Below are 72,089 nucleotides of genomic sequence, written 5' to 3'. Positions count from 1 at the left end.
CCATATTTTTGTTTATTAAATTAAAAGAGCTTTGTTTAATATAAACAAAATCATATCAATACAAAGGCCCTTATTTTTGTCTTATTGTATGTGTATCTAAAGTCATGTCAATGCTTGGATGGTGATTGAATTAAAAGAGCTTTGTTTAATATAAACAAAATCATATCAATACAAAGGCCCTTATTTTTGTCTTATTGTATGTGTATCTAAAGTCATGTCAATGCTTGGATGGTGATTGAAGATTTTAACTGTGTGCAAATTCTTGAATGAATTTTCAAACAAACATTGAAAATTATGGTACATTTTTGAGTAAAGATATTATGGTACTTTATACTGCTATGAAGGGTATTTTGGTGGGACTTTATACAGCAGTTGATTCCAAACGGTGGGATTAAACATTTGACAACGACGATAAAACCCCCACCCCGGAAATCGACGGCTGTTTTTCCAAGAGGTTTTCGATGCCAGAAAACATTCCAGCTTCACGCTATTCACTTGTACTGCATGCTATTAATTTCAAGTTGTCTTTTTCCTGATCAAATAGTACAACACAGTTATTCCGTCCACAATCGCCGTGATTGAAATAAAAAAACTTTGGCTAGAGCGCTCGTGTATTATCTCAATAAGTTCATGGTGACATAGATATTACGCGTTGTACAATTTTTGTGCTGCAAATAACAATATTTTGTATGCGATAAGAATTATCTTCGACTGTTCGGTTATGTTCCTATGTTCCAAACAAAACGAATTGAAGGGGGGGGGGGGTGCAAAACATTTGTCAAGTCAAGGACTGGCTTTTATTAATTGATATTTCCACAATTATTTTGAAGTATTTAAGGGATTAGTCACCAGATCGTCCCTAAATATACAAATACAGTATTTCCTCAAAACAAGCATAGACTTGTCAATGCGAGCTAGTAGGAGGCCGATGATACATACTTTTACATGATTAAAAGAATAAACGCAACAATTCAGTCGCTGCACCGTTTAAAGATAGCGCAAAATGGTGTCACATTTTGATAAAAGCGCGGAATGGTTTTACCGAACACCCTGCAAGTCAAATGATCTTTTCACACACTAAATTATCAATAAGCGTTTAGCAACTCGCTGTCAATTTCAGCAGGGTCAGCTTCTGCTAAAATCAATTTCATCACCGATATTGATCTGTCGGGCTCTGTTGTACATTGCTGTGCAGTAGTATTCCGCGTCCTTGCAATGTCCGTTCTTTCGGGTGCCCATGAAGTGTTTATATTTAGCAAATAAAAGTCACGTGATGACTACAGATAACAAACTTTTTAATTTACCTGGTAGACTACCCCAGTAAATTTCCAATTGAAACAATGCGCACAATCTGCGAAGGGTGCATGTGTTCAGAGCGTTGTGAAAAATCCGTAAGATCCAATGCGTTGTGCACAATGATATCAATTGTATATAAGTTCTTGACGATTTTCTTTTCTTTTTTTTCTTGTAATTATTTCAACTCGTCAAGTCATTTTAACGATTTGGGTGATTATTATGCTAATAATACGTATAAGTAACGTAATTTGCTATGTTTTCTATGTCATATTCTATGAATAAATATGCATCCATCACGAGACAATCAATGTCATTGCTGAAACTAGTAAGCCGGGCTTAGATTGGAATCCAGGTTAAGCGTGTGTATTACGCATTTAACACACATTCATTCATGAATGCGTTAAAGCAAATATATACTTTTAATAACAAGGTTTGCGGTAGACGAAACTGTTATGTAGCATGTTGTTTTTATAGTCTGCGGTATAACTGAAAATAAGTTTATACTTTAAAATCCCCCCATTATCATTTCAAAACAGTTAAATCCTGACGTCAAGTTAGTATGAAGTCTGTGGCTCCCAACCGTCTTAACTGCCATGCTGAAATAAAAAAAACAACAGTTGTTCTACAACCTTGCACATTAACCGGGGACTGCTTCACTGCTGTTGTATGTTTTGGTTGACAAGTATATATATATGTCCTTTAATTAAAGTGTTATATCTGATGTTATTGTACATTCTCAATTCACCCATTCACTTCCTACATATTTTCGGTTGTCACGCACTAATCGTCCAGCCCTTGTTGAATATCCAGAGTTGCCTGGCGGGTCATTATTGTTATCTGGAACATTTGAGTGTTCTGGGGGAGACACAGGGGTAACAGGTATTTGATCATGTTGTAAAACTTGCGCTTGGAACGGTTCAATGTCATTCGTATTTTCGCGCGTTTTGTGTAATACTGACCGATTTCTTCGATAACTGCTGCCATCAGGCATTTGAACCTGATACGATCGGTCACTGTGAACTTTAACAACCTTCCCTAATTTCCAGATTTTTCCGAATTTTACACGGATAGATTGACCTACACATAATGGTGGTAACGATCGTGCTGAATTATCAAAATTTGACTTTTGTCTTTGTTTCGATTCGATCATTCTTTTTCGTACTTCATGGTCATTCACCAAAGTTGGTTTTAATGCTTTGTTTGTTATCGGCACGATTTATTTAGTTCGGCGCCCTAACAATAATTGACTTGGTGTGTCTCCGCATTTCAATCGGGTATTGCGATATTCCAGTAACGCTAAATAAGGACTATATCCAGTGTCATTCGCTTTTTGCATTAACCTTTTCGCGATACCTACACCTTTTTCGGCAAGGCCGTTACTTTACGGGTGACCTAGAGATGAGGTTCGGTGTTCGAAACCCCACTCTTTTGCGAAGTTTTTTAATTCAGCAATGGTGTACTGGGTAGCATTATCTGATACCAATACATCGGGAATTGACATTCGCGACATGTGTTTTTGTAATTTTAGAATTACTGTCTGTGACCTTGTGTTTGGCAGGTAATCTACTTCAAAGAATTTACTGTAGTAGTCTATTGTCAATAGGTATTCTTTTCCATGAAAATGGAAAAGATCCGTTGCGAATTTTTGAAAAGGCCTGTCCGGGAATTCAGTTGTGATCAAGGGTAGCGAAGCATTTGCATCCCTGTGGGTAAGGCAGATTGGGCAGTTTGTTACATAATCAGTAACTTGTTTTGACATGCCTCGCCAGAATAATGAGTCTTTCGCTCGTTCAAGCGTTTTTGTAATTCCCAGGTGGGATGAGTGAACCTTTTCTACAAGCTCATTTCGCATTGATTTCGGGATAACAAGCTTATGACCTCGAAATATCAGACTATCTTCTGTGCTTATCTCATCGCGATGATTGAAAAATCCCACGATACTTGGATCACAGTTTGACCTACTCTCTGACCAGCCTTGACTTATAGCCCGTTTCAATTTATCATTTATGGGTCTTATGCAGTTTCGGCGCGTATGATCTCGAGTCGTTTGTCTGTGACATGTAATTGTTTTTGCATTGTATGAACATGATAGTCCAAACCTTCGATCATTCCGGGAAATGTGTCGAGTACGTGGCAAACATTTACCACGTATTTTGACAGTGCGAGTAACATTCTAGAAAGGCGCGGCGGGGCGGCCGACAATTGCTTTTTGCATTATCGGTGAGATTGGTTTATAATCGCAGTGCACAATAATCTCTTTGCCATAAGTTAATTGATGGAACCTTTTTAATGCAAATAAGATCCCGAATAGTTCCTTTTCTATGACAGCGTAACCTATTTCAGTCTGCGTTAATGACTTACTTGCGTACGCGATGGGTTTTCCGTCTTGCATGAGACAACAACCTAGTCCATATTTGCTTGCATCCGTTTCGACGACAAGCGGCTTTTTAGGGTCATAATAACCTTGCACTGGGGCCTGTGTTATTATTTCCTTGACCTTCAAGAATGCTTGCTCTTGTGGGGCGTCCCACAGGAACTCTACGTCCTTTTTCAAGAGGCTTCTGATAGGCGCGGTAACCTCTGCTAGGTTCGGGGCGAATTTCGATAGGTAATGAACTTATCCTAATAGTGTTTCAACCTTTTCGCGGCAATCCGGCCTTTGCAATTGCGTAATTGCCTCGACTTTGGATCGGCCATGAGTCCAGTGTCGGTGATCACGTGACCAAAGAATCGAACGGATTTCACACTGATTGAACATTTCTGTGCGTTGAATTTTATCCCGCGTTCGCGTGCGCGTAGCAAGACTTGATGGAATGTTTGTCATGTTCCTAAGGGGTTCGTCCCCAAATCAAAATGTCGTCTACCAGCGGGTGATTGCCTGATAATCGCTCAAATATTTCGTTGACCTTCTGACAAAAAATATAAGACGATGATTTACATCCCTACAGCAAACGTAAGAATCGATATCTTTGAAACGGCGTTGCGAATGTAGTTAGGTTAGAAGATTTTTCGTCTAGTTGTACACTCCAGTATGCATGTGTCAAGTCTAACAGGCTAAAGTGTGTCGCTCCGGCGAGTTTAACGGTCACATCATCTAGCGTTGACATTGCGTAGTGCGGTCTGCGTATCGCGTCATTGAGAGGTTTTGGATCCAGGCAGATCCGTAGCTTTCCGTTCGGTTTTTCAACCACTAAGATTGGATGAACCCAGTCGGTAGGTTCCGTAACTGGCGATATGATTTCGTCTTTGTCCATTTGATCAAGTTCGGCTTTTAAGCGCGATTTTAAAACTTCCGTTACGCGTATGGGTGGCGTTATTACCGGTATAGCGTCTTCACGTAAATAAAGTTTGCTTTTTCCGGGAAGTATATCTACGCTCTTGAATAGGTCACTATATTCGGACATGACGTGTTCTTTGTTAACTGGCTGGCCATGCTCTCGGTCAATTGCGGAAGTCAGTTGTATTAATCCTAGATCTACAGATGTCTGTAGTCCAATTAACGGCGGTGCATCACTGCTTACAATATAGAACGTTGTGTTAACGGTATCCGAACGATATTTGCACGCAAGTGTGATTTTAGCGTCGACTTGTATTTTGTTACCAGAGTAAGACGTTAGGTTTGATTCGGAGGCCTCTTATGGCGATTTGACATTGAGCTTTTCAAAGTGGCGTTTTGGCAAAGTATTTACGCTGCTTCCTGTGTCAATTTTGAAATTAACGTTTTGAAAATGTGGACCAATGCGTCAATTTACAAATGCACGATCTGGGGCGGACGATTGTGTATGACTTACCGTATCTAAAAAGTAATTATCCATCCACGAATCCTCCTCCTCTGAATTGTCATGCACACTCATCTGCGACACGCTATTTGTCACTTGGTGTACATCTTTCTTTGACCGGCATACACTTTTCCAGTGATTGTATTTTTTGCACAGTAAGCATTGTTTCCCATATGCTGGACACTTCCTTCTGTCTAATTGTATTGTCCCACATTTTTCACAAGTCGGTTCTTTCCTCCTATTCTGCGGCGGATTATGCGGTCTTGGCAACTGAGGACTGCGTCCATGTCCACGTCCACGACCTCGGCTGTTGACGAAGTTGACATCTTGGGGTGATCTTTCATTAAAAATATTCATCTGTTGTTTACAATATTCAAAATTTTGAGAAAGTTGAATGGCCCTTTCTAGGGTGAGTCCTTCGCCCTCATCGATTAGTTTCTCTCTTAGTTTTTGATTACTAATACCAAATACAATTCTATCTCTGATCATTTCGTCCACAGTATTTTCTTGATATTTGCATTCCGTTATTTTTAATTTTAGTCTGGTGACGAATTGTTCAATGCTGTCCTCTCATTGCCTTTCGTTGTTAAATTGGAATCTGGCGAATACTGGGTTTAGTTTTGGCTCTGCATGTTTCCTGAATTTGGTGAAGTATGTTTCAAGTTTTTCTGTTCTTCGTTGGTTAATGTCCATGATTGTGAAACATCTTGTCCTTTTTCTCCGACCCAAATAAGTAAGAAAGCTACCTTTTCTTCTTCTTTCTTGTCCTTTAAAGGTCCTGCGAATATCAGTTTAATGCGCCTTTCAAATTTTTCCTACATGGTCGGCAAGTTTGAACTGTCCCAATTCATCACAGGTGGAGATATTCCAGATAGAGCCATTTTGCTAATTAGTGTTCATTTATAAGAACTGTTATTTTAAAATATTCATATTTGTTGACGTGAATTCAATAATTCTGACACCATGTTGTATGTTTTGACAAGTATTCAATTTATAGTAGTGAAAGACAAACACAAGACGTGAGTCTGCTACTAAGTTTATTCTACAAGTGAAGTCCAGTGGTTAAGCAAGAGTACAAGTATTAATAGATCTATAGTCTGTTTCATAATAGAACAACTGCAACTATAAATATTCCACTCATTATGATTTGTGGAACGAAAATTTCTGCTACCATCACATTAACGTCTATTTCAGGCCTAAATAACGAGTGCTTTCGAAAGAAAGCAGTCCTATTTATACACAATTTAAGCTTGAATAGGATTAGATTATATGGCATTAGGGCTAGGACCACAGTTATTGTACTATATGTTTCATACAGACACTAGCCTGGCTTTTCACTTTAAAACAGTCCCAATTGAAAAACAAGTAACTGGCTGTTGTAAATCAATCCAAGGCACAAAATTTGATCACAAAAATATAGTGTTGACCAATGTGGTGTCTCACAAAATTGAGTAGAAATACATGACCCTGAGGTCAAGACGAAATAAAGCTACAAACAACCAATTTACAATTATTTTTCCAATTTTTACACTGAAAACTACCATTTTTCGGTGTCAACTTATGTTAAGCTTTATGCAAAAAGATCACCCGTTTTTTCTCTTTTATTTAACTTTAATAAAATATTGATACTTGAACACAAGCACTCATTTTTTCTTTGTAAACATCCGGATCAACGCGGGGCATATAATTGTGGTCTTGAGCCATAAAGAAACGGCAATCTTAATTGAAGTAACGGGAAACGTCGAACCCTTTAGACGTAAAGAGAAATGGTAGAGAAAAAGTATAAATGGCTCGAACGGAGGATATGTATTACAAATATATTGCTGTGTTTTTCTCTAGGTACTGAGTTAATTTGTACGTGCATAATATGCACTTATTTGTATGCACTATGATTATAAAACTGGTAAAAGAATACCTTGCAGTGCAAAATGGTTCCATTAAATACGTATAAAGTGGCACCTACGGATCTGTATTCCCCTATAATCATTTAAAAACTATAAAAGCTATATAAATTGTATGCGTTAAATTATGTGTAATTGTACATGATTACGATGATGATGATGATGATGATGATGATGATTTTACCGATTCAACTGAAGGCCTGCTGTATTCTCTTTTACACTGCTGGGGCCTTTGAAGAGGATTAAATGCGGAACAAGGTAGGCAACTTTTAGCTCAATATCAAAATAAGTTAACTTGGGTTTTTCCACTTGAGATGTGTTGAAGTCTGAGTTAAGGATTTAACGGTATTCAATGGACACGAACGAGAAAGTGAATTGTTAAAAATTACATTTGAAACATCACTTTGTTGCTCTTTTCTTTAAAACATCTCCGAAACACGGTCCTTAGCTTGTTTGGGAATTGCGAACGATGGATTCGATATGCAATGAATTGATATGGAGAATGAGCTGCACAATAACAAATTAACTGGAAGAAGGGCCATTACATTTCTAGAACTAAAACAAGAAAACGGACAACTCAATCTCGAACGATGAAAACCTCAAGATCTTTCTTGAGCATTTTCACCCTCGGGGTCAAATTTCGTTCATCCCAGTAAAAAGCGGGACTGAACTGAACCTTCTTCGCTGGCAAACTGGTTGAATTAACTTCTTCGAGCAACGTTTGGGAAACAATCTGCACCAAATCCCGATGCGGTAAGTCACATAGGGATTGTCTCAAAAGTGTTATCAATAGAAGAATGACAGACACTTTGTCTGCATATAGAAGTAGCGGAAATGTATTGACGTAAGAGAACATGACAATTATAATACTTTATGTCCGACCGTGAAATCAAAGTCATGTACATAATGCCAGGTACTCAAATTTGAGAAGAGGAGAATATGATGTAGTTATACAACCTGTTCCAATTGCTGGAGTTTGAAAAGGGAATCGTTCAGTATCAGAAAGGTTCTGAAATATATGTCGCAATCGACTGTCTAGATAATGAAGATACAGAAGGAAAGGTTGATATAAAAAACACTCGTCGACCGCATTGCAGATATCAAAAAATATATAGTTTTGGATTTAACTATTTGTACAAATGTAACAAGTTGAAGTAAGGATGATCGTTGCAGGTGCCAGCATAAAATGTTGCAGAGAATGAGGAATATCTTACAAGACTTGCGATCGTTGCGGCTCTTTTACGATTGAAAAAAGAGGCTTTGCAGAAAGGTAAACGCAAACTAATCGCATCGTATCATTCGACGGTTGCATATTTTCAGGAATTTGATGACAGGAAATGATTAAAAAGCATCTGTTGCTGAATTACTTGATGTTTTCACTGTTTTGAAAGAGGATTGGACCTTTTCTTTGTAAGAGTTACGCCATTTAGTTTGATCAACTAATCTGAATTGTTTGATGAATTACATTTACAAAGCAAACACAGATATGAGGTCAAAGAAAAAAGCGGCATATTAAAATATCGAAAAATGAATCATTTATAATTGGTAAAATGCTCATTTTATATGAATCACATTTCGAACTTTGAGGTCTTTGAAAGTTTAAGGTATGTCAATGCAATCGTTGTGAAGTCGGAAACAACATTGCGCAAATTCCTGATTGTTTGGAGGAAAACAAAAATCTACCAGGATAAACCTTATAGGTGTCATGTTGCACCTGTAAATACCAGCATGGACACTTTGTCATCCATGTCCATATTGAAAGCGGACACACATGATTGATATTTTTCTAGCGTACCTTAAATTTGTACATTTTATCAAAAAGCGCGTGCGAGGATGTTTAATGACGTCACGACGCCCTGTTATATTTGTTCACTGCAAACGTCAACAAGAAGTTCCTCCATTGTAACATATTTTTGTCAAGATAATGTTAATGTATTGAAATATTATAATCAAGCTTACATAAAGTGTATAATAAAAGGAATAAAACAAGTATTGTGTCACAGCGCGTGACTCATCTAGCCGCCAGATAGAGTTTTCCAGCACGGCTGAAATAACCGGAAATGTCTATCCCGTGTGCTAGAAAACTTTAGTTCCAAGGGGTTGTTTTATACATGTTGCATTAACAAGAATATATATAATTATATATTGCTTAGAAATACGTAGTTTAGATTTAATCTCAACATTTGTACATGTACATTTCGAGCTGTACGAAATTTTAACTATCTATTTAAACCCACATGATAGGTATATGTTACTGACCGTTCCAAGGCGGTATCTAACAATCCTTGATAAACATCCTAGTTTTATATATAATATATGTAGTGTGTTATTTGTGGAGATTTGTGTTGTTGTTCCATGTTTCTAGTTTGTGGTTGTTCGTTTATGTGTTCTATGTCATTGGCGTTGACCCTGTGCCATTGGCGTTGACCCTGTGCCATTAAACGGGGTTTGTGTTAAAACTTTCGACTATAGGACTTGTTTCTGAAGTTTTTTTCATAGAAATATTGAATTTACTTTGTATGAACTATCACTGTTTAAGAGGCCAATAGGGATAGGCCTGACCCCATGGTCCCTATAACGGGGCAAAAGAGAGCACCAATTATAGGTATAATAACTCTTTATTATGTAAACTAGAAAGTGCGACTTTAAATCAATGTGAATGAAGTCGAATTTTGTTCGGAAGTTGATTAATGTTTTCGTGTTCAAAACGAAAGCTTGGAGTATGTTTTAAGGGAAATTGATTGAACACACTGGTTGGTAGTTGCAACGCAGGCATTCGATCTTTTTTTTCTTTGTTTGCACTAAAACAGATAACAACCTCGAGTTTTAATGGCATACATATTTATGCTATGCACACCCAAATACGAAATATTGATAGGGTGGCCAATGACTCAAAATATTATTAAATTCAGTATAATCCGTGTTGTTGTTTATTATGGTCTTTGACACGAACGGTATTAATAACAAACAAGATTAAACTTCAATATGAAAGTCAGCTGTGGCTGTTTTGATTTGACTTTAAAATTGATTTGCCAGAAGAAACGACCTTAGATTAAGATCAATCTAAGATTTATATTTAATACTGTCTAGGCAGGTTGAAATATAATAATAAAAAAAGGTATGTTAATTGGACAGACGTAAGGAATAAAAGTAGTAAAATGTAGTATATTAATGCATTTTTAAAACCATTACAATGCATTGCAATTAATAATGCATTCAAACATTTATAGTTAGAGATCAGCTTATTGTCTGACAAACATAAAATCCCTTGAAATTTAGAATAGACCATCTGTTTAATATCGACAGTTTTTTTATGTTTTGCGCAGAAAGATATTATATAATATTTTAATCATTTTATATCCGGATAAGGCCAAACTTAACATATTATTGTGTTCCTCTTCAACGAATATTGATCGTTCCAAATTCAGCCTGTCTCACATATAGTTATCCAAATGTTTTCAACGATTCCCTGCCTTTCTCATGTTCTCACAAATAAATAAATTCGTCACTTTATAGTGATGTCACTTCCGCCAACCCAGTAACGTCACTGGAATAGAGCGGAAGGCAGAGGTTTTCATTGGCATTAGTATATATTTGTATTCAGCTAGCGCTCCCCGAATGGCTCACAGTAGACTATGGTAATTCTTAGCAACATTTGAGTACTAACAAACATTCTTTAGACATCATAAAATGCTAAAATGATACGGATATTATTTGTTGCTAAAAGTTCAGACGTGTTAATATCCAGAACTGTTGCATCTTAATCGAGCTTAATATTTCCTTCATTTGCCAATGTAGATGTGCTATTTGTCATTGATATGCCTCACATTTTCAGTATTTATTTGATTGTCATTATAGTACTCACAAAGTACATCTGCCGCATCTATACTGCATAAACCCACTGGAACATCGAACGTTTTAACAGCGCCATGATATGATTAAGAAAGTCGAGTCATGCTTTTGTGAAATAGAACTCTTGCAATCGTACAGAAGACACTCGCAAACGTTAAATAATGACTTGCAGTTCTACGGTTACACAAGTAAATTTACAAGTTCGGCAAGAGAAACATGAGGAAGAGTATTGACGTGGCTAAGGCATAGCAGTCCACAACATATAAATACAACTTAATGCAGATTGGAAACATGGTCAGCTGCAAATTAAAAAACAATCATCATACAAATGTACTTTGTATAACAACAATCTGATATATGTCCACAAAGCAGTATAAAAACTGGCATACGTCGTTCATAGAATGATGCGTGCTGACTATACATAACTCGATTAAATTCTGGATCTGTTATTTAATCAATGCATCCAAATATAGCATCGATCGGCACAAAGAAAAATCAAATGTAAAGTGTAAAACGTATTCTTTCATTCGATGAAATGGTGGTTTTAAATTGTAACCTATTAAATCATTAATGTTATTTATAATACGATAAAACCTACAAGGACAAACCCAGCAGTAGAATTCAAAGTTTTATCGATGACCTGAAATACACACATTTGTCTAGACTTTTTGGCAACAAATAGCCTCTAGATGACTTTACAGTTCAACTTTCGCGATGACATTTGAACTGTCATGGATAAATCATCGCAAAGAGGCAAAATCGGGACCATGGGATGGTACTATTTATCACTTACTATCGGTGTCGTAATAGCTGTATTATCCCTTATACAACCACTTTTCAATGAATAATTATTGTCTGCATCTTACAGTTTCAGTTTAGACGCACAAAAACGGAAGTTACTTTGAGAATATTAATAAGCAAGAAAAGAAAATCGAACATGCTCTATAATACAGCCCTGTCATCCTTACAGCCATTCGATCAAAACCGTGTCTTTTTTCCCTGTTTTCCTGTAGTTTACCTGGTATTATTTGCACAATTGCAGAGGGCTGAATATGAACGAATGATATAGCTACAAAGTGCATGCAAATATCAACATGCAATGTTATTAAATAAATAAGCTGTTCGGTGAGCATACGTTTTTTTCTTTATCTGTTCTGCACTGAAGCGATCTATAACGCATGTCAAAATCAAGCACAGATCTGTAAACTATTCATGTAATACTACACTTAAATCGGCGACTTGAACCCGGAAAGGTTGTAAAATGGCGAGTGAAGAGGGTAAGTACTAATATGTTGAGTACACTTATTGTTATTAAATATGTTAAATGCATATGGAAGGTGGTTAATCAGTATGTTGTTTCATTACGGATATTTTGTAGATAAAAAGTCGTTATAATGTGTTTAAATTTATGTAAACAATGAATGACTAGAGCTTAATACATTAAGCCGGTGTATGTATACAAACAGCCCGCAACCGCCATATTTTAACCTCTTTAACATATATAATTGTGTTGTGTTTTTTTCCTTTGGTTACTATAAAGTTCGTTAATGTTTACCTCCACTCGAGTTGTATTCCTTTACCTACTAGCTTGATGGTGATGTGTAAGCAAGTTGATAATAGTTGTTGAGGGTAAGCCAAGTCGAAAAAGAACAATCAACCTTGTGTTGCCAATTCATTTTCCCATCGATTTCATTCTGTCTTTGTTTTGTTTAAACAAAAATCGGGTGGTTAAACTAACAAGACCGGGCCGCAAAACCGATTCATACAAATAATAGCTGAAACCCGGTACAAATGTCTTAATATACATGTGTATGCATGTGTGATAAAAACATCAATGAATTACGGAATGCTTTTATGAACACTGCGAAAAGTTTACATGGAATGAGTTAATTGTTAGTGAATACTCTGCTATTCCTATAAATGTTTTACTGCTTTATCACGACATGTAATGACACATCAATGGTTTCCTAGTTACTTGGCGGTTAAAGGGGGCTCTTTCATGTTTGATATGGTCTGACATCGAAACGTTTTTCATGAAATAAACTGATTGTAACAAATTCAGCTGTCATTAGAAGTCCATTTTGCCGAACATTGAAATTGTAAGATTTAATTTTAAGCTTGAATTTACAAATGCCTGTTCAGAGATGTATTTCTTTCATTGTTCAGTGTGTTGTGGGTTTTTTTAAATATTGTATCAATTGATCAAATTTGAAATGTGAATAATGTAAGAATGTTGTGTTAAATCGCATCGGGTGCAGTCTCTGCTGTCGTTTAAAGGGCATATTGTTGGAAGTTGTTGTTTTCTGTGCAATTGAATATAAGCTACTGTGAGTGCACAAGGTTGAATTGCATTTCGAAAACCTAAACTTATTGTAGATATATTCAATTAAATCCTTTTTTGGTTTATGTTTGCGTGTATATTTTCTGCAGAAGACAGTAAGTACGTGAATCATTTGGAGGAATCGAGTAGAAGGATCTGCCATGATGAATTGCATGAACGAAATGATGCAGATACGCTGATTGCTGTACAAACCTTGCGGAAGTGGGTACTAGAGCATGAGAGGCTTAGAACACCGACAGGTTAGCATTTTTGATTCATTTATGCCCCCCTCCTCTCAGTACATGTTGGCGCCACAATACAGCATTACTGATCAGAATGATCCTCCTCTCAGTACATATTTGGCACCATAATACAGCATTATTGATCAGAATGCTCTTCCTCTCAGTACATGTTGGCACCATAATACATCATTATTGATCAGAATCTCTTCACAGTACATGTTGGCACCACAATACAGCATAATTGACCAGAATGATCCTCCTCTCTGTACATGTTGGCACCACAATACAGCATAATTGACCAGAATGATCCTTCTCTCAGTACATGTTTGCACCACAATACAGTATTGATCGTCGGGTAACCACAGCTGTCAACGACTCACACATAAAATGACCGGGCTTCCCTAGCCAAGGCTCGATATCGCTATTGATTGGTTTTGCTTTACACCTCAACAATCAACGAGGACAAAAACAACATTAGGGTTTAAAGTATCCCAATTAAACGAAAGTTGTACTTGCCTATCAGACAATTAAAAACTAATTCTAATGTTAATACCAAATTTACCATATGTTTACATGTACGTATGTTTATGTTAATTTTATGAATATTGTTAGTTACAAGAAAATAGTGAATGATAAATATCCGAGTTCATGTCAATCGATGATATATTTTATTTTTCTCTTCGGAAGTACTATTTCCGGATACTGAATCGATCGTTGTTGAACACTTTTCAATCACAAAGCTATGTATTCAATATTCAGAGAAAGGATATCAAGCAATCGTAAACAAATCAAATCTAATCTGATGGCAGTATTAGACAAGGTCAGTACCCTATAAAATGACCCGCCCTTATCCGCTTTACATATGTTGGTATGGGCACGTAACCTAGTTTACCCATCCTCCCAACCGACCAAGCCGACCACCTTACCTCCCCATGACCTACCTAACCCTAAGTGAACTCATGTCTCACTGACCGTTCCCTTTCTGTAACCGCAACTTTTATTAATAACTATGCTGTATGTATTTATTTATTTATATTTTTTATTAACTTTTGCATATTTTATTACATCAGTAAATATTATACACATAATACTGTTGACCTAGTTACATGTTATTAATACCCATGTATATATATATTACAAAAAACATATACAGGTTATGTTAGCAATATTTAATGCTATTGAGGAGAGTGTTAGAGAGGGATTAAAGGTAGGTTAATAGATAGAAAGAAGGGAAAAAAGAGAAAGATAGTTTGGTTCCGGGTGAAAACTGAACAAAATTATTGATGCTTTAATGGATTTATGCTATATGTCTGTGTTGTGTTCTGACATTTTCAGTCCCTCGTGCTTTGTATATTAGATTTTAATATTGTGCTTCTGAACAGGACCATCATTTTGTGATGGTTCCATTTCATGTCCAAGGCCCACATATCACGAACATACTTAAGTCCAATCTCAAACTCAATTTCAACTCATTTTACCAAAAAACAATTAATTAAAAAATATCAATGATTTTACACATTTTAAAACCGCATTATTTCATTGAATATGTTGATTATACTCTTTGGTCAAGATTCCAAGGAAAAAATATTCTACAGCCAAAAATTTTACTTGAGTAAAATTCATTGTCTTTTTACAATTACTCAAGTATATATTTTGCTCTAGAATAAGTTTTCTTTGCAATATTGTCGAAAAAATTCAATAACAAATTCTATGAGGAATTACATTTTCAAAAAGTATAAAAGCATTCAAGATTTTGAATAATACTATGCTTGTATGCGGTTAATTTATTTAAGATTGAGATTGAACTTGAGTAATTTGGTGATACTGGGGCCAGTTGTTTCCGTTGTGTTACTATTATATTGGTGGAATACACAGTCACACAGGCTCGCTGTCTCGGGTGATACAGTATGCGGGTAGGTCAAAGATAAGCATATATGGTGTTGTCATTTTTTGTTGACAGACTATCGATTTCTACTCCGTTTTCTTCGCTTCCGCAAGTTTAGTCAGCTTGATGCCCGGAAAGCTTTGGAACACTTCTGGACTGTTCGATGTTCCCACCCAGAGTGGTTTGTGGGGGAGGATCCAACAGATGAACTTATGCAGAAGGTCATACGAATGCAGTAAGTGGATTGTTTATATAATATTATTTAAAGGCATTTGGAATCTGGAATTTAGAATGGTTTAAGTATTTCATTTTATTTTGAAGTGAATATGCACTCAAAACAATAAAGACCGCATTTGTTATTGATATCAGCTTTTATATGTTTAAACTAAAAGAAGTCGTTTGCAGTACGTAAGTCTCTCTGATATAGTTGGAAGTAATCATCATGATTCATATGTTTTAACCGACAGAAGATAATTTACCATGTTTCTTCTTTGCTCAAGGTTTGAATAAGATATTCAATTTGATCATTCATTTGCTTTATCAGTTTATCATTTGGTTTTGCATAGTTTTTTTTATCGCGTCAAGGTAATACGAGCTTTTCAGGTGATAGCAAGGCAACCGGAAAATATAGAAACGTAAAGAATAAAATTAAAAATTGTGTAAATATCAATGACTTTTCTCGATGGTACCGATACCGCGGTTTTAATACTTTGATGTACTTTGAGTTTTCAAAGTATATATCTCTCATGATGTATTGACTTTAGATGTTAATGTTTTAGAATGATGTGTTGTCCAAAACAACGAGACAAACACGGTCGACGCGTCATGATCATGAAGTTTGGTAATGTTCTAATTTCTATTAAACTGTCCATAACAAAACTTTCTGATGTACAAATGATTTCTCGTATATATATCTCGCCATTTTATATTAAACAAAAGTATATCATATGATTCGTTTTAGACAAAGTCGATGTCGATTTTATAAAGACAACCGGGCTTCACAAGTTGTATAGAGCAAGTTCGCTCGTGCTTGACTGGATGATGTACGATGAGCATTTGCAAGTTGAAGGTCATGTGATGATCGCCGACTTCCGGGGTTTAACGTTCGAGTTGTTTAAAGCGATGTTCAACAGAGAATTTGAGGAAAAGTACACAGAGTATTTCCATGTAAGAATGTCCATCTTAAAAGAGACATATATTAAACTAAATATAATATTGATAATCATAATTATCATTATTATTATATATAAAGGAAAAGGTCTAAAACATTAAACTTACATAGTGTTAAAATTACGACTACCATTATTATCAATGTAAAGGTGAGAGTGGTCAGGTCACATCAGGAATCTTTTTCTGTTTGTTTCTTTTTAATAAATCATTTTGTTAGCACTTGAAACAATCGCCAACATAAAATCAGTAAGTGATACTACCTGACAAACGAATTATATGAAACCTGTCCATCAATGTTCCACCGGATTGGCTAAGCTCCAGCATCCCCTTGCCTATTTATCGTTTGGTTATTATAGCACGCCATGCCAAACCGAATGAAGTCGATGGATGTTGTGAATGAACCACATTTCTTTGACTTGATTTGGGCAATGATAGCTCCCATAATGCCACAGAAAATGAAAGATCGGGTAAGTATAATGGCATTAGGTAAACATACAATAACACTATATACATAGATAAAGGCCCAAAACAGTCAGTTTAGGAAGTTTGTGTGTTCCAGATGTTAATCATTGCTGGAAACAACCTTATTTCATCCCGATTATTCTACATAATATACCATGGAAAAACAGACAAGCAAAAGATATTATGCATGAATATTTATAACTTCTCGGCTATTTACGTTACCCCAGAGGTGTGTCTCATGCGTTCAATCAAACGTCCATATTTCACCCCATAATTATTCATGGTCAATTTTCACAGGGTATTTAATGAAGTTGTCTGTTTTGACTGATGAAAATGGATAATACTGCCAATGTATATAGCAGCCTCTGCAATTCCATTGCGTTATAAGCATACATGACTATATACCTGATAAAACAAAACAATATGTATACCTTGTTGATGTAATCCATAATGTATGCTTTCCTGCACTAACCATGTAGATATAAATCTCACATTTTATTCCTCAATGTCTTAAGAGTACAATACATTATTAAACCATATACTAGTACATAATTCAATCTGATAAAGTGAACAAATGTTATGAAAGAAAGGGTAGACCTAGATAAAATGAGCTATTAAGCATATGTGAATTAAGTACAGTACAAAATATTGAATATTCATAATATTTTTTATGAATTATTCATAAACCTTTGCCGTCCTTGAATACATTATTAAAAAGCAGTTATGGACACTCAGAACAATATTACATAAAAAGCCGGTTCTGTTCTGTTCTTAAAATAAAATTTTCTATTAAATGTCAGAATTATATGGTTCATTCCATTTCCTTTTTTGTTCTTTTCTCTGTTTTACAGTAGTCATTCAAACCGATCTTCTGAACTATATTAGAGATGAAGACTGTTTTAAGCAAAATGAAATTATTCAGATTTAATCTGTTTTAATATATAAACAGTTGTGGCATTACTTATGTATACGGTTTTGTTCATTTATTTCACGCTCATTCAATGAAGGTCAAAACACCTGAACATTATATTTTGAAGTCTTATGTTTCTTTCACTTCTAGTTCCACTTGCACGGTCATAGCCTTGTGAAAATATACGAAGAGGTTGGGTACGAATGTTTACCGGAAGAGTACTTACCGGATGAGTATGATGGTCCAAAGTCCGGAACTTGCGATGAAATCGTTGGTGAGTAACTCAAGGGATGGGAGTGAAAATGTTCTAAGATACAAAACATATAGTAACACTAAGATTATGTTCGCTCTTTGCTTTCGAACACATACTGGTTTTCTAATAGTTTAAGGTCTTGGACAGAGATCATAATTTATTAATTATTTGCTACATTGTGTTTAATGATGTATTAGTTTGAGCTCGATTATAAAAGCAAGAAGTAATTTTACAATTGTTTATTTCAATATGGTACCTTTTCATGTGTATAAGGAAGTTTTTTTACAAAAGAATTCTACAACAAAACAAGGTGTAATAAATGGCTTGAAGTGCATGTAAACAAGTGTATCTTTGGGAGATTGCTCCTTTCATATTTATCACACAAATGGCTTACATTTTTCAAAACAACTTCTTTAAACACAAGTTAAAAATAAATCAACAAATCTTAATTCTGCAAAATAAGTATCTTTGTATAGATAAGTCGTTGAAATTTTCCAATGCACATATTGTTAAATACTATTGAGTATCATTTGTGTGACCATTTTAATCGTAATGGGTTTACAGCACTGCTCTAAAAACAGTTCCTTATTTCGAAATAACCCACTTCACAAAACATCGTTAATTCTTCCATTTGCATACCTTCTCATTTTCCATTTTGAAAGATGCAATGCTAGAAGACATGACGCATCCCGATTTTCTGGAGTATATCCGTGACCTCTCCAGCGGCAAATACGGGGTTCACAAGGTCAAAGGTGATCACATGGAGACAGAGGGATCGTTCAGGAAAATTGTGGAATAGCAACTATCTTTACAACAGAAGCAAAACATGTCATTAATATGCAATTGTTGCAGCTCTGTTGCTGTTTAGAAATGATGAGATAACTCTTACCCCAAGGAATGATTAGTATAATTGGGTGCTTGCATATAATTCTTTCTCTAGCAATGTAGAATAGTTGCCGTCAAAGTGCTTCAAATTTGATTCGAAAATAAGCGGATCACTAAATTGGTGATGATCCCTTCAGCTAATAAACGTCTACAATGTCGATGGAATGAATCACTGTCTTAAACACAGACATTTTATAGAAGTACGTTTGATTCTAAAATATGTCTCGCATATAAAGTAGTATAACATGACGTAAATTTGTGGTGAATGGACCTCCTTGTTGTATGTTACTAACAATTCGTACAAAGATGTTAACAACACCTGCATTATTCAAACGTTTTGGGAATAAAGGTGTATCTAGATGGCCATTTTATTATAAGTACGCATCAAGCTACGATCTGTTTAATGAAAAATGCTGGTACTCCAAGGGCCCGCATAAGAAAGCTTCTAATAATAATAATAAAGCATCCGAAGTTGACTTTATTTTCTGCAACGCAAGTAGTATATATCAATGATGTGACGTTATTATGCATGTATGTTTGACTATTTGTGTTGTTGCTTTTAGAACCTCACTTTCTATTTTGAATAGTGTGCTTATTACGAATAAACGAAACAAATCAATGCTTGGATTATGCCTCTCGAACTCTTCTTGTTAAATTTATCAAAATGTCTTAAGGCCCTTACTAAGCTCGCCATTTATATTTTGGCATATTTTGTGTAATGTTCTCTATTAAAAAACTGTAATTGTTAAAGAAAGAAACCTGTTTTAAAGATCATAATGATAAACTTTCCTTAAGTTTAAAAAATAATGCGTCAGCCGGTTCTTTGGATTGGTTAAACCTAATACTCAAATTCATTAAGCTTAAGGTATTTCGAGAAACTTCGGCATGTCTGATAGAGCTGATAACTTTCTTCAACTTTCGCTGCAATCTTTATCAATTCATCCACAATTAAAGACTAGTGTTATATGTTACGTAAACCGTAGGAAAGTATGTATCAACCTCGTAGCCGTGGATATGGTCCCCGAGTCCTGGGTCGAATTGTTACATTAACCCTAAGAAAGTATGTATCAACCTCGTTGCCGTGGATATGGTCCGCGAGACCTGGATCGAATTGTTACATTAACCCTAAGAAAGTATGTATCAACCTCGTTGCCGTGGATATGATCCCCGAGTCCTGGGTCGAATTGTGATATAAACCCTAAGAAAGTATTATCAACCTCGGTGTCGTGGATATGGTCCGCGAGACCTGGATCGAATTGTTACATTAACCCTAGGAAAGTATGTATCAACCTCGGTGCCGTGGATATGGTCCGCGAGACCTGGATCGAATTGTTACATTAACCCTAAGAAAGTATGTATCAACCTCGTTGCCGTGGATATGATCCCCGAGTCCTGGGTCGAATTGTGATATAAACCCTAAGAAAGTATTATCAACCTCGGTGTCGTGGATATGGTCCGCGAGACCTGGATCGAATTGTTACATAAACCCTAGGAAAGTATGTATCAACCTCGTTACCGTGGATATGGTCCCCGAGACCTGGGTCGAATTGTTACATTAACCCTAGGAAAGTATGTATCAACCTCGGTGCCGTGGATATGGTCCGCGAGACCTGGATCGAATTGTTACATTAACCCTAGGAAAGTATTATCAACCTCGGTGCCGTGGATATGGTCCGCGAGACCTGGATCGAATTGTTACATTAACCCTAGGAAAGTATGTATCAACCTCGGTGCCGTGGATATGGTCCCCGAGTCCTGGGTAGAATTGTTACATTAAACCCTAGGAAAGTATGTATCAACCTCGGTGCCGTGGATATGGTCCCCGATTCCTGGGTAGAATTGTTACATTAAACCCTAGGAAAGTATGTATCAACCTCGGTGCCGTGGATATGGTCCCCCAGACCTGGATCGAATTGTTACATTAACCCTAGGAAAGTATGTATCAACCTCGGTGCCGTGGATATGGTCCCCGATTCCTGGGTAGAATTGTTACATTAAACCCTAGGAAAGTATGTATCAACCTCGGTGTCGTGGATATGGTCCCCGAGTCTTGGGTCAAGTTGTTACATTAAACCCTAGGAAAGTATGTATCAACCTCGGTGTCGTGGATATGGTCCCCGAGTACAGGGTCGAATTGTTACATTAACCGAAGGAAAGTATGAATCAACCTTTGTGCCGTGTATATGGTCCCCGAGCACAGGATAGAGTTGTTTCATATCCCCTGGGAAAGTATATATCAACCTCGGTGCAGTGGATATGGTCCCCGAGTATAGGTTGGAGTTGTTTCATATCCCCTTGGGAAGTATGTATCAACCTTGGTGCCGTGGATATGGTCCCCGAGTACAGGGTAGAGTTGTTTCATATCCCCTGCGAAAGTATTATCAACCTTGGTGCCGTGGATATGGTCCCTGAGTACAGGGTAGAGTTGTTTCATATCCCCTGGGAAAGTAGTATCAACCTCGGTGCCGTGGATATGGTGCCCGAGTCCTGGATCTAATTTATATATAACCCTAGGAAAGTATTATCAACCTCAGTGTCGTGGTTATGGTCCCCGAGTTCTGGGTCAAGTTGTTACATTAACCCTAGGAAAGTATTATCAACCTCGGTGCCGTGGTAATGGTCCCCGAGTTCTGGGTCAAGTTGTTACATTAACCCTAGGAAAGTATGTATCAACGCGGTGCCGTGGATATGGTCTCCGAGTCCTGGGTCAAGTTGTTACATTAACCCTTGGAAAGTATGTATCAACCTCGGTGTCGTGGATATGGTCCCCGAGTCCTGGGTCAAGTTGTTACATAAAACCTAGGAAAGTTTGTATCAACCTCGGTGCCGTGGATATGGCCCCCAAGACCTGGGTCGAATTGATACATTAACCCTAGGAAAGTATGTATCAACCTCGGTGCCGTGGATATGGTCCCCGAGTCCTGGGTTGAATTATTACATTAACCCCTAGGAAAGTATATATCAACCTCGGTGCCGTGGATATGGTCCCTGAGACCTGGGTCGAATTGCTACATAACCCCTAGGAAAATATGTATCAACCTCGGTGACGTGGATATGGTCCCCGAGACCTGGGTCGAATTGTTACATTAACCCTAAGAAAGTATGTATCAACCTCGGTGCCGTGGATATGGTCCCCGAGTCCTGGGTCGAATTGTTACATTAACCCTAGGAAAGAATGTATCAACCTCGGTGCAGTGTATATGGTCCCCGAGTCCTGGGTCGAATTGTGATATAAACCCTAGGAAAGTATGTATCAACCTCGGTGCCGTGGATATGGTCGCCGAGTCCTGGCTTGAATTGTTACATTTACCCTAGGAAAGTATGTATCAACCTCGTAGCCGTAGATATGGTCCCCGAGTCCTTGGTAGAGTTGTTACATAACCACTAGGAAAGTATGTATCAACCTCGGTGCCGTGGATATGGTCCTCGAGTCCTTGGTAGAGTTGTTACATAACCACTAGGAAAGTACGTATCAACCTCGGTGTCGTGGTTATGGTCCCCGAGACCTGGATCGAATTGTTACATTAACCCTAGGAAAGTATGTATCAACCTCGGTGTCATGGATATGGTCCCCGAGCACAGTGTCGAATTGTTAAATTAACCCTAGGAAAGCATGTATCAACCTCGGTGCACTGGATATGGTCCCCGAGTCCTGGGTCGAATTGTTACATTAACCCTAGGAAAGTATGTATCAACCTCGATGCCATGGATATGGTCCCCGAGTCTTGGGTCAAGTTGTTACATTAACCCTAGGAAAGTATGTATCAACCTCGGTGCCGTGGATATGGTCCCCGAGTCTTGGGTCAAGTTGTTACATTAACCCTAGGAAAGTATGTATCAACCTCGGTTCCGTGGATATGGCCCCCGAGACCTGGGTCAAGTTGTTACATTAACCCTTGGAAAGTATGTATCAACCTCGGTGCCGTGGATATGGCCCCCGAGACCTGGGTCAAGTTGTTACATTAACCCTAGGAAAGTATTATCAACCTAGGTGCCGTGGATATGGTCCCCGAGACCTGGGTCAAGTTGTTACATTAACCCTAGGAAAGTATGTATCAACCTCGGTGCCGTGGATATGGTCTCCGAGTCCTGGGTCGAATTGTTACATTAACCCTAGGAAAGTATGTATCAACCTCGGTGCCGTGGATATGGTCCCCGAGTCCTGGGTCGAATTGTTACATTAACCCTAGGAAAGTATGTATCAACCTCGGTGCCGTGGATATGGTCCCCGAGTCCTGGGTCAAGTTGTTACATTAACCCTAGGAAAGTATGTATCAACCTCGGTGCCGTGGATATGGCCCCCGAGACCTGGGTCGAATTGATACATTAACCCTAGAAAAATATGTATCAACCTCGGTGCCGTGGATATGGTCCCCGAGTCCTGGGTCGAATTGCTACATAACCACTAGGAAAGTATGTATCAACCTCGGTGACGTGGATATGGTCCCCGAGACCTGGGTCGAATTGTTACATTAACCCTAGGAAAGTATGTATCAACCTCGGTGCCGTGGATATTGTCCCCGAGTCCTGGGTCGAATTGCTACATAATCCCTAGGAAAGTATATATCAACCTCGGTGTCGTGGTTATGATCCCCGAGTCCTGGGTCGAATTGTTACATTAACCCTAGGAAAGTATTATCAACCTCGGTGTCGTGGTTATGATCCCCGAGTCCTGGGTCGAATTGTTACATTAACCCTTGGAAAGTATATATCAACGTCGGTGTCGTGGATATGGTCCCCGATTCCTGGGTAGAATTGTTACATTAACCCTAGGAAAGTATGTATCAACCTCGGTGTCGTGGTTATGGTCCCCGAGTCCTGGGTCGAATTGTTACATTAACCATAGGAAAGTATGTATCAACCTCGGTGACGTGGATATGGTCCCCGAGACCTGGGTCGAATTGTTACATTAACCCTAGGAAAGTATATATCAACCTCGGTGTCGTGGATATGGTCCGCGAGACCTGGGTCGAATTGTTACATTAACCCTAGGAAAGTATGTATCAACCTCGGTGTCATGGATATGGTCCCCGAGTCCTGGGTCGAATTGTTACATTAACCCTAGGAAAGTATGTATCAACCTCGTAGCCGTAGATATGGTCCCCGAGTCCTTGGTAGAGTTGTTACATAACCACTAGGAAAGTATGTATCAACCTAGGTGCCGTGGATATGGTCCTCGAGTCCTTGGTAGAGTTGTTACATAACCACTAGGAAAGTACGTATCAACCTCGGTGTCGTGGTTATGGTCCCCGAGACCTGGATCGAATTTTTACATTAACCCTAGGAAAGTATGTATCAACCTCGGTGTCGTGGATATGGCCCCCGAGACCTGGGTCAAGTTGTTACATTAACCCTAGGAAAGTATGTATCAACCTCGGTGCCGTGGATATGGCCCCCGAGACCTGGGTCAAGTTGTTACATTAACCCTAGGAAAGTATGTATCAACCTCGGTGCCGTGGATATGGTCCCCGAGTCTTGGGTCAAGTTGTTACATTAACCCTAGGAAAGTATGTATCAACCTCGGTGTCGTGGATATGGTCCCCGAGTCTTGGGTCAAGTTGTTACATTAACCCTAGGAAAGTATGTATCAACCTCGGTGCCGTGGATATGGTCCCCGAGTCCTGGGTCAAGTTGTTACATTAACCCTAGGAAAGTATGTATCAACCTCGGTGCCGTGGATATGGCCCCCGAGACCTGGGTCGAATTGATACATTAACCCTAGAAAAATATGTATCAACCTCGGTGCCGTGGATATGGTCCCCGAGTCCTGGGTCGAATTGCTACATAACCACTAGGAAAGTATGTATCAACCTCGGTGACGTGGATATGGTCCCCGAGACCTGGGTCGAATTGTTACATTAACCCTAGGAAAGTATATATCAACCTCGGTGTCGTGTATATGGTCCCCGAGTCCTGGGTCGAATTGTTACATTAACCCTAGGAAAGTATGTATCAACCTCGGTGCCGTGGATATGGTCCCCGAGTCCTGGGTCGAATTGCTACATAATCCCTAGGAAAGTATGTATCAACCTCGGTGTCGTGGTTATGATCCCCGAGTCCTGGGTCGAATTGTTACATTAACCCTAGGAAAGTATTATCAACCTCGGTGCCGTGGATATGGTCTCCGAGTCCTGGGTCAAGTTGTTACATTAACCCTAGGAAAGTATGTATCAACCTCGGTGCCGTGGATATGGTCCCCGAGTCCTGGGTCAAGTTGTTACATTAACCCTAGGAAAGTATTATCAACCTCGGTGCCGTGGATATGGCCCCCGAGACCTGGGTCGAATTGATACATTAACCCTAGAAAAATATGTATCAACCTCGGTGCCGTGGATATGGTCCCCGAGTCCTGGGTCGAATTGCTACATAACCACTAGGAAAGTATGTATCAACCTCGGTGACGTGGATATGGTCCCCGATTCCTGGGTAGAATTGTTACATTAACCCTAGGAAAGTATGTATCAACCTCGGTGTCGTGGTTATGATCCCCGAGTCCTGGGTCGAATTGTTACATTAACCCTAGGAAAGTATTATCAACCTCGGTGTCGTGGTTATGATCCCCGAGTCCTGGGTCGAATTGTTACATTAACCCTTGGAAAGTATATATCAACCTCGGTGTCGTGGATATGGTCCCCGATTCCTGGGTAGAATTGTTACATTAACCCTAGGAAAGTATGTATCAACCTCGGTGTCGTGGTTATGGTCCCCGAGTCCTGGGTCGAATTGTTACATTAACCCTAGGAAAGTATGTATCAACCTCGGTGCCGTGGATATGGTCCGCGAGACCTGGATCGAATTGTTACATTAACCCTAGGAAAGTATGTATCAACCTCGGTGCCGTGGATATGGTCCCCGAGTCCTGGGTCGAATTGTTACATTAACCCTAGGAAAGTATATATCAACCTCGGTGCCGTGGATATGGTCCCCGAGTTCTGGGTCGAATTGTTACATTAACCCTAGGAAACTATGTATCAACCTCGGTGCAGTGTATATGGTCCCCGAGTCCTGGGTCGAATTGTTACATTAACCTCGTTATTTCGACTTTTTCGGGACCTAGTGGAAAAAGTCGAGATAACGAAAAGTCGACTCATCCGAATTACAAAAAAATCACCAATCCCAACACGTTTGAGTTGAATTGTACGATGTTTACATCCACAATTGAACGGTCTTGTTAAATATTTTCGTCATGAAAACAGCAAACTAATTATTGAAAAATAAAGTGAAGCAAAAGAAGAATTATTTGTGTCAAATTTATTTCTTTTACGTTTATGGATCACACAAAACACATATAAAACCACAATTGCATACATCTGTACATTGTAAGATTTTATACCGGGTCCTTCTCTGAATTGGTCGACCAGAGCAGTGGAACTAACATTTGGCATTTTGAACTTATTCTTTCTGTTCCCATTCGGGATTGATATCTAATCAATAAAATGTTCATGTTTTATACAATATCAAAGAGCTTGAGCAATAAATGTCTCTTTAAATAAATACATAAACAAACAACTTTAATTATTCGCACTTACCAATTACATTTTTGTATCCCCCCAATTATGACAGTTTGTTATATTGAAACGCACGGTATTTTGCGACATGCCGCCAACCGTCAAGAATATTTTCACATCTACGTCTCGATCTACAGTTCGACATAAAGAACATAGGAAATTTGTGAAATTTGACCACTGGGACTGAAAAACGAGGTCGACATAGCGAAAAAGTCGAGATAAAAAAATCAAAAATCACAAACAGATATATTTTATATAGAATAAGAAGGAATAAAATCGGGACCGGAAAAAAGTCGACATAACCGGAAAGTCGACTTATCCAACGTCGACATAGCGAGGTTCGACTGTATCAACCTCGGTGCAGTGTATATGGTCTCATAGACATGCGCAATAATTTTGCGGTGTATTTATTTTATCTCTTTTTTATAATCATCGTTTTAAATTTCATCATGTTTGAACTTATCAACTCGATAATGTTTTTCAATTTGTTCTGAAAATGTAATTTGATATCACTAATACTGCAGTAAATGAACATAACGATATCACATGGAAGATTTACGGCTAGATTATTTGAACGTGTAGATAATAAATTAAACCACGTTTGTACCAGGCAGTCATACAATCCTTGACATTGGCTTTTTGAAAGCAAAAAATAAAACTAGCTAAGATAAAGCGCAACAACGGACTGTATAAGCGTACGAAAGAAGGTTTAAGTGTGCAGTTTGAACTAAGAACAGGAAGAAATGGCTAGCGAAGAAGGTATGTCATTATTTTTTGGAAAGTCTACTAATATTTAGCTATACATATTGTAATTCCTTCTCTAGGCTGTCATGTACAAACAGTAGGTAAAACTTTTTGAATAGTACATCCTAATAGGTTGGTACTTTCGAAATGAAAATATATATACTAAATGTAAGAACTACATTAGTTTCGTAAGACCTCATTTTGGTCCATAAGACTAAGCATACAGTCATTCACTGAAAATGTAGGGGATATTTACTCAGATTGTTGGAAAAGAGAGTTTATATCGCACACTTATGCGTTAAATAACAAAAATATTTCATTTAGTATGAAAATGAATGATATTGATATTTTCGACATATACTTAAACAATCAAAAGGCGGAAGTAAAACTCGGCCGGTGCATACAGTAGTGAAGTGCAATAATTCAGCGGTTCAAGTCAATCGGAACTCCTCGGCTAGTATCAAGATATGGCCTCGGATATAATACGGGTCGTAAGAAAATAGTCCATCATGGCCGACCAAGAAGATGTTCAAACAACCAAGAGATATGTTAGTCCAAAGACAGAATGAGGAGCGAACTTTTACCACTTATTTGTGTGTAAGTGTTATTTTAATAAAATATAAAAATAGTTTTAAAAGAGCCCTAATGAGAAACTAATTGGAAATGTCATTAATTCATAGTGGGTGGGGTAAAGTCTTCTTTCATTTGACAGATTCTAATATAGTAAATAACAATTTTGATGCTCCAGTGATCAGTGGCAAAAAATAAAAAAACAAATACTCTATTTGATTTTTTTTAATAACAAATAAGTCTGAATCTGACTTGACTTACATCGATAATAGGTTAGACTTTCTTTCTCAGTGTATTTATCTCATACATTTCATATCATTAACTTTCATTTTTTATAATTAAAATTTACATTCTTTTAGCCAAGGATGTATGGTTTATATGTCCGTGAGTGTTGGTATGGAACAACTTAATGTAATGGCACAATTGAATGCCTCAGCCTGCTCACTTATATAGTTCTCTAAATAAATTAGATCTTCATTCTATTGGTTTAACAAAATGAGTTTGAACGCATAAACCAGCATACATTTCTTTCAAGACTAAATTCTATGATATCCACCAGTGGCGGTGATGCAGAAACATTGAAAAATGCTGACATTTTTACTGTGCCAATGAAATGCAGACATTTAAATTTTAATCTTATTGTCATTTTCAGAGAAGAGTATGGTACCAGGGGTACAGCTGACTCTGATTCCTGGCTTCTTCTAATGAAAAAAGGCAGATGAGGTAATGATTGTGCTATTTTCGAAATTCGGACAATAATTTAACAGTCAAGTATCCTATTGGTTTAAGCCCAAAAGTACCTGCATGTTTGTACAATTAACCAACAAGGATTGACAATATTAAAATATCAACATTGTAGATGAATTTAAACATGATAACAATTTCATTTCATATTTTTTAATTTACCAGTAGTCCAGAGCTAAAAGCTGCTCTCTCACAGATTGACAGTTCTTCTTGGTCATTCTTCAAAAGCCCAAAGGAGTAATTAAATTAAATTTACACATATAATTAATTATATGGCTTAAAGCAATAGCAAAAATTTTTTTTTCCAAACAATTGAAATCTGTTCTATTATGTGTGACCTTATATGACTAGTTGGAGGAATTTTTACCAAATTTTCAAACTTGTATATGAAAGACTGTGATCTGATATTATGTCAGCAGTCTAATATCACTGGTTTCCATACATTTGCACAATAATTGCCAATTGGCTCGTTTAAAGATAAAAATAAAAAAGGTGTCAGAACAGTAAAACTGTGAGGATGCAGCTTTAAATTGGTGTTGCACTTCATGTTTTGTGAATACTTTTCTGTTGTTGTACAGGCTTTTAAAATAATTGATCTGAAAATATAATTCCTATTATTGTTGTATTTTCTGTTTTCTATTTCAGGCACTGGACTCCGAATGTAATCAAAAATGCCATTGTATGAGGATTGACCTGCAATGCATGGAAATCATCTAACACAACTGCAACGCATACCTTGGAAAAATGAGTGCAAGATGGAAACAAAGCGTTCAGTGGAACATCTTGTCATTTCAAATATTTGATGACTTACATACTGATGTGAAGTTGAAGATAAAAGTCATCTGTTGGTCCGTGATAATTAAATAAATCCGAACATATATTTTAAAAGGGTAAAATGGTAAAGGATTTATATATGCTTTAAGTGGTTTTCCTATATAATGGAGGAAAGATAACTACAAAAACAGAAACAGATGGCATCGGCAGACCAAATAAAGGAGAACTATTTTGTTCAGTTCAATTTTTAAGACTTCAGAAAATCTGTTAATAGGGCACATCCTTGCAAATGCCATATTGTAAACTGGGCTCTTTAAAATGTGAAAAGGTGAAAGTGGTCTAGAGGATAAGCCCCAAATTCAAGGTTGTGAGTTCAAGACCTCCAAGATACTTTCTCTTGACCTCAGGAAAAGGATGTCCATACTTGTTTCTTCTTAGGCAACAGACTTAAGAGTGATTTTGTAAGCTTCCAGCTTGCATAGCAATCTGATAAGGCATAAAATAAGATACTAGCTGACTTGCAAACAGTTTTTCCATTTGTGTTGATTTATTTATCAGTCTGTTGGAATGTTTATTAGAAGTGATGCGCATTGCTTACTGCAACCAATATTTATTTTCTTTATTAAGTTGAATTTAAAGAACACATAACATGACCTTTGATTTTACAGATGCATGTTTATTTCGTTGATTGTATGAGTTTATTTTCTCAACTGATGTAATAAAAGTTATTCTGAATGACTGTCCTTTTTTGTTTAAAGAAAATGTGTTGAGGTTTTGGCATAGCATAGTGTCATCATCATCATCATCATCATCATTGTTGTGTACAAATAAAACATTCAAAACAATGTATTAAAAACCAAACTGTCAAGCCAAGTACTCAAAGAGGCACAAGGATATTGCTAAAGAGACCGGTAATACAATTAGACAAATAAAATGTAAAGAAAGATCTATAATTCTGACACATGGTAATGCTTTAAATAGTCCTCTCATTGTGTGTTTATGGTTAAAGTGGAGACATACAGTATATTTTGTAATGAAGACTTAAATTTGTATGGCAACTTAAAGCCATATGTGGGGATTAAGCGCCAGAAATATTGTGAAGTCTCCCAAAAGACTCAATGCACTTAAAAGGGCTTGGCACAGAAATGAAAGTAAAAATGGGAGCAAAACCTTATTTATCATTAGTTTTACATTGGATTGCATACACATGGCTCTGTTATTACTTGACTAATATTAAAAATAAAATTAAGAGACATGTTGATCCAAACTGTAATTATTCTTGTTTGCATTTTATTGAGTTGGACATAAAAGAGTTATTTGGTGAAGAGTGATCTAAAGGCTAATTATTCAAAATAGATTAAGCATTATTGAAAAAAGTCTGGTATACATTGCTGAAAAGCTTAGTAACCTGGCTAAATATTTGTTTAAGGGTTTTATTTACAAAAATATAAATCAGGTGAGTATCTTATCAGTTACTCTTTTGGTGTTGTTGTTTTTAATAAAAAATGACAATTTACTCAAAGATATTGAGACTAATAATTATAGATTTAGACAAGTATAATGTGTCAGGAAACTTCTAATGAGTGGGTTTTATCCACAGCCTAGGAGGTAAAGTGAAGCATGATCTGCCTTGAACAAATACAATTTTAAGACAAGATCTGTCAACTTAGTGCACCAGTCAATTGTAACCCACCACCCCACCCCAGGTCCGGGGGAATACTGGGGTTAACCAGGGGAAATGGGCTGTGTTTTTACCTATCAGGTGGCCCTGCAGTGCTGGTTGAATGTGGTGGTTTTATCTTCGCTTAAAATATAGAGGCCCTTACCTAGAGTCCCTGGGATGTGGGGGCATTTGGCAGGGATTTTGCCATTGGATCGTCGGCGCAGGGTGGGGATTTTAGCCGGGGTTGGCTGTACTGAAAGTCAAAGTCCCCACTATTCCCTAGACCTTGGGAGGCCGTGGTTACAATTGTCTGGTGCATATCCACATGAACGTTGTATTGGTACTCTAACAATTGAGCTTACTGCGTGGATAGTCACCGCCCCACCTCAACCCCACAGAACTGTTTACACAAAAAAAATCTGCAGCCCAAACCCAATAATGCTGAAGTAAAGGCATGCATAGATTTCAGCTGGTAAAGCTGACTGGGTGCCAAGCTCACACCCATCCTACCACAATCCACAAAAGTCTGCACAATGCAATCAATGATTTTACAGAATAGTAATGTTGTTTTAATGGCAAGGCATGGTGTGAAAAATAACACGGCAAAGTATGACTTAAAACTTACATTTCATAGGGTATTCCTATAACTGTTGAGAAATTGTTGACATTTAGTCCATGCATGCATTTAATCCGATGTAATGATTCATGCATGCCATGAACCGTATGATATCATTTCAATGACTGTCAAGTACATTTTCTGTGTGCTCACGAGTTTTCTAGAGGAAATAGAGTGCTTCAACTATAAGAAAACATATAAATATTCATTAAACGAACATTTTTTGAGGTTACAATAAATATTTTCTCTTAAACAAGCACATTTAATTTAACACAATCCATTTCCTTGTTGTTACAATGGGCCTTCTTTACGCGGATTGAAAACGGTGTTAATCGCCGGCAGCCGCATCGCACTTTCGTATATCCTTACTACTATTTACGAGGTCTATCTCGAAGCTTGCCGGAGATGGCCGAGTTGTTACGATTGCGGTTCAAGTGTGTATACAATAAACCTGCAAACCGTAATTTGAAACCGCACATGGATCGATTGTACGCATGTAAGTTGTAAAAATCACTGCCTGTGGCAAAGCGCTGCAAAATTCAATGACCTTGAAAAAGAAACTATACATACATAAGGAATATAAAAACGAATAGTATTTTATAAATGATTAGTAATCAATAACAGAAACTAAAAATATCAAAGTATGGGTTTACAATTTCTCAGCATTGTCTTTCAAAAGCTAATGTAATATTTGTGATCGAAATCATGACCGAATTGCTTTCAAATAGATTAATTGTAGATAAACTATGAGCCTTATTTAAGAATAACTCATTCACGTTTTATACTGCCAGACAATTTGAATAACTATATCATCTCAAATGTCAACATAATGCTTGTTTCGAGGATGGAATGTCATGAAAATTTTAAAATCGAGCTCTGTTTTTTGTTGTTTTTAATGTTCCAAAAGTGCCGGAAAGCGTAAGTAACACTATTGGAAATTGACTCCTTTTGGGTTTGAGTTAACAAAAGAGTACATTTGTCAGTTAATGTTTGGTTTTCGTTCATCAATATACAGTTTACAAATATATAATATTCCAGTAACCATTTCACCGGAAAGCCTCACAATTGGTTTAGCGGCTACGCATATATATACATGTATCAGGTTGGTTCCATGTCATGACTCAAAGGAACTCATCAATTTATGCCGACAATGATTTGGTCAAAATGTATTTCAATGAAAGAAAACTGAACATGAAGGGTAAGGAGTCGTTTTCCAATTGAAGTGCATTCAACTACACACAAAGGTTTGGGAAGGCTAACAAAGTTTTGAAACTTGAGGTTCAATCTTTTTCAAGAGTAAAATATACATTATTTGCAAATTATTTGCTGTAATTAAGAGTTGAGCCAATACTACGTCAGAGTTTATTTTATTTGTTTTCTTGTCAAAATGTTCCAGCCTATCAATAAATAATGTGTTGTAGTGTTTGTGTTGTGTTTTTTCGCCGGTTTACTCAAAACCTCAATTGGACACTATTGGTCAAGGTTCTACCTACTAAACATAAAAATACGTAGAAAATGACGGAGTAATGAAATAATTTTTAGGAGAATAACTCATGAACATGGCGATATTTAAAGCTCACCAATTAGGTTTAAAGAATTGCCACCACAATGGACACAATGTAAAGGAGATGGTTAAATATTGTCGATAAATGGTTTTAGGTATTAAGAGTTTAGGATTTAATAAAGGAGTAAATTAATTTTCGGACCAAGAATTGGACCCTAGAAAGGACAATTTCCTTTAATACGGTATTTCTAAAGTGTGATAAAACGTCAATTATTGCCACTACATTAGGATAGTTATTCCTATATATTAATGTTAAAACGTGCTTTTTGTCGGGTGATATAATACGAGAAATGACCTTGGAAGATAAAAGTGCCAATGCCTTTAACTTATACCAAGGGCAGACTATCCTGTCGGTTTTAGACAATGGCCGTATACTGAGAACATGTATTGTGGGGCTACAAGACAGCGATTCAATAGTGTACATTATACATTATATATAACATGGCCTTTGGAAGGTACAGTCAGTAATTAGACAATGAATTAAATATTTGATAAATCAAATCTTCAATGCAGCTTTTCTTATAATTTGGCTCTTATGCATTTGGACAATTACAATGTCGTACAAACGTTCGAAATCAAAACGTTTACACCATAAGTAACACTACCAACTGTTTAGCGACTTAGTGGACGAGCAAAGCAATACTCAACACTTAAACAGCTTTATTGTTCAAACACGAAATACATGTGAAACAATAACTCAAGAATATGTCGTGAAAATATATTGCAAGCCTTTATCTATTCAGGTGACTCAAAGTACGTGAGCCCTTTGGACGATGCCAGTAAAAAGATATGTCACGACGAGCTGCATGAACGCAACGAGGCTGACACGTTGATAGCTGTTCAGACATTCAGACAGTGGATTCACGAACAAAAATGGTTAAAAACACCAACGGGTATGATGGCTGGTCGTAGTTTTGTTTTCAAATGATTGTAATGTGTGGGTTTCTACCACGACAGACTATTATGTGACTATTTAATGACAAACATATTGTGGCCGTAAGGGTCCGCTTTATAGCATTTATTGCACAATATTGAAAGCCTAGGCATGTTTATACCTTTATAGCACGCCGTGGTGATATACATATAAAACAACAAGGAAGAAAATATATTATTATCAAACTCGTAAATTTATTAACATGTAGTCATTATATATCAAACGTTAAATAGATTCAAGCTCATGGATTTTAACGTCTGAATGCACCGATAATATTTCAATGGCCAATAAATTTCATACAAATGAATGAATACGCGATTTTCTTAGATTTCAGTGCATGTAGCAAAATCATATACTAGTATAGCAGGCCAAGGGTTATTTATGGACCAATATTCAGTCTGCCAAAAATAACATAATAAATGATAAACAGGTCAGAACAGTGCAGGATAACATTAAGTGCATACTTACATTTAATCATTACAGTCTGCCCACGATAATGTGGTGTCCGCAAACATTCAAATACGAGGACTTCCTGGTGATAACAGTTTAACATGTATGACACAATACTGAGCACTGAGTTATGTTGTGAGCATACCAATTGTTCGTTCCATATTGTCTTGGGTGAATTGTACTGAGCACGTGTATGTATTTAGCATAGTAAAAGTTGCCTTTCAACGATATTTGTTTAGATTACAAGTTCCTGTTGCGGTTCCTTCGGTTCCGTAAGTTCAGTGAGTTGGAGGCGCGGAAGGCCCTTGAACATTTTTGGACCGTGAGGACAAGGCGACCGACATGGTTTACGGGAGAGGATCCTACAAATGAAATTGTTAAAAAGGTCCTCAAATTGGGGTACGTTCTTAAATATAGAGTCTTTAAAATGGAGGGTGTCTACGTTATCAAACTATTTCATACAGATTTGGACAGTTCCAAATATGACAGTGAAAACTACACAGTCAGAACTAGCAGCTATATAGTTTGCAATGGGTTTTAGTGCTTAAAGGATCGAAATATAACAGAATCAACTCAAGACACGAGAAAACACAGCTTCATCTCATGAAGTTGATCTTTACATTGCCTTAGCATTTTGTATAGAGAAAGATGACTTCTACTGTGCATGAACCACTCGGTGCTACGATTGCAATGTTCACAAGAGGCCAAAACTCGTTCTTACTGCATGCAATCTCGGTCAAAACGTTCTACTAATTGTATACTTGAATCTTTCAGGATCGTCTGCAGCCCTAGACAGAGAGATAAACATGGAAGGAGGGTTATATTCGGAAAAATAGGTCAGAATATTACGCAATTCCAGTTCTAGTGTCAATGCATATAGACAGGTTTCAATCATAGATATGGGCTGTGAAAAAAACTGTATAATGAACTCACGAACAAAAACAAACGTACGAAGCCATCATACACAGACAACATGTGTAAACTATAATGTATGATACCATCAAACATAGACAAAACTATGTATACAAAAATGTTTGATGCAACTATACAAAGACAAAATATTGATTTATGCATACACATACAAGAATGTTTAATTCAATCATACATACATCTTAAATTGCCTGTATTGTATTCTAAATATGTTTGTCGACGTTTTGTCCTTTGTCTACACAGTGTTGTGCACTACATTCCTTTCCAGAAAATCTCGACGTTGCACTTCTGAAGCAAGTAGGAATGGACAAACTATATCGGACATTTTCACTATTTTACGATTGGATGATGTGGGACGAACGCTGTCAGGTGGAAGGTGTTGTCATGGTAACGGACTATCACCACATGACTTTGCAAATGTTCCACACTTTTGCGGACAAGGAATTCAAGAAGGAGTACGTTGAATACTTCCATGTAAGCACCAGCTTCATTTATATATACTGCCATAAATTAATTCTTTATTGTATAGGCATCCTAAACCTACAAGCAATACACATTGAAAGAAAGGCCTGCCCACATTCCAAGCAAAACTGCGGTATGTTAAAAGGACGTCAGGAAGCAATTTGGTGCATTGCCAAATGTATTGTATTCGGTTACAGTATGTCTTCAAGTCGATTAAAACCAGTAATGCAAGATAAACGAGGAGTTAATAGTACTGCATTTCGATCCGGAAGGTCATAGTCGATTCTCAGTTTTGCGGATACGACATTCGAGTAGAACACAATCTTCTTGGTCAAAAAGCAATACCAATATCAGGAACTTAGTATGTGCCTTCTATGGGGTTGAAGATACTTATTATTGAAACATGTATCATTTGATAGTGTTCACTGTTTTGAAATTGCAATCCCCTCTCTTTTCCAAAGAAAACATCAGCGGACAAAGGGCTAAGAAACAGTTCGGAGATTATATTTTTTTTTAAAAACACAACAATTGACTGTCATTAAATATCCTTAATATGAACATAATAAGACAGAAGACATTTTGGTTTTAGTGTAAGATATCATAAACTATACCTTCTAAACCGTTTAAGGATATTTTTTACTCATAGCTACGCAACTCGTGAAATAGTGCGAATAAGCTGAAATGTATACAGATGTGTTGATTTTATTGTTTGATCGTATTTTAGCTCACGATTGGAATTATATAACATATGTTCACGACTGACGAGGTCATGAGTGAATATGTTTTTTTTTCTATAATTACGACATATTTGAACTGGTCCAAAAGTGAGATACACGGTTTTGATCGGAGGGAAGTAACTACAATTGAATTTAAAGGTAGTCCTTAAGTTTAAAACTTGATAGTTGCTGTCCACTACTTATAACCAAGTACTATCAGTACTGCTTTACTTCTTCAATGAACGTCTGCCTACATCATATAGCTATCTTATATTATTACTTATTTACTGTTAAAACAAAAGTGTATCTGAAAACGCTTATAATCAAGTTGTATAACTTTTAATTTACTGCTGAAATAAAAGTGTATCCACTTGACTTCAATCTAATCAAATAGACTAGCCTCGGGTTGTGTTGTATTTACTAGTACTAGCGCCGGCGTAATAATTGCTTGTTTTTTATTTCATGTTACCGATACTTCTATATATTTCGAGAATATGTTCATTGATGGGGAATAAAGGATGTTGATTTGATTTTAGTACCGTAGGACACCAGACATCTGAACATAGGTGTCAGTATAGGCATTCGTCCGTGTTGCGAGAGGTCAGCTTTATTTGAACACATTATGCAATTCCTTTATTCCTTTACATTTTGCAGCACGGTCTACCGATACGATTGAAGTCTATGAACGGTTACCGCGAACCCCACTTCTTCGACCTTGTGTATGCCTTTGTGGAACCTTTCCTACCACAGAAAATGAAAGACAGGGTGTGTGTGATAATATGTATACTGTTACAATTGTGTTTTAGGATCTTTGCATAAAGCTTTAATGGTAACGTAGATGAGACATGTTGTTTCATTCATAGATCAGCTTCATTCATGTTGATTACAGGCAATTTTAGTATGGGTTACATGAAATGTAAAACTCCTAGAATTATTTAGTTAAATTTCTGATTGATGTCTTAAAAAACTTCACGACGTTTACTTTTTATTGTCAATTGAATCTTTATCATATACACAATAAATTATTAGTTAGAAAGGATTTGTATTTTTAAACTACTAGTATTAGCATAACTAATCTGAGTAATGGTCGATGGAAGTCTGTTTTTTATGTAACAACAAAAATCAAATCATGTAATCAATGCTTCAGTTTCATCTGCATGGCCAAAGTATGGTGAAGCTTTATAAAGACCTTGGGTACGAATGTTTCCCCAACGAGTATTTGCCGGACGATTACGAGGGACCAAGAGCGGGGACGTATTCCGAAATTGTCGGTAGGCAAGGCTGAGACGATTGTAAAACATGTCTTTCTTAGTGTTTCGATTAATAGCTGAGTTTGAGTTGTTGCTGTGTGACATCGAATACATGGCAGTAAAAGTCAATTATCTTATTAATATGTTCCAAGAAACGTGTAAGGATTAAAGTGGTTTGTGGTGAAGATGTTTGCCTCTCATGCAAACGGTATATAAAATGTGTTCAAGCCCCACCCGGGGGAAGTTTTCTTAGCATCATAAAAAACTGGTTTCTTCCCAGGAAACGATTCACACTTTTTCAAGAGTGTCTCCACAATATAACTAAACAAACAATATATGTATCACCGATGTCTGATAATACTTTACGCTGCAACGAACAGGTTTTAATGTGTCTCCTCTTCCAAACACTGTCACTTTGACCGTGTTATTTAGGAAGCATGTAAGATTCTATGTTCGACGTATGATATAACCAGATCGTATATAAAACCTGTATATAAAATGAACGATGAGATACTGTTACTGATGTAAACGCATTGATTTTTGGCGCAGCTCTGATATCATGTATTGCAAAGCATAATCGGACATCAGTGTTACTTGCTGATAGAGAATAAGTGCATCACACTGATAGAACATTAGTGTTACACACTGATAGAACATAAGTGTTACACACTAACAGAACATAAGTGTGTAACACTGGTAGAACATAAGTGTTACACACTGATAAAACATAAGTGTTACACACTGGTAGAACATTAGTGTTACACACTGATAGAGCATAAGTGTTACACACTGGTAGAGCATAAGTGTTACACACTGATAGAGCATTAGTGTTACACACTGATAGAACATAAGAGTTACACACTGATAGAACATTAGTGTTACACACTGATAGAACATAAGTGTTACACACTGATAGAACGTAAGTGTTACACACTGATAGAACATAAGTGTTACACACTGATAGAACATAAGTGTTACACACTGATAGAACATAAGTGTTACACACTGATAGAACATAAGTGTTACGCACTGATAGAACATAGGTGTTACGCACTGATAGAACATTAGTGTTACACACTGATAGAACATAAGTGTTACACACTGATAGAACATAAGTGTTACACACTGGTAGAACATAAGTGTTACACACTGATAGAACATAAGTGTGTAACACTGGTAGAACATAAGTGTTACACAATGATAAAACATAAGTGTTACACACTGGTAGAACATTAGTGTTACACACTGATAGAGCTTAAGTGTTACACACTGGTAGAGCATAAATGTTACACACTGATAGAGCATAAGTGTTACACACTGGTAGAGCATAAGTGTTACACACTGATAGAGCATTAGTGTTACACACTGATAGAACATACTAGTAAGTGTCTTACACTGATAGAACATTAGTGTTACACACTGATAGAGCATTAGTGTTACACACTGATAGAACATACTAGTAAGTGTGTAACACTGATAGAACATTAGTGTTACACACTGATAGAGCATAAGTGTTACACACTGATAGAACATAAGTGTTACACAATGATATAACATAAGTGTTACACACTGATAGAACATAAGTGTTACACACTGATAGAACATAAGTGTTATACACTGATAGAACATAAGTGTTACGCACTGATAGAACATTAGTGTTACACATTGATAGAACTTAAGTTTTACACACTGATAGAGCATAAGTCTTACACACTGATATAACATAAGTGTCTAACACTGATAGAACATAAGTGTTACACACTAATAGAACATAAGTGTTACACACTGATAGAACATAAGTGTTACACACTGATATAACATAAGTGTTACACACTGATAGAACAAAAGTGTTACACACTGATAGAACATAAGTGTTACGCACTGATAGAACATTAGTGTTACACACTGATAGAACATAAGTGTTACACACTGATAGAACATAAGTGTAACACACTGGTAGAACATAAGTGTTACACACTGATAGAACATAAGTGTGTAACACTGGTAGAACATAAGTGTTACACAATGATAAAACATAAGTGTTACACACTGGTAGAACATTAGTGTTACACACTGATAGAGCTTAAGTGTTACACACTGGTAGAGCATAAATGTTACACACTGATAGAGCATAAGTGTTACACACTGGTAGAGCATAAGTGTTACACACTGATAGAGCATTAGTGTTACACACTGATAGAACATACTAGTAAGTGTCTAACACTGATAGAACATTAGTGTTACACACTGATAGAGCATAAGTGTTACACACTGATAGAACATAAGTGTTACACAATGATATAACATAAGTGTTACACACTGATAGAACATAAGTGTTACACACTGATAGAACATAAGTGTTACACACTGATAGAACATAAGTGTTACGCACTGATAGAACATTAGTGTTACACATTGATAGAGCATAAGTCTTACACACTGATATAACATAAGTGTCTAACACTGATAGAACATAAGTGTTACACACTGATAGAACATAAGTGTTACACACTGATAGAACATAAGTGTTACACACTGATAGAACATAAGTGTTACACACTGATAGAACATAAGTGTTACACACTGATAGAACATAAGTGTTACACACTGATAGAGCATAAGTCTTACACACTGATATAACATAAGTGTCTAACACTGATAGAACATAAGTGTTACACACTGGTAGAACATAAGTGTTACACACTGATAGAACATAAGTGTTACGCACTGATAGAACATTAGTGTTACACACTGATAGAACATAAGTGTTACACACTGATAGGGCAGAAGTGTTACACACTGATAGAGCATAGGTGTTACACACTGATAGAGCAGAAGTGTTAGACACTGATAGAGCATAAGTGTTACACACTGATAGAGCAGAAATGTTACACACTGATAGAACATAAGTGTTACACACTGATAGAACATAAGTGTTACTTACTTATAGATCATGACACTGATAGAACATAAGTGTTACACACAGCTGATAGAAAATAAGTGATAGAAATTAGTCACCATGCGTTCGGTTTGGAGATCCATGTACTTCGGAAACAGAGAAAGATATCCAGGCAGTCCTTATGTGTTTGAACATATGTTTGCCGCGTATTCCAATGCGCTCACGAAAAACAACAGTAGAACATGCCTGAGCTCTGTGTATGTCATTTATTTAACGTTTGTCAAATGATCCTTACGCCATCAAACTAGACGACATTGGTAGCCTATAGCAAAACAAATAAATCCTTGTATCTGTTACGAATGATAAAAAAAATCAAAGACTAACTTTGGGACTGATATTTACGCTCATTTTTCAGATGAAATGGTAGAAGACATGAGCAAGCCCGAGTTTTTGGAGTACATCCGTGATCTCTCCAGCGGACATTACGGTGTGGACAAGATCAAAGATCACCATACCGAGGAGGGAGGGTCGTTCAGGAAAATTGCTGACTAGCGAGACATTGTTCTGTTGAGCTTATCTACCCTCGCCTACAACATAGACCCATTCAGCGAGTGTAATAGCAATCTTTTTTTGTATTGAACAATTTAACCCGTTTTGATTTCTACACAGATGAGCCTTATTTCATTCTTTAATAGTACAGTGTGTTTGATGATATGTTGTATTGCTTTAATTGAGATGCTTCCTCGATCAGCCTGCCTATTGAACTAGTTTGATGTTAGTTGTATCCACTCAAGAACAATGCATTTGTGAATTAATCAGACTACATACAGTACTAACAAACGGGCTTACGTGTTGTTTAAATTATTATTGAATGTGGTTAGTATTCTGTATACATGTATGTATATATATATGTCCAAATAAAATTCCAACAAACGTGCTCCCCGATCACCCGTTAATTGATTAGTTTCGTAGGTACATCAATTATGAAAAGAAAACAACAACTAAGTTACAATTCTGTATTTATATACCATACTATGGTGTCCGTTGCAAACTATGTACAATAGCAATTCAGCCGCAATTGCAACTGCCATAGTGTCCCCAGGTTGTCTTTGTTTTAAACACAAGCTTTTGCAATCGATCGGGACATATAGCGACGCCCAATACGTTTGACGTTTGGCTATTGATCTCTGCGTACACCGTCCACGATTGGTAAAATTCGTAGATGACGTTTAAAGATGAAGGTCGCTGTATCTAAAATAAGTTATTGCTGGCTGTTACTATGGGAGTCTGGATAACCACATGCAAATGTGTTACGTGCCGTGTTGATGTTCCTAGCTAAATGTTTAATTTACTAATTCATATTTCCTAGCAGGTATAAAATGAATAGCAAGGATACTGATTTGATTTCATATTAATGACCTCAAATGATCCGTCAATTTTGATGGCGAACCTGTTGTTCTCTTTCATGCAGTATATCAAACAAAGTTATTTTAACACACCACGTCAATACATTGCTGAGAGAGAGAGAGAGAGAGAGAGAGAGAGAGAGAGAGAGAGAGAGAGAGACTAATAACGTGTGTGTCCACCCTGACTGTTGATCACAGCAATGCAGCGTCGACGCATTGACATGACATATCTTTGTACATAATTTTGGGGCAGGTTGGCCCACTCTTGAACAATTTTTGCTCGCAGCTGGGCGATAGTTTGTGGCGCATTTCCATTTCTTCTGACACGGCGATTTAATTCATCCCATATGTTTTCTATAATGTTTAGATCTGGTGATTTAGGAGGTAAGTCCATAACGTTTACGTTATTGGCTTGAAGAAACTGGGCCGTAGCTCTAGCGGTGTGCGCTGGTGCACCGTCTTGCAGAAGACGTAACCCCCTGTTGTTCCTCATCATAGACACCGCGGTCTGAAACACTTCGTGTTGATACCGCACGGCGGTGAGGTTTCCGTCAATAAAAACTATGTTAGTTTTATGATGTAAAGACACACCGCAAAATTATGTACACAGATATGTCATGTCGATGCATCGACGCTGCATTGCTGTGATCAACAGTCAGGGTGGACACACACGTTATTAGACTTGGTCAAATTCAACCGTGGGTGGCAGATTCTCTTTTTTTTATGTATTGTGACATTTACATTTTACGCGTCATCACATTTATTGGTTTTTGTGTGTTTAAATCTGATCGTTTATGAAATGTAAAAAATAAAACAACATACCGTATATCTAAGCAATATTTGTTGAAAATTTCAGCCAAATCAGGCCAGTATTTACAGAGATATGAGCATATTTATACCTGTATATTTATAAGTTTTGTTAAGTGTACATTTCAAATCACCTTGTTTTATACATTGTATTCGCCTATTAATATGCATGCGGTAAGTTTCCTTAAAATAGAAATATGGTATTATTCGTCTATGTTTCCTGCATGAATCGAGCTTTTGTTTGGTAATCAGATTCTCCCCAAATGTTGTTTGTCCAGGATATATACGCCAACCACTTTAATCATGCCTCGTTTCAAGCCTGACTGTCGACACTTAATTTAAAGTTGGTTATTGTTCATGTATAACATGTATAACATTTGATTTGGAATACAGGAACCAGAAAACACTAAGTATACATTATATAGAAATTGCCCCCTGTCTGTGACGAACTGCTACCGTATGCCATCGCGCAAGACCCAGTGTTCATTCTTTCTAATATAATCAAACACAGTCTGACATCTGTTTAAGTCCATGAATAATAATAGTATTTCATTTTTTATCAACATATGCTATTCAAGTATTGTGTATGTAACCATATCATATCCTATTTTTAGTTTTTCGCGTCCTCATTCGAACATTCTTTATACACCAAATAAACTGTCCAATACATTCTATCATTCGTATTTCTGATATAACTCCGAATTTCCTAGTCTACTTAAGCTTTTAAGTGAACAACTACGTGTGCCATTGTGTTGAGCCATTGGCAACATTGTTCTTTTTTAATCTATTTAGACCATTAAAAAGAGTGTAAGTCTGTCCTTGCACAGCGTCGCATGATACTATTTATTTTTGTAAGTACATACTAGCAATCTTTATCCATTATATTGAGTAATCTACCCACTTCTGGGCCAGCCATTGTTTATATCTGCCACTTCACGTGATTGAAATCATTAAAAATCAGTAACTGCCTACTGCTGAATTACTAAAAGAAATGTATTGGCAATACAATAATTTGACAAAACATAATCTTGACCATTTAGAAAGGGTTTTGTTTGCTTAGTGAAATGATTAAAAATACAATGGCGGCCCCAGGATTTGGTGTTAGAGGTGCAATTCTGGTACGCACATATGGACGTGTGCCCCCTCCCAAAGAATCAAAGCGCAGCAGGCACTGAAGTATCCATAGATCGCTTAGTATTAATGATGGGTGACGCAATGATTGTGATTTAGTGGATTAACATTTATGACCAAAGGTAAATTCGGGTTGTGTGAAAATCTGCCAAAACTTTTTATATTTGGTCATTTAGTAACACAGGTGAAATACTGACCAACCCTGTGTGCTGTGTGCCATTGAGGCAATAATTAATCAAGTACATCAGTGGGGCTTTAATAGTAAACCTTAGGAAGAACCGAAGTGCCTATGAAGCTACATGTAGTTATGCGACACCTTATGGTATTGTTGTCTCTCATCTAAATTATGTTGATAGTCTTCCATCGATATCAAATATTTTGACTGGGCATAGGAATAGGAACGTACTTCATAGTGACAGAAACATCAGAGATTGCAACAACATATAAACAGTTAAAATAGGATTTATTTGTGAAATAAGAATTGGTATGAACGTAATGTATTATTTATTTTCGAAAAAGAATTTTCATCATTATCATATATACAGGTTTTTAATATAAGAAATAAAAAAGAACATTATTCAAAGTCGTATAATTAATGAAATATGTGGTGTGATCTAGATGAACAGAAAATACACTATTAACAACATTATATACAAACATAAGTAAGCAGTTTGAAACAAACATTTTCCAGTTGCTCCAGGATTGATTGTAGAATGCACATGAACGATATTGAAGAGTATTGAGCAAGATGACATTATTTCTTTATTTCAATTTGTGTGACAATTCTTTAAGTGCCGATTTAAGTGCATTGCTTATGTCAAGAACCTTTGGCCTTGAACTGTGACATTGACTCAGCCCGCTTGAAAATTGGCTTTTTTTTTGGTTTGAGTTTTATGAAAATTCTTCGAGGGGTTGAATATAAACTGAGCAGACTCGAGAGTGTGGCAGACAGACAGTTAAATAGACATCACTGCTTTAAAAAAATTGCCTCTCTCTGCATAGCATGGCGGAGACACAAAAAACATATCAAAATTTAAGTGTTGGTTTAATACCAATTATCATTCAAGTACATTTTGTAAATTTATTTCTTTTCACTAGCAAAAGTGTTAACATAAAGCATAACTCAAAAAGCAATATAAACGAAGTCGCTTATATAAAAACCTTGCGAAGTAACTGACCAGCAGTCCTATTTATAACTGACTGTGAAAAGTAATATCTATCAAAAAGTATTGGTCACAAAATTGAATAATTAAGTTTCTCACAAAACGAATCACAGAAGAATGGTTGTCCAGTGAACACAAGCCACTAAGTTTTGATCTTAGAAAGTCATCAAAATTAGGATTTAGGTACACTTTCTTCAACTACCGTTGCTGTATAAACCGATGAGTTTGATCAAGTCCACACATTATTTAACAAGAGCAAGACACCAGGCTTGTGGAAATTTCAAGGATTGCTTTGGCTTCATGTATAACAAGGATATTACCATGGTGAGCTATCGTTCTCAGGCACTCACACAACTGTCACCTTACACAATACAGAAATCATTCCTTTCTTTACTTGAACTGTGAACTTGGATTTGAACACATTGGTGGGTCCTTATGTGACAAAATAAAAACCACTTTATCCCTGAGATAGAAGACTCATATCTAATCACATTTTTCACTTTTTTCCTGCACCAGGAATCTCCTTGGTCTTTACATTTCTTTTTGCTTTCTTTTTTAAATCATCAACATTCTTGTCACCACCTTTTTTCTTCTTTGTTTTTGGGTTTGACCTTTGACCTCCTGTGCTATGATTTGACCTTTCACCTTGACCTGACGTGGGCAGTCCAAGGGCAGATTTGATTGAGTCCACAAGAACTGCTTGTTTATGCTCTATGAACTGTTTTCTGTTCCGAAGCAGGACATGGAAACCTGAAATGAAAGGGAAACAATATTACGAAATGTTTGTAAATTTCTATACTTTTCTTCATGTGATAACATTCCGGATTTGTGTGACAACTGATACAGTAGAAGTTGTTCTTCTCAGGTAGCACATCATTCACATCACTGGCAGTGATTAGGCATCTACACATATTATCTATCATAATTGACATCAAGTAAAACATTTAACAAAGGCTCTTTTTAAAGGCACAAGGCCTTTCAAACACTTAACAAGACACACAAAGTACAAAATCAGCACAGACATACCTCACATGCCTATAAATATCATTATCAATAAATGTTAGGGTCACTGCCTTAGAATGGCCACTTTTTCCTCACTTTTTGTTTTAATTAAAAGGCATGACATAAGTGGTATGTTTCAAGTTGATGCTGTTTCCTTGTTTTTTTAACCAACCTCTTCTGGTAGAGAAAGATTTTTGTAAACAGACAGAGGCGGGTCAGAATAAGATTCTAAAATATTCTATCTCTGGCCTATCTAAGACATAACTCACCCATTCCTGACGCCATGGCATCTCCTTGTCTGTTGAACTTGTTTAACTGGAAATTCAATGATACAGGAAATGACAACAAGCAGTTATGACAAGATTTGTAAACACTGGAGTTCTACATATTAGTTATTCCAACATATTAGTTCAATTTATGCTTTGAAAATGAATGTTTTCCTGATAATTCACTGCCATTAACACACATAACCAACTCTATAAACTTTTAACAGTGCTATATAATTATACATATGTAGATATAAACATGACATGTTTGTTATAAAATGTAATTATAATATGACATGGGTATCGAGGACAAAAAATTAATCCATTCTAACAGAGATGTCAATCAGAAACAATGTACATTGAAAGTATGAAAACATGAATCTCAGAATGTTTGTGTAAAGTGATGGTAGTTGCAACACTTTCAACTCCTTAAGTGACTTGCTTACAGCAGTCTCGATTTTAAAGACTGTGTATTGACAACAATGGTAGGTGCAAGACTGTCAATGCCTCTAATAACCGGCTTACAGTAGTCTTGGTTTCATTTAGACTGATTGTTGACAGCAATGGTAGGTGCAAGACTGTCAATGCCTCTAATAACCGGCTTACAGTAGTCTCGGTTTCATTTAGACTGATTGTTGACAGTAATGGTGGGTGCAACACTGTGAAAGCCTTCCACTTCTTAGTACATACTTAAGACGTTTTCTATTTCCATGAATCACAAAGACATGTTTAAGATACGACCAGAAAATATATAAATACACTTCGGACGAAATATGGAAAAAGCTTACTGGACAAAGGCCATCTGTGCCAGGGCTGTATATCTGGGAAACCTGATCTCCGGTTCCCGCATCAAACACATCAACTGTTCTCAACTCATTGCCTGAGCCTGGAAACGTCTTGTCTGGATAGCGGCCACATACAACCAAATCTTGTAGGGGATGCCAGGTTGCCTGAAAGAGAAGTTCTCTAGGTTTTGTTCTTGTTTTGAGGCATTTGTTACTTTATGAGCATTGACCAGACCACTGCAGTCATTTGCTTTATATAAACCATATCTGTCCCACAGATGATAAAATAGCAGAAAAAAAAGAAAATTGTCGAAAAATGACATAAACTTGGTATTGATGTGTACAATGCATTGAAACTTACTAACTGAAGTACCACATAGTTTACAATTTATTTAAGTTGAGCAGTTATTTCGTATTTTTCCATTAAAAAAGATTACTGGGTATGTCTACCAGGTAGAATTCATTCCTTATGCGTGATCGGCTAGTCAGTGTTATCACGTGATATTACCGAGGTAGGTGTATAGCTTAATTATGTCACCCGATTAGAGTGAGCCTTAAAAGCTCAGTTAGTAAGAAGTTGGACTTCAATTTTGGGGACACGGGTTCGAACCCGTTCACCTACACAATTTTTTTTTACATTTTGGTCCTTTTTTTTACAATTTTGATATCAAAGCGTAACACATTCTATTAGATAATTGTCCTGAGATTCGTTACAGAAACAACCTTTTTTGGTGCCAATCTGTGACACAGTCACTTTAAAGGAACAGTTGTACATGTTATACTCTTAATATCAGCATGTCCTCATTCCTGGCAGAAGGGAATGATCATGATAATTATGACATGTTCATTCAATTATTTCACCTAATGAATGCTAATGTAAGACTAACAATGTCTGGATTCACTATGAACTGTTGGGGCTTTATTTGTTTTAAATACTTGAAATAGTTTCAGGCAAGACTACAACACAACTCACTTAAACAACACCAGAGACACAAAGGTTAAGACCATGCCACTGTATTTTTACATGGCAAATGGAAGACTAGTCTTCATATTATCATAACATTTTAGTAAAAACACATCTTGTCATGTACAGTCGAAGACAGAATTGGGCTGAGAAAACAGCCTATAAATGTCACAGAACCATATGTGGGCACAATTTTAAAGCTCAAGTCTGGAAACCACTGTAATTGCTTGCCAGTCAGGGTCATTTGAGCTTCATGTATCTGGCCTGGATAACTTCCATACTATCTGAACTTAAGTTACCATCATGACATTAAGGGAAAAAGTTTTCAAATAATCTGGGACCAATATAATCCTCCTTCCAGATATGCTGTGGATCATTTTGAAAATTGATACGGTACTTCCAAGTTTCCAAACATGTTGTTCACTTAAAATCAAGTCATTATTATTATATTTATAAATACATTTTTATAAAGCTGTTTCCTACACAAACCTTGAAAGGTGTGATGTGCTGAAAGAACCTATGTGGGTGCTCTATCTTTGTCTCCAGATGCCATGATGGGGATCGGTACACACGGAGTTCCCTCCCCTGGTCAGTGGTCAACAAGCGACAACCATCTGTCTCACTGAAGTACGCTGTAACACAAGTTTTGCATCCCTTGAGTGTCTTAAGACAAGAACAAATCAGGTTCATTTTAGTGTCATAAGAACACATCAAATCAGGTTTTCAAACGTGCAAAAGAAGTATTCAAAATAATTGACAGAATGTTTTTAAATATCCATTAATTCAACATTTCCAAGATTTTTTCTTTTCCATTATAAAAATGTCTTTTGGCCTAGGTCAATTGCTATAAATGTCCAAACCACTTTAATAATTATTACTTGTAAACATAATTATGAATGATGTTTTACATATAGTTGCAAATAAATGGGGTCAAATTATTTAGGCTAAACTGATGAGAACAAAAATTAACATCAACTTAAGAGCAGAAGGATTGATAATTAAGTTAGGAAAACAATTTTCCACAAACCTGCATTCACAGGTGCATTATGGTTAAGAACTTCCAAAGCATGTTTGCGGTCACCCATATTCCGAACATCCCAGAGTTGCACAGTTCGATCAACAGAGGCTGTACAAAGAAGCCAATCCTCACGTGGAGAAAACTCTACATGTGTTATCTTGTTCTTATGAAGACGAAACTCAAATACCTGAAAATAGAATTGTTATTCAGTGTGAAATGCATAAACACTACATATGGCGAGCTCTCAAGACTCGGTAAAGTTGTGTAGACATAATGCAATTTGAGAGCATCACATAAAAGCCCTCTTTTTCACGCAACAATATTAATCAAAACAGTGTTAACCAATTAAAAATAGAATAAGTCAACCAATAGAAAATGAGCTTGAAAGGTTAAGCCATGCCTCCAGAAAAAGTACATGATTTATATACAGATTTCTACGTGAAAACCTAAAATCAAATAGCACTATGGTATCTACAAGGCAGCAACATTCTCGCCATGGAGACCTAGGTGTGGTTCTATGCTAGGGTTCCTACATACAAAGATTCTCAAGTTTGAATTCAGACTTAAAACTGCAAATCTCTATTCTCAAATCTAATTGTCACTTTTTTCCAGCAGAATATCAATAGTGAAATTTCCATTTAAATGTTCAACTAGGTACTTTGGTATTTATAATAATTATGTGAAAAAAGAATGGTCTACAGTACAGAATCTGCATGTGGTGGAAATCAGCACAGTTTATTATTATTGTCCAAGTTTCATTAAACAATGTTCACCAATATTGAACTTGGGAAAACAATCAAACAGTTGCTATATATATAAAACATAACTGGTAACTAGAGAAAAGATAAACCACAGTCCAAGTTGTATGCCTGAACATGCCAGTATGGATGGACAGAGAATCCAAGACCAAAAGGTACAACATGAACATAGTTTAAATCTAAATCAGACCTGAAAATCCTTATTTCATTTTAAATTTCCTTTCGACAAGAATATCAATAAGTCTGAAAATTGTTTAATTCTGAGTCTGAATTTACACTCGGATTTCAGACCCTCTTTGAACATGGGCCAATAGATTTATTATATAAAGAATTATTCCCCATCCCTCCCAACAGTAGTTTTAATCCTAGTTACAAAGTATAAGGAAACTGACCTTTCTCCCCTCCGTAGACATCATGTGGAGGATACCATTGTTTCTGCCTGCAGCTATCAAGTATCGACTTGCACACACATCCAAACTGCAGTACCAGTGACTAAAATTCCCGAATTAAACACTGTAAGATCAAAGAACTATGGAACAGTCAAAATCTGTGCAACCTTATGTTTAACTTGTCTATTTTCCAACGATTTTGAAACAAGTTATAACAACATTATATTAATCCCTTTTGTAAGCCAGGTGTTAAGCAGAAGTGTGGTCGAGTGTGTCTGGGAAAGCTGAAAACCCAGATGAAACAAAGTTGTACGACTTGGTGACCACATACCATAAACACATGTGCCTGAGTCAGGAACTGAACCCAGGAAGGCTTGGTGACCACATACCATAAACACATGCGCCGGAGTCAGGAACTGAACCCAGGAAGGCTTGGTGGCCACATACCATAAACACATGGGCCTGAGTCAGGAACTGAACCCAGGAAGGCTTGGTGACCACATACCATAAACACATGTGCCTGAGTCAGGAACTGAACCCAGGAAGGCTTGGTGACCACATACCATAAACACATGTGCCTGAGTCAGGAACTGAACCCAGGAAGGCTTGGTGACCACATACCATAAACACATGTGCCTGAGTCAGGAACTGAACCCAGACAGGCTTGGTGGCCACATACCATAAACACATGTGCCTGAGTCAGGAACTGAACCCAGGAAGGCTTGGTGGCCACATACCATAAACACATGTGCCTGAGTCAGGAACTGAACCCAGGAAGGCTTGGTGGCCACTGAGTCAGGAACTGAACCCAGGAAGGCTTGGTGACCACATACCATAAACGCATGCGCCTGAGTCAGGAACTGAACCCAGGAAGGCTTGGTGGCCACATACCACAAACACATGTGCCTGAGTCAGGAACTGAAACCAGGAAGGCTTGGTGGCCACATACCATAAACACATGTGCCTGAGTCAGGAACTGAACCCAGGAAGGCTTGGTGGCCACATACCATAAACACATGTGCCTGAGTCAGGAACTGAACCCAGGAAGGCTTGGTGACCACATACCATAAACACATGTGCCTGAGTCAGGAACTGAACCCAGGAAGGCTTGGTGACCACATACCACAAACACATGTGCCTGAGTCAGGAACTGAACCCAGGAAGGCTTGGTGACCACATACCACAAACACATGTGCCTCAGCCAGGAACTGAACCCAGGAAGGCTTGGTGACCACATACCACAAACACATGCGCCTGAGTCAGGAACTGAACCCAGGAAGGCTTGGTGACCACATACCATAAACACATGCGCCTGAGTCAGGAACTGAACCCAGGAAGGCTTGGTGGCCACATACCACAAACACATGTGCCTGAGTCAGGAACTGAACCCAGGAAGGCTTGGTGACCACATACCATAAACACATGTGCCTGAGTCAGGAACTGAACCCAGGAAGGCTTGGTGACCACATACCATAAACACATGTGCCTGAGTCAGGAACTGAACGTAGGAAGGCTTGGTGACCACATACCACAAACACATGCGCCTGAGTCAGGAACTGAACCTAGGAAGGCTTGGTGACCACATACCACAAACACATGTGCCTGAGTCAGGAACTGAACCCAGGAAGGCTTGGTGAAAAACGAGAGCACTAACCACTGTACTTACCAAACAACCTCTTACAGGATATCATGCATCAGCATGTAATGAATGATTACAAAAGTAGTGATGTATAATCATTAATGTTAATCAAGTGTATATCAGTGATATGATTTATCACTTATTGCTTGAAATTGTGTTTTTCATCAGAGACAAAACTTGAGTAGTAGGTACGATCACAGGCATCTGAATCATTGTTTGTCACTAAAATGTTGTTTAAAACTATTTTGGGTACATACAATGAGATAAAACAACACATCTGAAGATATTTAGTGTCTTTAATATACAAAAGAGAAACGAGATAAACAACACATCTGAAGATATTTAGTGTCTTTAATATACAAAAGAGAAACTTATGTATATCAAAGACACTAAATATCTTCAGATGTGTTGTTTATCTCATTGTATGTACCCAAAATGGTTTTAAACAACATTTTAGTGACAAAACAATGATTCAGATGCCTGTGGGTACGATTATCTCAGTGGCAAAACATACATTTTTATGTTATTACCCAGGTGGCTACTTTGCATATATACAAGTAGCCAATTCATATTTGAAATACTTTCCAGAACACTCTGACTGAAAATTCATATTCCTAATATTTTGTCATAAACAAACATTATTGGCATGAGTTTTATTTGAGTCCAAGACTTAACATAAGTTGATTATACTTAAAATGAATAAATTAGAAAGACACTAGCATTTGTTACAGTTTGCTTTCATAAAGTACCAAGATATCTCAGATAAAAACAATATTCATTGAACATGCTTGTTGTATGCTGAGTGAATACATTCGCTCCAAACAATAACCTACTCTAAACAGTTCATAGTGTCGGCCAGTGGATTTTCTGATGATGTTTCAATGTCATGAAGGGTCACTCTTCCATTTATAGATGCTGTGATAATCTTTCCACAGTCCCACGGCCAAAATTTCATTGCCTGACACGATCCACCTTCTCCTATCTTTAGTTATAAAATGAATAAAATTCATCATGAATGATCTATGGCATTTAAAAATATATATATAAGTTCACATGCTGTAGAGTTAGTCAAAAAAATAAAAGGGCTAGTCATGTTTAACATATGCGTAAAGAATGCTTTTTTTAAATCTCTTTATTCTACAGCATGTGAAACAATCCAAAGAATGCATCTGTAAGTGTTTTTTTGTAACTTAAAATACTATTTAAGCCAAAAGCCTATATGACTGGCAAGTTAAAATAATCCTTAAGACCAGGAAAATCTTAACAGAAAGTAATAAAAATGTTGTATTAAAGTTTCACATCAAGTTACACATTGATAAAAATAAACAAGCTCCGCAAGCACTGCAAGCCCCAACAGCTTTCCGGTCTTGCTAAAATTCTTGATTTCTTTTGACAAAGTTTGTTGAACAATACTGATCCCAAGCTCAAGAAGAATTTGAGTTTGTATAATGAAGTCAAATTTTCAATGAATGGTTACAGAAAACATATACAGGTGCATACTTTTACTAACAATCAAAAACATAACTTACTCAAAAGAGTTCATAGTATCTGCCAGCACGATATCATGTTGAGGGTCAAACTGGTGAAGCTTAACGGTCCCGTTTATAGATGCACTGACCACCTTGTCTGAATCCCAGGGCCAGAATTTTACTTCTTGACACGAACCATTTGCTCCAGTCTAAATGGAGTTATTTTAGGACATATATATATAAATACTATATATATATTTTTTTATTTAATTTCTAACATAAAAGATAATCTGTAGCAAGTTTCTCTTCGCATGCTAACTGTGGAAAAGATGTTAACAGTTCAAATCATTATAAAATGTAATACCTGTTGAAAAGTCTTCTAACCATATATGCACTTTTTACATTTTGTTTTGTTTTTAATGTGAAATCAAGTGTGACAATTCAGGAGTGTTAAACTAAGTTACTGACAGCTGGTTCAAACAAATGTTGATATATGCTCAATTATTGTCTTTGAATTTCAAGATTTCCAAATCGGGTTCTAACACAATTCCAAAAAAGGCTGTAGCGTGATTGGTTGATTTCAAGGTATTTAATAAATGTTAAAATATCTCATAAGTAACAATGTATGCACGAGTCCATGTGGTCAAGTGGTTTTTTGCTATCGGTTTTCTATTTTCTCTTGACAGTACATGTGTGGGGTTGAACTCGACTAAAATCCTTTTTATTTTTTTATTATTATTTTATTTTTATTAATTGCATTTTTTTTTTCAGTATCAAACACTATTCAAATTATAGAAAAAGTGTTTTTCAGATGCAATACCAGGAAAACTAGTTTTGGTGTCAAAACATGAGCGAGTACCTTTAATCACCTACAGAACTCAAGAAAAGCGTATACCCCTGTGATCATCTTATCCTCCCCAACTCCCTCTGTATCCCAGAGAAAGATGTCTCCACCCTTGGACCCCACACACAGAATGTTCTGCCTTGTTGGGTGCCACTCAAGGGCTGTAACTCTCCGGTCAAACGGGCTTGCAGTTCTGAACAGTCCCAGTTCTTTCGTAAGGGTGATAATTGGGCTTTGGAGTGACTGAATAGGAAAGAATAAAGTTATTTATCTTTAAAAACAGTTTAATTTTGATTCGTCACATTTTTCAAAAATTGTCATCTTAAATTTATACTAAGAGTAATTATAGTAATACCTCCAACATGAGATACATTTTTTTTAAATTTTTAACATTATGTAAAGAACTAATTTAAATTTTTAAAGTAAACTGTAACTGAGGCTGCCATGTTTTCTTTAACAAACATTATATACTTGAACTTGAATTACTTGGATAAGATTTATATGTAAAATGAAGTATAAAAATATATATCAAATTGTATGTGCATGACTTGTGTTCAGTTATCTAAACTTCACAATCATGTAGTATTATAAAATTATTTAAACAAAGCAAATTAAACATGTATACCTTCTGTAACTGTATTCTGTTTTTGAAACTCGTGCAAAAGTCTTGTAGGCTATGAACAGTGTCAAATCTGTTAGAATTCCTGAAGCTGATGGATGTTTTGGATATTTCACTTTGTTTCCCAAAGCCTAATTTATTTAATTGATTAAGAAAAGGGTCATTGGTTTGACTTTTTGAACTGGAATCTGCAAAACTGCATGTAGATGTCGTAAATTTTGTCCTCCCACTAACGATCTCTGATGGGCTTTTTCTGTCTTCTTGAACATGCCCTAAAATGTTTTTGCTATTACCCTTTTTTAACCCAGCTTTCCCTTCTTTAACATTGGTTTCACCAGCCATGTTACTAAGCGGCTTTTTCACAGATTGAGTACCGGCCTTTGTATGCCTTGGTGTCCGACTCATGACAACTGCAGTGTTTGTGTTTTCTACCCTGGACCTTGTTTTCTTCTTTGGGGGATGAAAGTCTGCATTCTCATCATATTCTGGTACTGCAATCCTCCTAGAACTCTGCCTCAGAGATCTTTCCATGGTTTTTCCTAAAAAAATATGGAATTATTATAGCATAAAAGTTCAACAAGTTAAATAATTTAATAATTAGTCTTGAGGCTGACTGCTACTGGATGTGTTTCAGTACAATATGTTAGATTTCCCTTCACTTAAATTCATATGCTCGATTGATTTATTTCACCTGTGCCTTTTTAATTTTGGAAAAAAAAATAATTTGGGCAAAATGAGATCATGTAACATAAACAAGAACGCCCCTGATGGAAAACAAAATAATGGGCATAACTTGACAATTATTAAGCCTTACTTATTATACATGTCCACTACATATTGTCTCTTGCAACAAATACATGTCTATCTATGAATCTTCGAAAACAATAAAACAAAATCTAAACAAGGAACATTGTCAAAATCCATCTTTTTTTTTTTAGATGTTACCAGTATCATACAAAGGGCAGTGGTACATGACATGCCAACAATCTGTCATAGAGTCATGGAAATAATCACTGAACTAGATGTATTCAAACTTTGTTGTTCTAAGTAAATATTGATACATTTTTTCACGCTCTGGAAAATTGTAGCTGATTAATATAGCAATGCCTCAATAGCATTTTTTCTTGTGTAAGATCCAAGCTGGTATGCTTCTTTAAGGCACTTGAGGATTCTTCCCATTCATAAAATAAACATATCCATTTCGGCATGAGCTCTGCTAAGACACCAACCAAGGACTAAATTTCTACATGTAGGCTTACAGGGAGTTATTATTTTCTGCCTGGCTATTTAACCACTAGTTCTGGTTTTAATAACTTTAAGGTTGATATTTATTTTTTTGATGTTTACTACACATGAACTCGTCCCAAGAGGTAATATATATAATGTGTTCGCTGAAGTTCTTTAGCTATATAACCACAATTGCCGAGATGCATAAAGTCTTACTCTTGTCCAAATTAATGCAAACTAAAATGTTCATCTTTCCAATTACTGACACTGACCAGGAGAAATGGCAATACTGCCAAAGAAGATTATATTGCATTTTATCTTGTTTAAACAGCTATGATTTTGTATTTGCAATGACTACCTTGACACCGTTTTAAAATAATGCACCAGTCAATTGTAACCATGGCCCCCCCAGGTCCGGGGGTATACCAGGGATAGCCGGGAAAATGGGCCGTGTTTTTACCTTTCAGGTGGCCCCGCAGTGCCGGGTGAATGCGGTGGTTTTGTCTTCGCTTTAAATATAGCTCAGAATGGGCCTTACCTAGGGTCTCTGGGGTGCGGGGGCATTTGGCAGGGATTTTACCATCTGTTCGTCGCTGTAGGCCGGGGTTTTTAGCCGGGGTTGGCTGGACTGAAAGTCAAAGTACCCGCTATTCCCCGGACCTGGGGGGGCCGTGGTTACAATTGACTGGTGCATAACCAAATAGAACTTGGAAGAATATGTAACTCAAACTATATAATTGTTGCACTTTAAGTATTTTATAATAAAACAAAAAAGAACAAGTTGTTTTATAAGTCTTGCATGTACATCTTCATAATGGAGAGTCAGGCTTGAGTCTCCTTCACATTTAGTGACTTACACAAAATTCAATCCTGTGGGACAGTATCAACAGGGGTGGCTACATATTATTGAGGAATTCATAAAAAACTATGACCTGTGTAGCATTTTGAATTTTTATTTTTCAATTTTAATGGACTATCTGGTATCTGTATGGATACGTCAAAGCTACCAATACTGGCTTTCACTTGACGGGGGTGTGCGCATAAAATTAGTTTTTATTTGTCTGTAAGTAGAGCTGATTTGAAGCAATCTATGGTTGATGAATCTACCACACTGTCACTTAATTGATTCCACTCTGGAACAGTTCTCACGAAGAATGAGTTCTTGAAATTGGCTGATCTACTATCTATATTTGAAAAGCACTGTTTGTTATTATTCACTGAGTTTTCCACAATGTTTTTGGTGATAAAGTTTTCAAAACGTTTAGCCCTAATTGTTCGTTTCGGTCTCAAAGGTGTGAGATAGTGTTCAATATTGATGGCCGGTACGTGCCCTTTCACCATCTTGTACAGAAAGGTCAACCGCTGGTGGCGACGTCTCTCTTGAAGTGGGAGGAGGTCTAGTTGGGACAGCATCTCTGTGACCGCACCATCATGTCGAGAGCGGTAATCCCTAGTGATGAAGCGTGCTGCCGATCGCTGGATTTTCTCTAGTCGGTTGATGTCACTGGTTGAGTAGGGGTCCCAAATGACGCAGCCATACTCGAGCTTGGACCGAACTAGAGCCAGGTATGCGTTCCTCCTGCATTCTTTTGGACAGTACCGGAGGTTGCGACGTAGAAATCCAAGGGTTGAATTGGCCTTCTTTGCTGTGTTGGTTATGTGGTTATTCCACTTCATATCTTCGGAGAATGTTATGCCGAGGTAGGGGTTGGTTTCTACACGTTGTAGTATGGAGTTGTTGATTTGGTAGAAGAAGCTGGATTTGTGCTTTGAGCTCAGAAGGTAGCACTTCTTCGCGTTAAACTTCATCCCCCAGTCATTGGCCCATTGTTGTAGAGCGTCTAGGTCTTGTTGCAGCTGTTTGTGGTCTCGGAACGAGTTAATCGCCCGGTATAGCAGGCAGTCGTCAGCAAAAAGTCGGATGGTGGACTTCACTCTCTCGGGCAAGTCGTTGATATGGCAGAGGAACAGCAAGGGTCCGAGCACAGTGCCTTGGGGGACGCCGGATCCAACGGGGACTTGCCGGGACTTCTCACCTTCAACGACGACACACATTTCTCGCAGAGTCAGGAAGTGGGAGATCCATTTCAGTAGTGGTCCTCGAATTCCATAATTCTCTAGCTTGAGGAGCAGTCGTTGATGAGGCACTGTGTCGAACGCCTTGCTGAAGTCCAGTATGATGGTATCCACCTGCTTGTTGCGATCGAAATGCCCAAGGAGATCATGTGCAGTGACGACGAGCTGGGATTCGCACGAGTAACCCGACCTGAAACCGTGGTTCAGAGATGTAAGAACGTTGTTGTTGTCTAGATGGTTGAGGATGTGGTGGCAAATGATGTGTTCCAGTAGTTTGGAGACAACGCAGGTGAGAGACACAGGACGGTAGTTCTCAGCAGTGTGACGATCCCCCTTTTTGTAGACAGGCGCTACGTTGGCATTCCTCCAGTCATGGACTAAGACATTATAAAAAAGTTTACTCATAATGATTGAAAATTTAATGCTATTTCCAGGTACGTAAATATAATTATAATACAGAAGTGCCAACTGAAATCTGGTCAGCATTCGAACAGAGAAAGGAAGACACATTGTAGCATTACACGAAATGCTACTCTGGTTAATTATGTACCAGTATAAAAAATGTCTGAACAGTTTGCAGATTTAAACTACTTAAGTCTTTATATTACGAGTTGTAACTTTAGTGTTTCTAGAAGCCGAGAAAATGTGAAGTTTCACATAACAATTAATTAAATAAAGCAATAGTTAATAATATACCATAGTTCATACATTTGCAACAAGGAGAAGTAATGAAACTCACCTGATATATGTACCAACAAGAGCAATGAAACGATGGTTATATAAACAATATTTTGCGGGAAAATCAGCTCCGCATGATTCTTATTGCGCGAGGTCGAATTTAGGAAAAAATCTTTAGACTGAACTGTAACAATCGTTTTACACTTTTTATAGCTTTTCCACTTAAATTGTAAATACTTGTAATTTTTTTAAATGTGTATTTGCGAAAATTAAAAACATTTTATAAATTCGTCCTTGAGGCTTAATTAGCGTCCTTGACCTATCAAATTTCTGTGGAGGTCGAACCGGCAGAGAAAAAAGATCCGCACTGAAAAATGTCGTCTCAAAGAAAGTTTTTCGTTGGTGGTAACTGGAAAATGAACGGAAACAAACAGAGCGTTGACAAAATTATCGAATTTGTGAACAAAGATTGCGTTGATCCGGACGTAGGTATGTTTATTGTTAAGGTCAATTCGTTCCCGAATACCTCGAACCAGGGTTTACGGAACCACAGGGGCAGGTTGCGTTGTTTTGACACACCACGCCCCCCGTCCGTTTTATTTTTTATTTTTTTTTTATATATTTTTTTTTTAACAAATTTTAGTAAGAATATGATATGGTAACTGTAACTTGTGAAAATTGGCATTTTATTGTCTTTGTAAAGGGCGACCACTTGACCCTGAATTTCCAGGAAACTGACTCATTGTTTGGTCTTAAATGATATATAAAGGCCATTATATAACCAAATACTGGTTTTGCCTAGGGAGCGAGACGTCGTGGGTTCGATCCCTGGCCGCGTCTTACCAAAAGACGTTAAAAGTTAGTACAAGTAGCTCCCTTTCTGGCGCTTGGCATTTAAAGGGTAGTGCTTGGAAAAGTAATCAGTACTGGTTTAACCCAGGAAAGTTGTACCCCGTGTATCGGTGCTTTACACTGAGCACAAAGGGGTCTCTTCGAAAAAGAGCTAGGGTATAGCACCCGGACTTCCTTCTATCCCACCACTGTCTCTTCAGCATGCTGTCCCTTCAGCAAAAACAAAGGACCCCGTTGGAAATAAGTACTTCCACTTTCACGGGTTATCCTTGACTGTTAGGTCTAAAGAAATACATACATATCCTTTAAAAATGCCTTAAAGAATACAACTAATTACTGGAAACACAATGTTCCCTATTATATACATTAATGTCCAACTCCCAAATCTGAAACTGTAATATGCTTTAATCCAGAATCCCAATAGGAACAACTTGTTAAAAATGGCATCAATTTGTATGTGAAGCATTTGCCATATTAATTGTGAAAAAATCTGCCCACATACAATGTTTGGACTAGTGTAGTACCCAGCAACCAAATCTCCTGAAACTGGAACATGTTTGCTGTATAGAATATGGTTTTCATTTTTCATAAAATGCAATCTAAATTGCAGCCGTTTAACCACTGTGATATTTCCTTGAACCTTTAACCACTGTGATATTTCCTTCAACAGTTGAAATAATTAGTATAGAATATAGTTCTTTTCTTTAATAAAATTAATTATTAAATGAATTTGCAAATTTATGTGTGTCAGTTTCAATATTTTTTCAGAGGTTGTTGTTGGTCCATCAGCAATCTACCTAGACTATGTGAGGCAAAAAGTGAACCCAGCCGTAGGAGTTGCGGGACAGAACTGCTATAAAGTTGCCTCTGGTGCTTTTACTGGCGATAATAGGTACACATGTTTATTTAAGCCAACACTTCGCTTCATGTCACATCATGTTCTTGAATAATCTTGTGTCTGATGTGATGATGTAGCTCCAAATGTATGTAATACTCATAAAACTTCACAGGAATGTAATTTAGCATGGGCAATTTTGTATTTGTGATTTCTTCGAAATATGCTTTTTCTAACAATAGTTATGGCCCTTGACAAAGTTAAAAAAAGTCTGAAAAATTGCCACAAATAAATATATATTTAGATACATAACAGAACTTAAATTATTTGTGATATTAGAGAATTGTGACCCTACCGGTAAATCTCCTCAATAAATGGGAAGCATAAAAAGATGAACTTTTTTAATGTTTTTTACATCAAACTGTCTTTGAGTGATTAAATCTTACATCATTTTTAGTGCGCTATAATAATATATGCTAACATATTAAAAATAAACTGACTATCGAGAAATTGAGTCTCAGCATGTTGTTGCTTCTACATGCGTTATTTATCGACTCTGTTTCTCATATCTCCACAGCGCAGACATGATTAAGGATGTTGGATGTGAGTGGGTGATACTTGGTCATTCAGAGAGGAGACACGTTTTTGGAGAGTCAGACCAGGTACACAGTGTTCTCAATAAGGACTGGCTACTGTCCAGTTAAAATGGCAATTGGGCCGGTTCAAATTTGGAGAAAAAAAGTGATTTTTTTGCGGAATAATTATTAGCTGGTCGGTAACTTAACTATTTTATATATGGTTCAACCTAAACTTATTGGGAACCCTGGGTAGTGAGTTAATGTCATTTATAAGTTTAAAGCTATCAAGATTCAGGTAGATCACAAGGGTTTAACTGATAAAAAGAAAAAAATCAGAATTTTTCAGAAATGAAAATTAATATGCTTTGAATGAAAAATAGGCTTTTTCAGATATACAACTTTAGAAATAGAATTTGTCAATATTTGTAAGGCCTGCTGCCTCCGTTGTGCTTTGAACTATTTCTTGCTTTTTAAAATATAGGAGAAAAGAGTGTACATGTAATTCATATACACTTAGAATGTATAAAGCTATAGAAAAATATGGTTTGCAAGCAATACTTGAACTCACCTGACTGATAATCACCCACTCTTGTGACATGTCAGTTGGTCCGTATCAAAAATGCAGTTATAATATTTGTGACGCCTGATTAAACGTTGCTGAAATATGCATATCCATTTGGTTTCAGTTGGTAGGTGAGAAGGTGCAATACGCCTTGAAGACGGGGCTCAAGGTCATAGCGTGTATCGGAGAGAAGTTGGAAGAGCGGGAGGCTGGCCAGACTGAAGCTGTGTGCTTCCGACAAACGCAGGCCATCATTGGTAGGGAGGAGATATTGGGTTTCTTAAGTAACTGTTAAGTTTTGTTTAAGTAGGAAAAGCTGGTGTCATTATAAAATATATGTCAAGGTTTTGTCATGGTCATTGGACATTTCTTAAGACACTGTTCAAGATCTTCATATTAAAATTGTTACACTTTGCCAGTGACAAAATACACACATAGGAATTTTATTGTTATTATGTTAAGTCCTGTATTTTACTGACAAGAAAACAACAGGCAAACATTGGCTTTCACTGAACAGCACTTTTGATTTTTTATCAACAGAATTTGAGCCCTTTATAGACAAGTATTATCATGCAATATATTTGGTCATAATATGATAATTTGGTACCATGCAGGTTTCTTTCTAGGTTAATTTAAGCAAGTGGATGGATTACACACTGCCTTTAAAAAAATATCAGTAATTTAAAAAAAGAAAAAAATATATTGACCAAAAAAATGAATAAACTGACACAATAAATTAACAATTACCAATAGCTGTTCAACTTAAGACCATATTACCATATTATTATCTAATGAGTTCTACGGAATTCTTTAATTTTACTCCAGACTGTATACAGAAGTCAGACTGGGCCAACATAGTTATTGCGTATGAACCAGTCTGGGCAATCGGCACAGGAAAAACTGCGACCCCAGAACAGGCACAGGAAGTCCATGAAAAACTGCGCAAATGGCTGAAAGAAAAAGTATCTGCGGACGTGGCAAACAGTGTTAGAATCATCTATGGAGGTAATGGAGGCATTTTAAGTGTTTCACTAAAATGCTTTCCAGGTTTGTCCAAAGTCTCAATTTTATATAGCAGGTTTTGTGTAAGAATTGGCTTATTTTGATGACTGGCATTGTTATCTATATATATATATTAAAATGGTTTTCATTTGGGACTTTCACAGATTTCAGGATTTCCAAATGAACACAGCAGGATGTAATTAATCTGCTTGAAATAAGTAATTGTTCAAGTCAACATTTCACAGTGTATGAATTCTGTTGATCTGTTATCAGTTATACAGTTGTTTAAATATAGTGGTGTGAGCATTCTGATAAGAGTAGTTTTTGAGTCGAGTCTATGAATTAGAAATCATTCGATATAAAAAAATGGGGAAAAAGTTACTAGTGTGACTATTGTGTTTCACTTTCTGTACAAATATGGGTTTTATGTATCAAACCGTCTAAGCTAACAATATATTCTAATGTTGTTGTTGTTTTCCTTTCTGAATGCAATCATTAGTTGAAAAATATCCCACAAAGATATCCTGAAAGTGTTAAAACATTTTAACAGTACTTCAGTTTGAAGAAATCTTGATTGTCCAATGTTACCATTAATATACAATCAGAAAATCCGAGGTTTTAAATCCCATGAATTTATTTTGAAAATATTTTTGCCCTGTTTTTCAGGTTAAACAGGTTAAACACATTTAGGTGAAAGAAAATATTTATTATCCAAAAACTTGAGTTCTACGGTATGCAAAATATGTGATAGAAATGATGTTGTCTTTAAAATCGAGTTGAAATCAGTTAAAGAAGTTTTAAAATGTGTTATATCTATTTCAGGTTCTGTAAATGCTGGGAACTGCAAGGATTTAGGAGGCAGGCCAGATATTGACGGATTCCTGGTCGGCGGGGCATCTCTTAAACCTGACTTTATTACTATTGTGAAAGCACGTAAATAGAGGACTACGGAAATCTTAGTGTTACATGAAAATCTTAGTGTAAGAGTTGTTAATAAAACTGGCATATGTGCAAGGATATGAACACTTTGCAAGTTATGAGTTCTCCCAGATTTCTGCTTGGTCTCTGTTTAGGCTTTTTCAATAACTATCTAGGAAGTACACACTATACGCTGAAAACGCTTATAAAGCTCATGAATAAAACCATTCTATAAACTGCTATTTGGAAGTGAATAAAGTCTTCTACACAATTTTATTTCATATTGTTCATTTCAACATGGGCTTCTTTGTTTAGTATTAAAATGCTTCACAGGATATTATTATTAGTAGTAGTTTTTACAACACTGTGAGAGGAATTATTTTCAGAAATTTCAGTACACAGTATTAGATACATGTATTGTGCCATTGATTTTGTCAATATCATGTAGCTCCTACTAGTGAGGTCTCAATACTCTGTTGTTACTTATGTTGTTTTTTGCATTTAAGTGCTAGATTTTTATGTATTAGTTCATTTTATGTTGTTTTAATTATAAATCAATATCTTGATGGTTACACATTTCCCTTGGGTTAACACTTAAACCCAGTGATGATTGAAAGGATAATAAATATCTACATGAAAGTACTATCTGTTTATTATTCTGTTGTTGTTCAGTTATACAATGATAATCATAGGAATTTGGCATTGTGCACCTTTCCATCCATGGTCTGGACCCATAACTATGTTACTAAAAGACTTTAAATGTTATGAAACTTGCACCAGCTGTGTATAACTACAGTAACATAAGAGGTATTACATTTTGAGACTTGTCAATTGTACTATTTTAGTCATTGACTAAAATTAATGAATACATGAGTGTGTCACCTTTTTTACTGTACACTCTTGCGCACAGTGGTAAGAAATTGGCTCAGTGTGAGCATTACTTGATAAGCTCATAGAGAGCTGAATTTTCTACCTTCTGTACCCTGTGGTAGGAGTGTGTAATACACCCGAAAGTTGTGACTACATCAGTAATGTTAGAGTCATTGCCCTTTGACTACTGACTGGAGCTTATTGCCCATTCGTAGCCATTGCTATGTACCTAACGAGCAGAAAATCATGCAAATAAGAAATTAATGCAATGGTTTATGTGCAAGTTTCATCCAGATGGGTTAATACCAATGAAGGTTTTGCCCTTTCATTAATAGATCAAAACTTATATGATTCTCGTCAGAGGCATTACAATGTAATCGAAAAAAAGATATTGAAAGAGTGTCAAATATCCGGCTGTGATGACCTTGCTCTGGGCTTGTATTCATAAAAACAGACATTTTCCTAAGTAAAGCATCTCAGTGATCTCACTTTTCATATGATTGATTCATATTATACAGGTTCTTTATAATGTAAAACATACATTATGTTCACTGACTCAATATTTATGCTTTTATGTAAATTATATAACCTACATTTCCAGCCAATGAAATGCCGATAGCTATTCTTAATCATTAAGATTTCCACCTTTCGTGGGTGTTGGAAGTTCCGCCTACTGTCACTTGACCGATTCAAACTCCCTGCCCGTCAGGTTTTGAGTTGACACTGTATCAGCCAATGTAGTTGTATTCTAAGTCAGTTAGATGACCTTAAGTAATATCTTGATGATTAAGAAGGACTCGTTCTCTACGCTCACTCCGCCCATTCTTAATCGCTATGAAATTACTTTGTCATCTGACTATTACTTAACACTTATAGATATTTTTTAATTCAATAAAAGTTTTTAGGAAATCCATTTGGGTAAGATGTTTTATGGCAACTTGCCATGTAGTTGATAAAAACTGTCTATCAAGAACCATTTCTATATACCTTAAAATCTGACAGAAGTACTTGATCTTACATGCTAACGCAGAGTGTATATAGGATATATGTTATTGTATTGATGTAACTAATGCAACTTGTATGAAGTGTAATGTGCACTTGTGGTCAGGACAGTTACATATTTAGGAGTTGGTCCCCTTTAATTTGTTAATGTTTTTTTGTCAGAATTAATGAAATGTATGTAAAGTGTGGACACCATTAGTGCTATTGTGCTTGGCTAAGTTTTGCCCTGATTGGATCAACACCACCCAAGTTATTACCTTTAATCAATAAAATACTATGATATTGCTGAATATAACGTTGTGAAGCTAATATTCATCAATGCAAGCCGTTGTGAAATCATAACAACTATTCTTATACTAAACAACGTCTAAACTCAGTTTATATTTACCATTTGTTATAGATACATTACTTTTTGTGGAGATTTGCTTACTTTGGAGTCTTGAATTGTTTGGTTATTCGAACATGAATCCCTATTGTTGTTCAGTTTATAAAGGTCTGCCCACGCCCTATAACGGCTGCATTATGGCTCGACCCTGTCACGTCCCCAAGTGCAACTTAAACACAATTTTGAATCCAAAAGGGGTGTTTAACCCCAAACGATTGATGGGATTTTCGCCAAAGGTGTAATTTTGTACACTAATCTAGAGTGGCCCCACAGCTCTGATTCGGCGGGGTGCGGTGGTGCTTGTCACCAATACTTCCATAGACTACATACCGGCTTTACTCAACCTGGTGCAGCGTGTCCTTGTGTTAGATAAGGGAAACGGCAAGATATTGTCATAACTTTGTCGCTCGTGGGTGCCAAATCTTAGACAGTTGCATGCTGACAAATGTGTTTAGTTCTGTCAATGGTCAATAGAGAAGAACAGACCAAGGTCAGTTTATAGAAGGTCAGATTCGAGACGCAAAAACTGAATATTTCCATAGAAATGTTTTCCAGCAGACCATAGATGTTGAAAACTGTGGTAAAGTGTTACCACTCACTTGTGCTACTATTGTAGAAAAAGTTTATATTAGAAATTATTCCATAACGCTTATAATTTTGCTTTTCTAATTCTAAAGATTTGAGACCCTTGATAAATCATTATGCTCTGCATTGGTTTTACACTCTAAACTTCATCATGTAGGGGAAACCAATCAGTATTGTTCAATTTCAAAAGGAAAATATTGTAATTTCCCTTAGTACTCGTTTCAAGTTCTATTGCATGCCGTTGTATGCATTCGAATGGAGGAATATAATTATGATGTATGCATTCGAACGGGGCAATATTCGTTGTATGCATTCGAACGGAGGACTATACTCTGTATGCATTCGAATGGATGACATTATACGCTGTATGCATTCGAATATAGGAATTTACGTCATATGCACTCAAAAGGAAGTAATTAGTATATATATATATATATTGTTTATGCATTCAACATGAGGTTTATTCTTTTTATATTCGAAGGGAGGTATAAACATTTTATACATTCAAGTGGAGGAATATAAACTGTATGCAGTCGAAAGGAGGTGTGCATATTATACATTGTGCGCTTACAAAATTTAGTAATTTATGCAGGCAAAACATAGTTTACATTTTGAAAGCTTAAGAAATCGCTAGTATTTAGAAAACTGTACATGTTTAATGAAAGTGCCGCTGAATTGTGACAACATCTACTAACGATTTTAAGCTTTCAGACTTCAAAATAATCATTATAATAAAAATGCCCCAAATAGTGATTTTCAATGTGATTTAATTCCTTCCAGTGCTGTTCTTGAAAAGGATTGTCATTGGCGGAGCCTTTTCCTGATGATTTATGGCATTTACTTAACCATGCGAGGTGTGTTTTGTTCGAATTCGAAAACTGGTAATTGTACAAATAAAACAGAATATGCCAAAGACAGGACTGTTTTTTATTTTCAATATTCAAAAACCGTTTCAGTGAAACTATGAGTCTTCGAAGTATACCACCGACCTTAATATTGAAAATTAGCTGATATATACATCAATTCTTCGCTTAACCGCAATGAAATTTCTTGTGAAAACATCCACCTGTCTTGTGTCACATACGCAGTTTGTTTTTCAATGCGATAATGTCAATTTTCGTGGGTATACATAAAGAGTCTTTAATTGGGCATATGCTGTTTAATATATGGTCATGAATATTCGAAAAATGCTAATCGTCGCGTTCTACCTTAATTGAAATACCCGATTAAATGATAAAACTTAACTCCTAAAGCCCAACCCTGCGTTATGCGTCTTATATAGAAAGCCCGTTTATTAGTCTGTCGTTCGCTTACGCCATATATCAGCCATAAGTGTCACGGTTTATTATATCACAATCTTTACTTGTAAATGTACAACAGCAATGGAAGGTGCCTTAACGTTAACAGTTATGCTGAGTAGCTAAGTGGACAACGTCACATTTGGAGGACAATGCAGCCGAATATGAATCCCATAATCTTAGAAATAGCATTCACACTTATGCCTTATTTTGTGTCACGAATACCATTCGCGTTGTTGACCCAAAGTTCAACGTTGAGGTCTATGCAGTTCAGACAGGGATTTCTTTCTATTTCTTGTCTCAGTCATATCCGGATTTCATATTTACAAAGTATTATGGGAAGGTGTGTCGCGCAAACATGCAGTGGGCTCAACAGCACGGGCTCAATGTTGCCTATATGCAATTTATAGCGTTCTTGTATCTGTAGATGGGCATATAGACTTCAAAATGTCAATTGGTCTTAGTCATTTGTCACGTTGTGGTTTATTGTGAAATAAATTATTGGAAAACTCTCACACTTTCATATCCCACAAGAATAGGTATGCCATTGCGCTTTGCCGCATTACATAATCCCAGTATTTGTACTATCAGGGGAAGCTCTCATTGCTAACTCATTATGACTGATAAGCCTCGGACAGCCAAGAGTAAGTAGCGCCCATGGGATGACATAGGTGCGAATAAGTAGCCCACTTGGAGTGGCACAGATAACGTGCCTTGGATTATCTTTCCTTATTGACGCCTGAATCATTATTGTACGAGTTTCGTAATCTGCCAAGATATGACCAAGTGCTTGCCTTTCGCTGCTAGATTTTCCCATACGAATACCATCCTTCAAAAGTGTATATTCTTCTTGCCAAATAAGACACGAGTCTCTCCTTTTGCCTCATAAAACAGTATTGTGTTACGTACATTTAAATACATGGGGTATACATGCAATGGGCTGTGGCCGTATGAAAATGGTGTCAGCCTCGTTAATTTTGTCATGCGGATAAGTCATATGGTCAGTTACTTGACACAAATCTCACAACCTCCAGTCGATACAACTTATAAACCTAGTTTCGTGTACCTGAAACGGCGATGTCAAAAAATGCGTAGATACAATCACTGCACCTATATGAATGCAACGGTCGACATAAATGTTCCGTAAATGATATTATAGTGGAAAGTGAGGTAAAAATACCATGAGTTTTGTTAAAAGGGCTGAGACGGGGGCGTTGTTTTTTTAGTTATAATAAGCATGTTCAAAGTGCAATTTGAATAACATATAAGCGTATATTGAGGTTTGTTAACCAGCTATGAACAGTCGAGCGTTGGAATCCGACTGCCGTGCTCATGTTCTAAAACTATTGATGAAGATATGTTTATTTTCACATAGAAGCGGCTTACATGTATAGTATTGTACGATGTATAGTAGTATACGGTGGGAGCACCTCAATTCCATGGTATGTTGTGGGCCAAGATAACACCATGAACCCTCGAGATTTCAAGCAAATGACACGTGCATTTTGCAATTCCTAGAATACCTTTAGTGTGAGTCCAAAAATAGCGAGCATCAGTCGAGTTTACCTCAACAAACTAGGCGTAAATTAAAGCAACACTTATTATTGGTCGATCATAAAAATAACGTACACTGCCTTACTGACCCCGTATCTACGATGTTGGAAATGCATACATAATATATAATGGAGATTTTTTCACTTCACATAGACGTAATCTGAACACACATCTTAATACATTATTCTGGATGGCCTTACAACTTCGTCATATCACGACACAGTGTTCTTCTTCTAATTATGACAATAAAACAAGCTACTTGTCAGCACACATGAATATATTGTTTATCAATCATGCATATATATGCTCGTATAATTCATAGTTTATATATTTCCCATCATAGTTCGCCATACGACCTCGACAGTTTCCAGACAACCATTCGGTAGTGGCGCGAGGGTCTAGTTCTCGTCTGCAACTGATAACAACGCCATCTAGCGGCCATAAACTTGACAATGATGGAATAATGTCCAGCTAATGAGTGAGCGGTGCTGATAAGTCAAGCGCATATTGGTTTCTGCCGCTGGAATAAGTACCAAAATGCATATTGCACATATCTGGGCATTCTATTATTACATGCATGTACATATATCACAGGTCTGCGAAAATCTGTAGGTCCACATATATAATGCAGAAATCTGCGCATTCTATTTTACATGCATTTTACGCATACCTGCGCATTTATTATTACATGCATATATGTATTCATTAAAAAAACATACACGTAAGACCCAATATGCATTATGGTATTTTATAAACTACACCTGCCTGTCCAGTGGCGACTTAAGAATTTGGCGTAAGAGGGGTGCATTTTTGAATCGTAACTAAGAAAGAACGCTCCCTTCACAAGGAATAGTGAAATACGAACAAAACACTGTTTGAATGAGTTAAATAGCGTCTGAGGTCGTTGCAAGGAAAAATTTAGTCATGATACTCTGAAATAGTGCATTTAAGTGCATTTTTAAACCGTTTCTCGGAAACTGAAATTAAAAAAGTATGTATATATACGTCAACATATTTACACCGTCAAACTCCAAAAGTGCTGTCTACTGTTTATACGGCGTCTCGGCCACTGCTTATGGAGGACGGCGTCTCGGCCATTGTGGTTGAAGGACGGCGTCAAGGCCACTAAGGCTACATGACTGCGTCGCGGCCACTGTGGTTCAAGGACGGCGTCGTGGTCACTGTGGTTGGATTACGGCGTCGCAGCTACTGTGGTTGGAGGACAACGTCGTGGCCACTGTGGTTGGAGGATGGCGTCGGGTTCACTTTGGTTGGAGGACGGCGTAGGGGTTTACTGTGGTTGAAGGACGTCGTCGCGACCACTGTGATCGTAGGATGGCATCGCGGCCACTGTGGTTGGAGGACGGCGTCGCGACCACTGTGGTTAGAGGGCGGCATCGCGGCCACTGTGGTTGGAGGACGGTGTCGCGACCACTGTGGTTGGAGCGTGGCATCGCGGCCACTTGGTTGGAGGGCGGCATCGCGCCCATTGTGGCTTGACGACAGGTGAGCGATTGATCGCCTTCATATAATGGAAATAGAAACTGGATATGTTGACATAAGTTCTGTTGAAAAATTAAGTTAAACACATTATAGCGACTTCACAATAATGACCTCGACTAAGCTCATGTTCAATTTGTTTTTCCGATAAAAAAATAAGTCGACACATCCGTTATGGACGAAGCAGATGTAACTTACGCAAAATGTATTTTTATAACTTGTCACGTCGACGAAAACTTTATGATAATTATCACATTTATTGTAATAGTTCTAATTATTAAGAATGGTCGAAGTTAGCGAAGCGGACCTCACTTTCTTAATCATTTAAATGTTTCTTCAGGTCATCTTACTGTCTTAGAATATTACCGCATTGGCTGATATATTGCCAATGCATACTCTGACGCAGGGAGTGTGTTCCGAATAAGTGGCAGTAGGCCTTCGTATAATAATAAATATAACACCCGCGAAATTTAGAATTCTTAATGATTAAGCCTAGTACTTAATGATTGCCTTGGCTGAAAATGTAGGTTGTATTCTAAGCAGTATAGAGGATATAGCGGGTTCCACACAAGAGAACCCTGAATCCTGGAATTAATTCACTTCGGCTGTAGCCTACAGTTTTCTTCTGAAATATTTTAATTGAGATTGCCGATCGCACTTTGATAGAAGGTGCTTATTTTTCTAACTAAAACTCATACATCGAATGTTTAATAACATAAAGAAAAAAACGTTTTTGTTTGTTCAAAAGTTCACACCTGAAATCGGTAGCCAGCTCGGTCGCCAGAAGACGATATTTTCAAGGGCCCAGGTCGCCGCTTCTATTTGTCTTCTTGACCTAATTGTTTACCCATCTTCGCTAATCTGTTTTACATGTTCCTCAAAGTACGTCGAAAAAAGTGTTCGATTAATGAAACCTGTTTAACAGTGTTTCTCTGTCATAAAAGTCGGCGATTTGTCGCCAGTAATCCCTAAAACGTTCCTGAAATTCCGGTCCAATGAGACATTTGGTGGCTGAAATGTGTGCGGAACGTATTTGTGTGTTTCGGTGATTGGTACTTCTACAGTGTTAGGTTGCGGGCGTTGCCCGGTGATATCATATTAATTTTCTAATTGACCATAGCTGACAAA

The 72,089-nt window shown here is 37.0% G+C and overlaps 4 protein-coding genes and 1 long non-coding RNA gene across 6 annotated transcripts; 4 read left to right on the top strand and 1 right to left on the bottom strand.

The window, feature by feature from the left end:
* The first annotated feature begins 11,947 nt into the window (after nucleotides 1–11,947).
* Nucleotides 11,948–19,574, top strand: LOC128203583 (alpha-tocopherol transfer protein-like). The gene is made up of 8 exons (XM_052905067.1): nucleotides 11,948–12,105; nucleotides 13,259–13,408; nucleotides 15,351–15,510; nucleotides 16,055–16,116; nucleotides 16,237–16,442; nucleotides 16,802–16,912; nucleotides 17,968–18,091; nucleotides 18,733–19,574. The coding sequence occupies exons 1-8, from the start codon at nucleotides 12,090–12,092 to the stop codon at nucleotides 18,867–18,869; spliced, it is 966 nt and encodes a 321-aa protein (XP_052761027.1). The 5' UTR covers nucleotides 11,948–12,089; the 3' UTR covers nucleotides 18,870–19,574.
* Nucleotides 19,575–26,984: 7,410 nt separating this feature from the next.
* LOC128203540 (retinaldehyde-binding protein 1-like) lies at nucleotides 26,985–41,716 on the top strand. The gene is made up of 8 exons (XM_052904994.1): nucleotides 26,985–27,222; nucleotides 33,882–34,031; nucleotides 34,762–34,921; nucleotides 35,297–35,358; nucleotides 35,721–35,926; nucleotides 37,285–37,395; nucleotides 37,778–37,901; nucleotides 41,195–41,716. Exons 1-8 carry the CDS (start codon nucleotides 27,207–27,209, stop codon nucleotides 41,329–41,331), a joined length of 966 nt encoding a protein of 321 aa, XP_052760954.1. The 5' UTR covers nucleotides 26,985–27,206; the 3' UTR covers nucleotides 41,332–41,716.
* LOC128203541 (uncharacterized) lies at nucleotides 27,716–30,486 on the top strand. Its single transcript, XR_008255971.1, has 3 exons — nucleotides 27,716–27,804; nucleotides 28,430–28,500; nucleotides 29,167–30,486. It is a non-coding gene; the product is annotated as an uncharacterized LOC128203541 (long non-coding RNA).
* Nucleotides 41,717–44,575: 2,859 nt separating the features above from the next.
* LOC128245575 (DNA damage-binding protein 2-like) lies at nucleotides 44,576–59,178 on the bottom strand. Of its 2 annotated transcripts, none has more exons than XM_052963774.1 (10): nucleotides 59,082–59,178; nucleotides 55,046–55,578; nucleotides 54,472–54,663; nucleotides 53,637–53,785; nucleotides 50,472–50,571; nucleotides 49,331–49,508; nucleotides 48,793–48,935; nucleotides 47,343–47,504; nucleotides 46,558–46,603; nucleotides 44,576–46,036 (listed from the first exon to the last, which is right to left on the bottom strand). In XM_052963774.1, exons 2-10 carry the CDS (start codon nucleotides 55,568–55,570, stop codon nucleotides 45,783–45,785), a joined length of 1,749 nt encoding a protein of 582 aa, XP_052819734.1. In that variant the 5' UTR covers nucleotides 55,571–55,578; nucleotides 59,082–59,178; the 3' UTR covers nucleotides 44,576–45,782. The 2 variants fall into 2 exon arrangements, with proteins under 2 accessions (XP_052819734.1, XP_052819733.1); XM_052963773.1 differs by lacking the exon at nucleotides 53,637–53,785 and adding an exon at nucleotides 52,941–53,089.
* A 148-nt stretch (nucleotides 59,179–59,326) lies between these two features.
* LOC128245398 (triosephosphate isomerase B-like) lies at nucleotides 59,327–64,409 on the top strand. Its single transcript, XM_052963538.1, has 6 exons — nucleotides 59,327–59,509; nucleotides 60,641–60,764; nucleotides 61,285–61,369; nucleotides 61,972–62,104; nucleotides 62,673–62,852; nucleotides 63,672–64,409. The coding sequence occupies exons 1-6, from the start codon at nucleotides 59,395–59,397 to the stop codon at nucleotides 63,788–63,790; spliced, it is 756 nt and encodes a 251-aa protein (XP_052819498.1). The 5' UTR covers nucleotides 59,327–59,394; the 3' UTR covers nucleotides 63,791–64,409.
* Nucleotides 64,410–72,089: the final 7,680 nt, after the last annotated feature.

This window comes from Mya arenaria, chromosome 9, assembly GCF_026914265.1.
Source record: "Mya arenaria isolate MELC-2E11 chromosome 9, ASM2691426v1".
Taxonomy (NCBI): Eukaryota; Metazoa; Mollusca; class Bivalvia; order Myida; family Myidae; genus Mya; species Mya arenaria.
The sequence above is the reverse complement of the archived record's forward strand: the minus strand, read 5'-3'. Positions and strand labels throughout refer to the sequence as shown.

Coding starts and splice junctions, on each gene's coding strand:
- LOC128203540 (XM_052904994.1), top strand. Junction 35,359..35,720: donor GGTTATATTCGGAAAAATAG/GTCAGAATATTA, acceptor ATTCCTTTCCAG/AAAATCTCGACGTTGCACTT. Junction 37,902..41,194: donor GACGTATTCCGAAATTGTCG/GTAGGCAAGGCT, acceptor CTCATTTTTCAG/ATGAAATGGTAGAAGACATG.
- LOC128245575 (XM_052963774.1), bottom strand. CDS start 55,570: ATGGAAAGATCTCTGAGGCAGAGTTCTAGGAGGATTGCAGTACCAGAA. Junction 46,604..47,342: donor GCACAGATGGCCTTTGTCCA/GTAAGCTTTTTC, acceptor TTGAATTTCCAG/TTAAACAAGTTCAACAGACA. Junction 46,037..46,557: donor TGCCATGGCGTCAGGAATGG/GTGAGTTATGTC, acceptor CTTTCATTTCAG/GTTTCCATGTCCTGCTTCGG.
- LOC128203583 (XM_052905067.1), top strand. Junction 13,409..15,350: donor GAGGCTTAGAACACCGACAG/GTTAGCATTTTT, acceptor TTTTGTTGACAG/ACTATCGATTTCTACTCCGT. Junction 16,913..17,967: donor CACAGAAAATGAAAGATCGG/GTAAGTATAATG, acceptor TTTCACTTCTAG/TTCCACTTGCACGGTCATAG.
- LOC128245398 (XM_052963538.1), top strand. CDS start 59,395: ATGTCGTCTCAAAGAAAGTTTTTCGTTGGTGGTAACTGGAAAATGAAC. Junction 60,765..61,284: donor GCTTTTACTGGCGATAATAG/GTACACATGTTT, acceptor ATATCTCCACAG/CGCAGACATGATTAAGGATG. Junction 61,370..61,971: donor TTTTTGGAGAGTCAGACCAG/GTACACAGTGTT, acceptor ATTTGGTTTCAG/TTGGTAGGTGAGAAGGTGCA.